Below are 72,089 nucleotides of genomic sequence, written 5' to 3' on the forward strand. Positions count from 1 at the left end.
TACTCTGCAACAATGTGCAATACTCTGCAATGCTGTGCAATACTCTGCAACACTGCAATACTCTGCAATAAATTTTAACAGAAACAAATAATTTTTATTTATTTTTTTACCGAATTTTCAGTCTTTTTTGATTTATAGCGCAAATTTTTTTTAAAAAACCCAGCGGTGATTAATTATCACCAAAAGAAAGCTCTATTTGTGTGCAAAAAAAGGACAAATGTCATATGGGTACAGTGTTGCATGACTGAGTAATTGTCATTCAAAGTGTGAGAGCGCCGAAAGCTGAAAATGGGTCTGGTTAGGAAGGGGGTTTACATGCCCGGTGGTCAAGGGGTTAAAAAAAAAATTTAAGCAGAAACTAAGAAAGAATTTATTTATTTATTTTCAAAATTTTCGTTCTTTTTTCTTTGTTTAGCAAAAAATAAACTCAGTGGTGATTAAATATTACCAAAAGAAAGCTCTGTCTAAAAAAAAAAAAAAAAAAAAATGATAAAAAATGTTGTTTGGGTACCGTGTTGCATGCGCACGCAACTGTCATTCAAAGTGTGACGGTGCTGAAAACTGCTCTGCGCAGGAAGGGGGTAAAAGTGCCCAGAATTACAAATGCCAGGAGAGGGGGCTATAACCTCCTCACACGCAGGTACAGGACTCCAGCTCCATTGTATAAAATTTACCTGCAAGTCTCAAATGCCTGTTTGCGCTGTGGGCAATCAGAAGGGAACCTGCTACATACAGCGCCTTGCAAAAGTATTCACCCCCCCCTTGACATTTTCCGTGTTTTGTTGCCCCACATCCTGAAATTAACATGGATTGTTTGAGGATTTGCATCATTTAATTTACAGAACACGCCCACAACTTCGAAGATTTTAATTTTTTTTATTATTGTGAAGCAAACAACAAATAGGACAAAATAACAGAAAATATCAATGTGCAAAACTATTCACCTCCCTAAAGTCAGTACTTCGTAGAGCCGCCTTTTGCAGCTATCACAGCTCCGAGTCTCTTTGGATAAGTCTCTATGAGTCTTGCCACATCTCACCACTGAGATTTTTGCCCCATTCCTCCTTGTAAAACTGCTCCAGCTCCTTCAAGTTGGATGTTTGCACTTGTGAACAGCAATCTTTAAGTCTGACCTCAGAATTTCTATTGGATTGAGGTCTGGGCTTTGACTAGACCATTCCAACACATTTCCATGTTTCCCCTCAAACCACTCAAGTGTTGCTTTAGCAGTGTGTTTGGGGTCATTGTCCTGCTGGAAGGTGAACCTCCGTCCTAGCCCCAAATCACACACCGAGTGCTATAGGTTTTGCTCAAGAATATCCCTGTATTTAGCACCATCCATCTTTCCCTCAACTCTGACCAGTTTCCCAGTCCTGACTGCTGAAAAACATCCCCACAGCATAATGCTGCCACCACCATGCTTTACAGTGGGGATGGTGTTCTCTGGATGATGTGATGTGATGTGTTGGGTTTGTGCCAGACATAGCGTTTTCTTTGATGGCCAAAAAGTTCAATTTTAGTCTCATCAGACCAGAGAACCTTCCTCCATACATCAGACCAGAGAACCTTCCTCCATACATCAGAGCAGATCACCTTCCTCCATACATCAGAGCAGATCACCTTCCTCCATACATCAGACCAGATCACCTTCCTCCATACATCATACCAGATCACCTTCCTCCATACATCAGAGCAGATCACCTTCCTCCATACATCAGAGCAGATCACCTTCCTCCATACATCAGACCAGATCACCTTCCTCCATACATCAGACCAGATCACCTTCCTCCATACATCAGACCAGATCACCTTCCTCCATACATCAGAGCAGATCACCTTCCTCCATACATCAGACCAGAGGACCTTCCTCCATACATCAGAGCAGATCACCTTCCTCCATACATCAGACCAGATCACCTTCCTCCATACATCAGACCAGAGCACCTTCCTCCATACATCAGACCAGATCACCTTCCTCCATACATCAGACCAGATCACCTTCCTCCATACATCAGACCAGAGCACCTTCCTCCATACATCAGACCAGATCACCTTCCTCCATACATCAGAGCAGATCACCTTCCTCCATACATCAGACCAGATCACCTTCCTCCATACATCAGACCAGATCACCTTCCTCCATACATCAGACCAGATCACCTTCCTCCATACATCAGACCAGATCACCTTCCTCCATACATCAGAGCAGATCACCTTCCTCCATACATCAGACCAGAGGACCTTCCTCCATACATCAGAGCAGATCACCTTCCTCCATACATCAGACCAGATCACCTTCCTCCATACATCAGACCAGAGCACCTTCCTCCATACATCAGAGCAGATCACCTTCCTCCATACATCAGACCAGAGCACCTTCCTCCATACATCAGACCAGATCACCTTCCTTCATACATCAAAACAGATCACCTTCCTCCATACATCAGACCAGAGTACCTTCCTCCATACATCAGACCAGAGCACCTTCCTTCATACATCAGACCAGAGCACCTTCCTCCATACATCAGACCAGAGCACCTTCCTCCATACATCAGACCAGAGCACCTTCCTCCATACATCAGAGCAGAGCACCTTCCGCCATACATCAGACCAGATCACCTTACTCCATACATCAGACCAGAGCACCTTCCTTCATACATCAGACCAGAGCACCTTCCTCCATACATCAGAGCAGAGCACCTTCCTCCATACATCAGACCAGATCACCTTACTCCATACATCAGACCAGATCACCTTCCTCCATACATCAGACCAGATCACCTTCCTCCATACATCAGACCAGATCACCTTCCTCCATACATCAGACCAGAGCACCTTCCTCCATACATCAGACCAGAGCACCTTCCTCCATACATCAGAGCAGAGCACCTTCCGCCATACATCAGACCAGATCACCTTCCTCCATACATCAGACCAGAGCACCCTCCTCCATACATCAGACCAGATCACCTTCCTCCATACATCAGACCAGAGCACCTTCCTTCATACATCAGACCAGAGCACCTTCCTCCATACATCAGAGCAGAGCACCTTCCTCCATACATCAGACCAGATCACCTTACTCCATACATCAGACCAGATCACCTTCCTCCATACATCAGACCAGATCACCTTCCTCCATACATCAGACCAGATCACCTTCCTCCATACATCAGACCAGAGCACCTTCCTCCATACATCAGAGCAGATCACCTTCCTCCATACATCAGACCAGAGCACCTTCCTCCATACATCAGACCAGAGCACCTTCCTCCATACATCAGACCAGATCACCTTCCTCCATACATCAGACCAGATCACCTTCCTCCATACATCAGACCAGATCACCTTCCTCCATACATCAGACCAGAGCACCTTCCTCCATACATCAGAGCAGAGCACCTTCCTCCATACATCAGACCAGATCACCTTACTCCATACATCAGACCAGAGCACCTTCCTTCATACATCAGACCAGATCACCTTCCTCCATACATCAGACCAGATCACCTTCCTCCATACATCAGACCAGAGCACCTTCCTCCATACATCAGACCAGATCACCTTCCTCCATACATCAGACCAGATCACCTTCCTCCATACATCAGACCAGATCACCTTCCTCCATACATCAGACCAGATCACCTTCCTCCATACATCAGAGCAGATCACCTTCCTCCATACATCAGACCAGAGGACCTTCCTCCATACATCAGAGCAGATCACCTTCCTCCATACATGAGATCAGATCACCTTCCTCCATACATCAGACCAGAGCACCTTCCTCCATACATCAGAGCAGATCACCTTAGTCCATACATCAGACCAGAGCACCTTCCTCCATACATCAGACCAGATCACCTTCCTTCATACATCAAAACAGATCACCTTCCTCCATACATCAGACCAGAGCACCTTCCTTCATACATCAGACCAGAGCACCTTCCTCCATACATCAGACCAGAGCACCTTCCGCCATACATCAGACCAGATCACCTTACTCCATACATCAGACCAGAGCACCTTCCTTCATACATCAGACCAGAGCACCTTCCTCCATACATCAGAGCTGAGCACCTTCCTCCATACATCAGACCAGATCACCTTACTCCATACATCAGACCAGATCACCTTCCTCCATACATCAGACCAGATCACCTTCCTCCATACATCAGACCAGATCACCTTCCTCCATACATCAGACCAGATCACCTTCCTCCATACATCATACCAGATCACCTTCCTCCATACATCAGACCAGAGCACCTTCCTCCATACATCAGAGCAGATCACCTTCCTCCATACATCAGACCAGAGCACCTTCCTCCATACATCAGACCAGAGCACCTTCCTCCATACATCAGACCAGAGCACCTTCCTCCATACACCAGACCAGATCACCTTCCTCCATACATCAGACCAGATCACCTTCCTCCATACATCAGACCAGAGCACCTTCCTCCATACATCAGAGCAGAGCACCTTCCTCCATACATCAGACCAGATCACCTTCCTCCATACATCAGAGCAGATCACCTTCCTCCATACATCAGACCAGATCACCTTCCTCCATACATCAGAGCAGATCACCTTCCTCCATACATCAGACCAGATCACCTTCCTCCATACATCAGAGCAGATCACCTTCCTCCATACATCAGACCAGAGCACCTTCCTTCATACATCAGACCAGAGCACCTTCCTCCATACATCAGACCAGATCACCTTCCTCCATACATCAGACCAGATCACCTTCCTCCATACATCAGACCAGATCACCTTCCTCCATACATCAGACCAGATCACCTTCCTCCATACATAAGACCAGAGCACCTTCCTCCATACATCAGACCAGATCACCTTCCTCCATACATCAGACCAGATCACCTTCCTCCATACATCAGACCAGATCACCTTCCTCCATACATCAGACCAGATCACCTTCCTCCATACATCAGAGCAGATCACCTTCCTCCATACATCAGACCAGAGGACCTTCCTCCATACATCAGAGCAGATCACCTTCCTCCATACATCAGACCAGATCACCTTCCTCCATACATCAGACCAGAGCACCTTCCTCCATACATCAGAGCAGATCACCTTCCTCCATACATCAGACCAGAGCACCTTCCTCCATACATCAGACCAGATCACCTTCCTCCATACATCAGACCAGATCACCTTCCTCCATACATCAGACCAGATCACCTTCCTCCGTACATCAGACCAGATCACCTTCCTCCATACATCAGACCAGATCACCTTCCTCCATACATCAGACCAGATCACCTTACTCCATACATCAGACCAGAGCACCTTCCTCCATACATCAGACCAGATCACCTTCCTTCATACATCAGACCAGAGCACCTTCCTCCATACATCAGAGCAGATCACCTTCCTCCATACATCAAAACAGATCACCTTCCTCCATACATCAGACCAGAGCACCTTCCTTCATACATCAGACCAGAGCACCTTCCTCCATACATCAGAGCAGATCACCTTCCTCCATACATCAAAACAGATCACCTTCCTCCATACATCAGACCAGAGCACCTTCCTCCATACATCAGAGCAGAGCACCTTCCGCCATACATCAGACCAGATCACCTTACTCCATACATCAGACCAGAGCACCTTCCTTCATACATCAGACCAGAGCACCTTCCTCCATACATCAGAGCAGAGCACCTTCCTCCATACATCAGACCAGATCACCTTACTCCATACATCAGACCAGATCACCTTCCTCCATACATCAGACCAGATCACCTTCCTCCATACATCAGACCAGAGCACCTTCCTCCATACATCAGACCAGATCACCTTCCTCCATACATCAGAGCAGATCACCTTCCTCCATACATCAGAGCAGATCACCTTCCTCCATACATCAGACCAGATCACCTTCCTCCATACATCAGAGCAGAGCACCTTCCTCCATACATCAGAGCAGATCACCTTCCTCCATACATCAGACCAGATCACCTTCCTCCGTACATCAGACCAGATCACCTTCCTCCATACATCAGACCAGATCACCTTCCTCCGTACATCAGACCAGAGAACCTTCCTCCATACATCAGACCAGATCACCTTCCTCCATACATCAGACCAGATCACCTTCCTCCATACATCAGAGCAGATCACCTTCCTCCATACATCAGAGCAGATCACCTTCCTCCATACATCAGACCAGATCACCTTCCTCCATACATCAGAGCAGAGCACCTTCCTCCATACATCAGACCAGAGCACCTTCCTCCATACATCAGAGCAGATCACCTTCCTCCATACATCAGACCAGAGGACCTTCCTCCATACATCAGAGCAGATCACCTTCCTCCATACATCAGACCAGATCACCTTCCTCCATACATCAGACCAGAACACCTTCCTCCATACATCAGACCAGATCACCTTCCTCCATACATCAGACCAGATCACCTTCCTCCATACATCAGAGCAGAGCACCTTCCTCCATACATCAGACCAGAACACCTTCCTCCATACATCAGACCAGAGCACCTTCCTCCATACATCAGAGCAGATCACCTTCCTCCATACATCAGACCAGAGGACCTTCCTCCATACATCAGAGCAGATCACCTTCCTCCATACATCAGAGCAGATCACCTTCCTCCATACATCAGACCAGAGCACCTTCCTCCATACATCAGAGCAGATCACCTTCCTCCATACATCAGACCAGAGCACCTTCCTCCATACATCAGACCAGAGCACCTTCCTCCATACATCAGACCAGAGCACCTTCCTCCATACATCAGACCAGAGCACCTTCCTCCATACATCAGACCAGAGCACCTTCCTCCATACATCAGACCAGATCACCTTCCTCCATACATCAGACCAGATCACCTTCCTCCATACATCAGACCAGAGCACCTTCCTCCATACATCAGAGCAGAGCACCTTCCTCCATACATCAGACCAGATCACCTTACTCCATACATCAGAGCAGATCACCTTCCTTCATACATCAGACCAGAGCACCTTCCTCCATACATCAGACCAGATCACCTTCCTCCATACATCAGACCAGAGCACCTTCCTCCATACATCAGAGCAGAGCACCTTCCTCCATACATCAGAGCAGATCACCTTCCTCCATACATCAGAGCAGATCACCTTCCTCCATACATCAGAGCAGATCACCTTCCTCCATACATCAGAGCAGATCACCTTCCTCCATACATCAGACCAGAGCACCTTCCTCCATACATTAGACCAGAGGATCTTCCTCCATACATCAGAGCAGATCACCTTCCTCCATACATCAGACCAGATCACCTCCCTCCATACATCAGAGCAGATCACCTTCCTCCATACATCAGAGCAGATCACCTTCCTCCATACATCAGACCAGATCACCTTCCTCCATACATCAGACCAGATCACCTTCCTCCACACATCAGACCAGAGCACCTTCCTCCACACATCAGACCAGATCACCTTCCTCCATACATCAGACCAGATCACCTTCCTCCATACATCAGACCAGATCACCTTCCTCCATACATCAGACCAGATCACCTTCCTCCATACATCAGACCAGATCACCTTCCTCCATACATCAGACCAGATCACCTTCCTCCATACATCAGACCAGATCACCTTCCTCCATACATCAGACCAGATCACCTTCCTCCATACATCAGACCAGATCACCTTCCTCCATACATCAGACCAGATCACCTTCCTCCATACATCAGAGCAGAGCACCTTCCTCCATACATCAGACCAGATCACCTTCCTCCATACATCAGACCAGATCACCTTCCTCCATACATCAGACCAGAGCACCTTCCTCCATACATCAGAGCAGATCACCTTCCTCCATACATCAGAGCAGAGCACCTTCCTCCATACATCAGACCAGATCACCTTCCTCCATACACCAGACCAGATCACCTTCCTCCATACATCAGACCAGAGAACCTTCCTCCATACATCAGACCAGATCACCTTCCTCCATACATCAGACCAGATCACCTTCCTCCATACATCAGACCAGATCACCTTCCTCCATACATCAGAGCAGATCACCTTCCTCCATACATCAGACCAGATCACCTTCCTCCATACATCAGACCAGATCACCTTCCTCCATACATCAGACCAGATCACCTTCCTCCATACATCAGACCAGATCACCTTCCTCCATGCATCAGACCAGATCACCTTCCTCCATACATCAGACCAGATCACCTTCCTCCATACATCAGACCAGATCACCTTCCTCCATACATCAGACCAGATCACCTTCCTCCATACATCAGACCAGATCACCTTCCTCCATACATCAGACCAGATCACCTTCCTCCATACATCAGAGCAGAGCACCTTCCTCCATACATCAGAGCAGAGCACCTTCCTCCATACATCAGACCAGATCACCTTCCTCCATACACCAGACCAGATCACCTTCCTCCATACATCAGACCAGATCACCTTCCTCCATACATCAGACCAGATCACCTTCCTCCATACATCAGACCAGATCACCTTCCTCCATACATCAGACCAGATCACCTTCCTCCATACATCAGACCAGATCACCTTCCTCCATACATCAGACCAGATCACCTTCCTCCATACATCAGACCAGATCACCTTCCTCCATACATCAGACCAGATCACCTTCCTCCATACATCAGACCAGATCACCTTCCTCCATACATCAGAGCAGAGCACCTTCCTCCATACATCAGACCAGATCACCTTCCTCCATACATCAGACCAGATCACCTTCCTCCATACATCAGACCAGATCACCTTCCTCCATACATCAGACCAGAGCACCTTCCTCCATACATCAGACCAGAGAACCTTCCTCCATACATCAGACCAGATCACCTTCCTCCATACATCAGACCAGATCACCTTCCTCCATACATCAGACCAGATCACCTTCCTCCATACATCAGACCAGATCACCTTCCTCCATACATCAGACCAGATCACCTTCCTCCATACATCAGACCAGATCACCTTCCTCCATACATCAGACCAGATCACCTTCCTCCATACATCAGAGCAGATCACCTTCCTCCATACATCAGAGCAGGTCACCTTCCTCCATACATCAGACCAGATCACCTTCCTCCATACATCAGACCAGATCACCTTCCTCCATACATCAGACCAGATCACCTTCCTCCATACATCAGACCAGATCACCTTCCTCCATACATCAGACCAGATCACCTTCCTCCATACATCAGACCAGATCACCTTCCTCCATACATCAGACCAGAGCACCTTCCTCCATACATCAGACCAGAGAACCTTCCTCCATACATCAGACCAGATCACCTTCCTCCATACATCAGACCAGATCACCTTCCTCCATACATCAGACCAGATCACCTTCCTCCATACATCAGACCAGATCACCTTCCTCCACACATCAGACCAGAGCACCTTCCTCCACACATCAGACCAGATCACCTTCCTCCATACATCAGACCAGATCACCTTCCTCCATACATCAGACCAGATCACCTTCCTCCATACATCAGACCAGATCACCTTCCTCCATACATCAGACCAGATCACCTTCCTCCATACATCAGACCAGATCACCTTCCTCCATACATCAGACCAGATCACCTTCCTCCATACATCAGACCAGATCACCTTCCTCCATACATCAGACCAGATCACCTTCCTCCATACATCAGACCAGATCACCTTCCTCCATACATCAGAGCAGAGCACCTTCCTCCATACATCAGACCAGATCACCTTCCTCCATACATCAGACCAGATCACCTTCCTCCATACATCAGACCAGAGCACCTTCCTCCATACATCAGAGCAGATCACCTTCCTCCATACATCAGAGCAGAGCACCTTCCTCCATACATCAGACCAGATCACCTTCCTCCATACACCAGACCAGATCACCTTCCTCCATACATCAGACCAGAGAACCTTCCTCCATACATCAGACCAGATCACCTTCCTCCATACATCAGACCAGATCACCTTCCTCCATACATCAGACCAGATCACCTTCCTCCATACATCAGAGCAGATCACCTTCCTCCATACATCAGACCAGATCACCTTCCTCCATACATCAGACCAGATCACCTTCCTCCATACATCAGACCAGATCACCTTCCTCCATACATCAGACCAGATCACCTTCCTCCATGCATCAGACCAGATCACCTTCCTCCATACATCAGACCAGATCACCTTCCTCCATACATCAGACCAGATCACCTTCCTCCATACATCAGACCAGATCACCTTCCTCCATACATCAGACCAGATCACCTTCCTCCATACATCAGACCAGATCACCTTCCTCCATACATCAGAGCAGAGCACCTTCCTCCATACATCAGAGCAGAGCACCTTCCTCCATACATCAGACCAGATCACCTTCCTCCATACACCAGACCAGATCACCTTCCTCCATACATCAGACCAGATCACCTTCCTCCATACATCAGACCAGATCACCTTCCTCCATACATCAGACCAGATCACCTTCCTCCATACATCAGACCAGATCACCTTCCTCCATACATCAGACCAGATCACCTTCCTCCATACATCAGACCAGATCACCTTCCTCCATACATCAGACCAGATCACCTTCCTCCATACATCAGACCAGATCACCTTCCTCCATACATCAGACCAGATCACCTTCCTCCATACATCAGAGCAGAGCACCTTCCTCCATACATCAGACCAGATCACCTTCCTCCATACATCAGACCAGATCACCTTCCTCCATACATCAGACCAGATCACCTTCCTCCATACATCAGACCAGAGCACCTTCCTCCATACATCAGACCAGAGAACCTTCCTCCATACATCAGACCAGATCACCTTCCTCCATACATCAGACCAGATCACCTTCCTCCATACATCAGACCAGATCACCTTCCTCCATACATCAGACCAGATCACCTTCCTCCATACATCAGACCAGATCACCTTCCTCCATACATCAGACCAGATCACCTTCCTCCATACATCAGACCAGATCACCTTCCTCCATACATCAGAGCAGATCACCTTCCTCCATACATCAGAGCAGGTCACCTTCCTCCATACATCAGACCAGATCACCTTCCTCCATACATCAGACCAGATCACCTTCCTCCATACATCAGACCAGATCACCTTCCTCCATACATCAGACCAGATCACCTTCCTCCATACATCAGACCAGATCACCTTCCTCCATACATCAGACCAGATCACCTTCCTCCATACATCAGACCAGAGCACCTTCCTCCATACATCAGACCAGAGAACCTTCCTCCATACATCAGACCAGATCACCTTCCTCCATACATCAGACCAGATCACCTTCCTCCATACATCAGACCAGATCACCTTCCTCCATACATCAGACCAGATCACCTTCCTCCATACATGAGACCAGATCACCTTCCTCCATACATCAGAGCAGATCACCTTCCTCCATACATCAGAGCAGATCACCTTCCTCCATACATCAGACCAGATCACCTTCCTCCATACATCAGACCAGATCACCTTCCTCCATACATCAGAGCAGATCACCTTCCTCCATACATCAGAGCAGATCACCTTCCTCCATACATCAGACCAGATCACCTTCCTCCATACATCAGAGCAGATCACCTTCCTCCATACATCAGAGCAGATCACCTTCCTCCATACATCAGACCAGAGCACCTTCCTCCATACATCAGACCAGATCACCTTCCTCCATACATCAGAGGAGATCACCTTCCTCCGTACATTTTGGGAGTCTCCCACGTGCCTTTTCGCAAACTTAAAACCTGCCATTTTGTTTTTTGCTGAAAGTAATGGCTTTCTTCTGGCCACTCTGCCATAAAGCCCAACTCTATGGAGCGTACGGCTTATTGTCATCCTATGTACAGATACTCCAGTCTCTGCTGTGGAACTCTGCAGCTCCTCCAGGGTTACTTTAGGTCTCTGTGCTCCTCTCTGATTAATACCCTCCTTGCCCGCTCCGTGAGTTTTGGTGTGCGCCTGTCTCTTGGCAGGTTTGCTGTTGTGCCATGTTCTTTCCATTTAGTTATGATAGATTTGATGGTGCTCCTAGGGGATCATCAAAGATTTGGATATTTTTGTTTATAACCTAACCCTGACTTGTACTTCTCAACAACATTGTCCCTTACTTTTTTGGAGAGTTCCTTGGTCTTCATGGCAGTGTTTGGTTAGTGGTGCCTCTTGCTGAGGTGTTGCAGCCTCTGGGGCCTTTCACAAAGGTGTGTCTATGTAATGACTGGTCATGTGACACTTAGATTGCACACAGGTGGACATCATTTCACTAATTATGTGACTTCTGAAGGTAATTGGTTGCACCGGAGCTTTTTATGATCTTCATAACAAAGGGGTTGAATATATACGCACATGACAATTATCAATTTTATGTATATATTTTTTTAATTGTACTTCACCAACTTAGACTATTGTGTTCTAATCCATCACATATAATTCAGATTAAAAAAAACATTGAACTAAAGGCTGTAATGTAACAAAATAGATAAAAAGCCAAGGGGGGTGAATACTTTTGCAAGGCACTGTACCAATGGAATGGTTTAGATCAAAGCATATTCATGTGTTAGAATGGCCCAGTCACAGTCCAGACCTAAATACCATTGAGAATCTGTGGCAAGACTTGAAAATGGCTGATCGCAGACGCTCTCCATCCAATCTGACAGAGCTTGAGATATTCTGCAAAGAAGAAGAAGAATGGGCAGAAATGTCCTCTCTAGATGTGCAAAGCTGGTAGAGACACCCCCAAAAAGACTTACAGCTGTAATTACAGAGAAAGGGGGTTCTACAAAGCATTGACTTCTGGGGGGGCACTGCCCCAGTTCCAGACTTACAACCGTGCTGGAGGAATTCAATTGTTGTACCAGACTTCTCCACAAGATGGCAACAAAGCAGCACAAACAGTTATCAGATTTAATCACTTTCATTCCGAAACGCAACACTGTACACATATCACATTTAAAAAAAAAATGTTCACACAAATAGAGCTTTCTTTTGGTTGTATTTAATCATTGTCGGGTTTTATTTTTAATTTTTTGCTGAATAAATGAAAAGGAAAAAATAAATAAAAGAACATTTTGGGGGAAAAAAAGCGTTTTTTTTTCTTTGTTTGTTATAAAATGTTGCAAATAAATTAGTTCTTCATGAATTTTGGATCGATTGTATTCTGCTACATTTCTATGGTGAAAAAAACCCCCAAATCAGTGTATATTATTTAGTATGTAGGAAAGTTATAAAGCCACAAACTATGGGACATACGGTATCTCACAAAAGTAAGTACACCCCTCAAATTTTTGTAAATCTTTTCTTCTATCTTTTCATGTGACAACACTGAAGAAATGACACTTGTCTACAATGTATAGTAGTGAGTGTACAGCTTGTATAACAGTGTAAATTTCCTGTCCCCTCAAAATAACTCAACACACAGCCATGAATGTCTAAACCGTTGGCAACAAAAGTGAGTACACCCCCTAAGTGAAAATGTCCAAATTGGGCCCCAAAGTGTCGATATTTTGTGTGGCCGCCATTATTTTCCAGCACTGCCTTAACCCTCTTGGGCATGGAGGTCACCAGAGCTTCACAGGTCACCACTGAAGTCCTCTTCCCCTCCCCCATGATGACATCATGGAGGTATAGGAAAAAAGGGAGAAGCACCCACAATGCCACATCCGTATATGTCTTGTAGGGGGAACAAAAAGGATACCAAATAGGTACCAACAGGTTGGACTTTTAAGACATGGAAACAAATGAGAAAGTAGCAAAAAATAGTTTATTAATGAAAAATGTAAAAAAATAGTATCATAACAGTGTTCAAAATAGATAAAAATCATATAAAATTATACATTTTGTACATTGAGCCCTTGTGCATCGCGTCTACACGTTTCGCCGTAAAGGCTTCCTCAGGACACGGAAAAAAGGTTCAAAGACGTAACAAGAAAGAGCAGAATAAATCTCACTATCTGAAATGAGATATATTAAAATTAAAATTCAAAACCACGGATCTATTTTACTGCTTTTCTTGTTATCAATAACAAACTCCATACAAATGACTTAGTACCACAAATGTTACTTGGTTCTGTATTCTCTAAAAGGGCCAGTGCTGGGAGGTGGGTAGGGGGTGGAACCGAGGACTGGTGCTCAGAGGCAGGTAGGGGCAAAGACAATGGGTAACAGCCAAAAGGAGGAGATGCACAAGATGCACAAGAAAGACACTGTGGTCTTTCTTGTGCATCATCTTTAGAAGAGGCTTCCTTCTGGGACGACATCCATGCAGACCAATTTGATGCAGTGTGCGATATATGGTCTGAGCACTGACAGGATGAGCCCTAGACATGTGTACCATCAATAAATTTGTTTGTTTTCCCATTCCATTTTGTATTAGCCGTTAATTCGTATTTCCTAATTCGTGTCCGAAATTCAATTTCGGTTTGTGCGAAATACGAATTTTAGTTTTTCATTCGTTATGATGAATTTAAAAAGCAAAAAATATATTTCTTAATATGGCAGTCGTTGACTCATTATGCTCATTACTAGGGGCCCCCACAGTCCCTGTGCTGTACTCATTATGAGGGGCTCCCACCATCCCTGTGCTGTGATGACTTCCTGGGTTTTTAACTTCATCATAACGAATATTTGTAATTATTATGACAATAATAAAACGATATTAACAAACATTCTTATTTTGTACGATTCTGAATCTCCCATTGACTACCAGTACCAGTCTCTCCCACTCCCATATTAAAAAAGGTCATTTTCCGAACCCCCACTCAGCAGCAGAAGAAAACCTCTGATTGGTCAACAAAACACCAGTCACGTTTCTGTTGTAATGGAATCTTGATCCGAAATTCATCAATGAAATTTCGTATTTCGTATACAATTCGGAAGCATAGAAATTCGTATTTGGGATGCTTCTGAATGTACGTATTTTCGGAAATTCATACGAAACCAACCGCACGCATCTAATGAGCCCCCCGCCCCTACAACCTCTGCAGCAATGCTGGCAGCACTCATATGTCTATTTCCCAAAGACAACCTCTGGATATGACGCTGATCACGTGACCTCAACTTCTTTGGTGGACCATGGTGAGGCCTGTTCTGAGTGGAACCTGTCCTGTTATACCGCTGTATGGTCTTGGCCACCGTGCCGCAGCTCAGTTTCAGGGTCTTGGCAATCTTCTTATAGCCTAGGCCATCTTTATGTAGAGCAACAATTCTTTTTTTCAGATCCTCAGAGAGTTCTTTGCCATGAGGTGCCATGTTGAACTTCCAGTGACCAGTATGAGAGAGTGAGAGCGATGACACCAAATTTAACACACCTGCTCCCCATTCACACCTGAGACCTTGTAACACTAACGAGTCCCATGACTCCGGGGGGAGGAAAAATGGCTAATTGGGCCCAATTTGGACATCACTTAGGGGGTGTACTGACTTTTGTTGCCAGCGGTTTAGACATTAATGGCTGTGTGTTGAGTTATTTTGAGGGGACGGCAAATTTACACTGTTATACAAGCTGTACACTCACTACTTTACATTGTAGACAAGTGTCATTTCTTCAGTGTTGTCACATGAAAAGAGAGAAGAAAAGATTTACAAAAAATGTGAGGGTGTACTTACTTTTGTCAGATACTGTATATCTGAGAATTGATCAATCCCGATGTACTGATCTAATTAATTGAGGTTTGAAAATGGCAGGACAAGTACAGATACCCCCAAAAATGACCCCCTTTTGGAAAGTCGACCATCCGAGGTATTTAGAAAGGAGCATGGCGAGTTTTTTAACCACTTAATAACCGCCCTATAGCCAAATGACGGCTACAGGGCAGTTTCTTAACTCTGGGAGGCCGTCATATGACGTCCTCCCAGAATTCCGCTCTCGCGCGCCCCCTGGGGCGCGCACTCGAGAGCATCCATGACCGCCGGGTCCACAGGACCACGGTAAACGGCCGCTCATAGCGGCCGTTTACCACGTGATCGCTCCGTCAAATGACGGAGTGATCACTTGTAAACAAACCGGCGTCATGTTATGACGCTGGTTCCTCCCTCCCCCTCTCTGTACCGATCGGTACAGCGGAGGGGAAAGAGAACGGTGTCAGCAGCGATGTGGGCTGCATCTGCAGTGCCCACATCGCTGCTCACCGAAAATTAACCCCTCAATTCCCTGCCAATACTCTGCAATACCCTGCAACACTCTGCAATACCCTGCAATACCCTGCAATACCCTGCAACACTCTGCAATACCCTGCCATTACTCTGCATTACTCTGCATTACTCTGCAATACCCTGCATTACTCTGCAATACCCTGCAATACCCTGCATTACTCTGCAATACCCTGCATTACTCTGCATTACACTGCAATACACTGCAATACACTGCAATACACTGCAATACTCTGCAATACACTGCAATACACTGCATTACTCTGCAATACTCTGCAATACTCTGCAATACCCTGCAATACTCTGCAATACTCTGCAATACTCTGCAATACCCTGCAATACTCTGCATTACACCGCATTACTCCGCAATACCCTGCAATACTCTGCAATACTCTGCAATAACCTGCAATACCCTCCAATATCCTGCAATGCCATACTCTGATATACCCAGCCATACCCAGCCATAGTCGGTGATACCCTGCAATACCCAGCCATAGACACCCCCCCTCCCCCTCCCGCCGCCCTCCGGTGCTTCTACCGACTCGCCAATACGATCAAATCCAGAATCTTTTTTTTTTTTCAGGCTTCCCAGCTTAGAGGTAAGATGTGGGGTCTTATTGACCCCATAGCTCACTGTAAAGAGGACCTGTCATGCCATATTCCTATTACAAGGGATGTTTACATTCCTTGTAATAGGAATAAAAGTGATCAAAAAATTTATTTTTGGGGAAAAAAATGTCAAACTAAAATAAATAAAGTAAAATGAACAATACATTTTTTTTTTTTAAAGCGCCCCTGTCCCCACGTGCTCGCATGCAGAAGCGAACGCATACGTAAGTCCCGCCCACATATGAAAACGGTGTTCAAACCACACATGTGAGGTATCGCTGCGAACGTTAGAGCGAGAGCAATAATTCTAGCCCTAGACCTCCTCTGTAACTCAAAACATATAACCAGTAAAAAAAATTAAATCGTCGCCTATGGGGATTTTTAAGTAGCGATGTTTGGCGCCATTCCACGGGCGTGTGCAATTTTGAAGAGTGACATGTTAGGTATCGATTTACTCAGCGTAACTTCATCTTTCACATTATGCAAAAATTGGGCTAACTTTACTGTTTTTTTTTTTTTAAGCACAAAACTGTTTTTTTTCCAAAAAAAAGCATTCGAAAAATTGCTGCGCAAATACCGTGCGAGATAAAAAGTTGCAACGACCACCATTGTATTCTCCAGGGTGTTTGCTATAAAAACATATATAATGTTTTGGGATTCTATGTAATTTTCTAGCAAATAAATGATGATTTTTACATGTAGGAGAGAAATGTCAGAATTGGCCTGGGTGCTCCAGAACGCCTGATGGTGCTCCCTGCATGTTGGGCCTCTGTATGTGGCCAGGCTGTGTAAAAGTCTCACACATGTGGTATCACTGTACTCGGGAGTAATAGCAGAATGTGTTTTGGGGTGTAATTTGTGGTATGCATATGTTGTGTGTGAGAAATAAACTGATAATATGACAATTTTGTGAAAAAAAAAAAAAGTAAAAAAAATCTTGATTTTGCAAAGAATTGTGGGAAAAAATGACAACTTCAAAAAACTCATCATGCCTCTTACTAAATACCTTGGAATGTCTTCTTTCCAAAAAGGGGTAATTTGGGGGGTATTTGTACTTTTCTGGCATGTTAGGGTCTCAAGAATTGAAATAGGCCGTCAGTACTTCAGGTGTGATCAATTTTCAGATATTGGCACCATAGCTTGTGGACTCTATAACTTTCACAAAGACCAAATAATATCCACCAATTTGTACTTATTTTTACCAAAGATATGTAGTAGTATAAATTTTGGCCAAAATTTATGAAGAAAAAATTACTAATCTGCTAAATTTTATAACAGAAACGAAGAAAAATTCATTTTTTCGCAGAATTTTCGGTCTTTTTTCTTTTATAGTACAAAAAAAAAAAAACCCAGCGGTGATTAAATACCACCAAAAGAAAGCTCCATTTGTGTGAAAAAAAGGACAAAAATTTCATATAGGTCCAGTGTTGCATGACTGAGTAATTGTCATTCAAAATGTGAGAGCACCGAAAGCTGAAAATTGGTCTGGTTATTAAGGGTGTTTAAGTGCCCAGTGGTCAAGTGATTAAAGTTGTAAATTTTTGTTGTCATAATTTTTTGGAAATTTCAGAAAGCATAAAAACTATTTCCACTGTTTCTTTTTTTTTTTTTTTTTCATACATGCTGTCACCAATGCTGTGTCATCATATAACCGGTGGGGTGGTCATCAGGGACACTGACTGGTGACAGTATGTAAAAAAAAAAAAAAACATTTGTATATATTTTTTTCTTTTTGATTACTTATGTTTTTATCTTTCTTTTATTATTTTTTTTTCCTCTATTGGTTGAACTAGAAGAGGACTGATGGTTGGGACTTTAGATGAAGCACGCAGGTGTATAAAATGAACATTTATTGGAAATCGTTAATATGTTTCATGAGGGTAATCATGAGTAGACATAGATAACCAATGCAATTCATTCAGTAGATATACAGTGGGGGACGGAAAGTATTCAGACCCCCTTACATGTTTCACTCTTTGTTATATTGCAGCCATTTGCTAAAATCATTTAAGTTCATTTTTTTCCTCAGTAATGTACACACAGCACCCCATACTGACAGAAAAACACAGAATTGTTGACATTTTTGCAGATTTATTATAAAAGAAAAGCTGAAATATCACATGGTCCTCAGTATTCAGTATTCAGACCCTTTGCTGTGACCCTCATATATGTATCTCAGGTGATGTCCATTTCTTCTGATCATCCTTGAGATGGTTCTACACCTTCATCTGAGTCCAGCTGTGTGTTGATTATATGGATTGGACTTGATTAGGAAAGCCGAACACCTGTCTATAGAAGACCTTACAGCTCACAGTGCATGTCAGAGCAAATGAGAATCATGGAGGTCAAAGGAACTGCCTGAAGAGCTCAGAGACAGAATTGTGGCAAGGCACAGATCTGGCCACGCTTACGAAAAAGAATTCTGCTGCACTTAAGGTTCCTAAGAGCCCAGTGGCCTCCATAATCCTTAAATGGAAGACGTTTGGGACGAGCAGAACCTCCTTCCTAGAGCTGGCCGTCCGGCCAAACTGAGCTACCAGGGGGCAGGGCCGTCTTTAACCGCTTGAGATCCGCGCTATAGCCGAATGACGGCTACAGCGCGGACCTGCTTTGCCGGGACTACTGACGTCATCCCGTGCACGAGCGCCCTGCGTGCCCCCTCAGGGCGGCGCGCGCTGTGATCAGCGAGTCTATGAGACTCGCCTGATCACAGATCGGAGCAAGGGGTCGATCCCGACCCCTTACCACGTGATCAGCTGTCAGCCAATGACAGCTGATCATGAGACACATCAGAGCCGGTAATCGGCTATTTTTCGCGCTGTCAGAAAGAAAAAAGCCGATCACCGGCGACCATGATCGGGATATAAGTCCCGATCACGGCCAGCTTATCAGTGCCCACCTGCCCCCTGCCAGTGCCACCCAAATAATAAAAAAGTGCCCCCCATCAGTGCCCACAGTGCCACCTATCAGTGCCCACAATCTGCCTCAACAACAGTGCTGCACCCCAGTGCCACATATCCGTGCCCATCAGTGTCATCTACCAGTGCCCACCAGTACCCATCAGTGCCGTCCATCAGTGCCCAGCAGTGCCACCTATCAGAGCCACCTATCAGTGCCACCTATCAGTGCCCATCAGTCCCATCTATCAGTGGTACCTGTCAGTGCCCCTTAGTGCCACCCATCAGTGCCACCCATCAGTGCCATCTTATCTGTGCCCATCTTTGCCAATCAGTGCCGTCTTATCTGTGCCCATCAGTACTGCCTTATCTGTGCCTATCGGTGCCACCTTATCTGTGCCTATTAGTGCCGCCTTAACTGTGCCTATCAGTGCCCACCAGTGCCGCCTCATCAGCACATTTCAATGAAGGAGAAAAATGACCTGTTTGCAAAATTTTATAACAAACTATTAAACATGATTTTTTTTTTTTTGCATCTTTTTTTGTTTGTTTAGCAAAAAATAAAACTCCCAGCTCTAATTAAATACCACCAAAAGAAAGCTCTATTTGTGGGAAAAAAATGATAAAAATTTCATTTGGGTACAGTGTTGTATGACCGCGCAATTGTCATTCAAAGTGCATCAGCGCTGAAAGCTGAAAATTGGTCTGGGCAGGAGGGGGGTTTAAGTGCCCAGTAAGCAAGTGGTTAATATTGATTGGACCCTGGGCAAAACTTTTCTTGGGCCCCCCCCCCATGCAGTTTTGGTCTCCACCTGCTCTGAGACATACAATAAATAGCAGCTAGACTCAAAATCAGTTGCTGAATCAGATCAGGCAGCTATTGTGATTGGTTGCCAGAGGTTACAGTGTACACTGACTGGTTGCTAGAGGTTACAGCGTGCATTACAGCTCACTGATTAGTTGTTAGAGGTTACAGCACATGATTTCTGCTTGTTGATTGGTTGCTAGAGATTACTGTGGATATGACCTCAGGGGGGCATGATATACATATCAATGCTGCTGTTCGCCACTATTTATATATGAATGCCGGTAATTTAAATGTAAACACAGTGTCTGCAGGTGAGTCATCTGTACACAACAATAGGGCAGGGAGCTGAGGTGGTTAGGGCGCCCCCTGGGAGTCAACAAGGATGGTTTCCAAGAAAGGAAATTCCAAAAGCTGAAAATACACCATAAGTGCTGAAACCAAAAATAAATAATCTAAAAAGATATACTGGGCACTCATATATTGTGATTTATGACTTGTGACCAAGTCCCTTTATGAATATAGGGATGGAAGCGCGCTAGTTTATATCTTACCAAGTCTGATTAATACCCATTTATATCATGTATTACCCAATTATATCCATTCAAGAAATTCCCCCTCCTTCCACCGAGCCAACCCCCATGGGATGGGGCTGTTATTCCCCACGTGAGACAAAAACAATTCCATAGCTCAACTCACCAACCAGTCTGCTGACCAGCTAAATTAGCCCATCTAGCACACATTTGCAAACGCATGTGAAAGCTGCAAGGCCTCGTCACGGCACCCTGCGTTGCTTGCAGGCCTAACACTACAAATGTATAAGTGTCTCCACAGTGGAAGCACATGCATGGAATGGATGGATGTGGGACAGGTGAGCCTGTTATTCCCCACCCCCCGCGTATCAGTTAGTTTAATATCTTTGGCAATTGAGGGTGTTACTTGATATAGACAGGAGCAGTGGCTCCATCACTTCCATGCATGCTACGGGTCTTCCTCCTCCCCTCCACGTAGGGTGGGTGGACCTCTCTGTACTAAGCATCGATGTCACGCTCTTGCGATGGAGCTGCTGAGCCACGCCCATGGCGCCGCCGCTCTCCACCGCCTTTTACATCTAGCGGCCAGGTGGAGGGATGATTTTGGCGCCGTTTTCATGCGGCTTGTCTGCCCCGGGCTGCAGGTGCCTCCTTTTACCCAATGCGCTCCAACGTAACGTTGGCGGGTGTGGCGGACTTGCTCTTATAGGTCATTCTGGGGCATTTGGCTCACATGGTGGTCCCATCTTCTCACTTGGACACTCTCTGGATCACTTAGAACTTGAGTTTGATCACTGAGCCGGTCACATCAATCTCTGATGCCAATGGAATGTGTCTGCTGTGGACAAAAAAAGCTCAGGAAGGCAGAACACAATCGCCATCTTCTCTATTTCCGCTTTGCTCAGTCTTCCCTTGCCGTTGGGGATGGTGACTTGGTTCTTCTTTCCTGAGCTTTTGACCACAGCAGACACATTCCAATGGCATCAGAGACTGATGTGACTGGCTCAGTGTTCTCTGTACAGCACTGCGGTATACGTCAATGACAAAGGGCAGACTGAGTAAAGAGGAAATAGAGAAGATGGTGCAGGAGGCAGAAGGGTACAAGGTGGACGATGATGCCCAGAGGGAGAGGATTGCTGCTTCTAAAGCCGCGTACACACGTAGCCGTCTGTCCGACGTACTTAGTCTGGCGGACTTCCCGCCAGACTGTCCGTCGGACTTTCCGAACGGGCTACTTGCCTACACACGGCACTTTTTCAGCGGACTAATCCGGTACTATCCGCCCTACTTTTGAAATGAATGGACTGGCTCACACACGCGGAGGAAAGTCTGCTCATTTCGAGCGGGTCTCCAGGTAGGCGGGGCCCGCAAAGGAGACGTCGCTGGCCCCGCCGCCTGGTATGGACTTAAAGGGGACCCCCACGCCGAAAAAAATCGGCGTGGGGGTCCCCCCCAAGTCCACAATAGACCGGGCCACCGCCTGTAAAAGGGCTAGAAGAAGGCGCGGTGGCCAGGCAGAAGAACCGAAGAGGGGGACAAGACCCCCGAAGTCGAAAGAAGAGGGCGGCGGCGAGGAAGAAAGCCGGGCTCCTCCTCTAGTAAAAGAGCTACAAGAAGATAGCGGAGGAGTCCGGCGAGAAGACCCCCGAAGACGGAAGACCCCCGGAGCTGTGCAATAAAGTATTTTATCTCGTGTGTTGTGTTTTTTTTGTACTTTTATTTTACAGGTGAATGGGTAGGGGTACATTGTACCCCATACTCATTCACATAGGGTGGGGGGCCGGTATCCGGTGCCCCCTTATTAAAGGGGGCTCCCGGATTCCGATAAGCCCCCCGCCCGCAGACCCCGACAACCAACGGCTAGGGTTGTCGGGAAGAGGCCCTTGTCCTCATCAACATGGGGACAAGGTGCTTTGGGGTGGGGGGCCGCCTGGCCCCCCCTTCCCCAAGGCACCCCCATGTTGAGGGCACGCGGCCTGGAACGGCTCAGGAGTGGGGGGCGCTCGCTTGCTCCCCTTTCCTGGCCAGCCGGGTAGCATGCTCGGACAAGGGTCTGTTGTGGACTTGGGGGGGACCCCCATGCCAATTTTTTTCGGCATTGGGGTTCCCCTTTAAGTCCATACCAGGCGGCGGGGCCAGCGGCGTCTCCTTCGCGGGCCCCGCCTACCTGGAGACCCGCTCGAAATGAGCGGACTTTTCTCCGGGTGGGAAAAGTCCGCTCATTTCAAAAGTACGGCGGACTGGCACACACACGGCCGGATTGTCCGCCGAAAGGCGAGTCCGCCGGGAAGATTGGAGTGTAATACGGCATTCTAAGTCCGCCGTACTTTCGGGTCACAAAAGTATGCCGGAGGCTACACACGGGGGGATTGTCCGGCGGACTTGAGTTTGCCGGACTTTTCCACCCGCTTGTTTGATCGTGTACGCGGCATAATGCCCTGTACACACGAGCGGACTTTTCAACATCCAAAGTCCGAAGGACTGAGTCCGTCAGACTATCCGATCGTGTGTGGGCTGCAACAGACTTTTGATTCGCCAAAGTCTGACGGACTTTAGAAATGAAGCATGCTTCAAATTTTCCCGAAGGAACTCCGCCGGACCCGGTCCCCTTCGAAAACTCCGCTCGTGTGTATGCTACTCCGACGGACTAAAACCGACGCTAGGGCAGCTATTGGCTACTGGCTATGAACTTCCTTATTCGAGTCGGGTCGTACGTCATCACGTTCGAATCCGTCGGAGTTTAGTGTGATCGTGTGTGGCCAAGTCCGTTCGGCCGAAAAGTCTGTCAGAACTCCGTCGGAACTCCGGCGGAACTCCTTTGGAAGTCTGTCGGACATAAGTCCTCTCGTGTGTACGGGGCATAAGAACTCCCTGAACTCCTATGTCTTCAGTGTGAAGTGCACAGCGGAGAAGAGACAATATCAAGTTCAAAATGAGTGGATCAGATAAGAAGGCCATTGTGGATCGATGTAATGAGGTCCTGTCATGGTTGGACAAGAAGCAGCTGGCTGAGAAAGAGGAGTATGACCACCAGCAGAAGGCGTTGGAGAGGGTATGTAACTCTACAATCTCCAGACTGTGCCAAGGGGCAGCAGGAGGTGGGATGATGCCAGGAGCCACCTGCAGTTTTCAGGCCAGACAGGGCTGCAACCCGGACCTACCATTGAAGAGGTGGATTAAAGACTGCCACAGTTTTTACACAAGGACTTGAATTTAAACTTTGGGACTGGGCACCAAGAACATCTTACATAGTTACATAGTAGGTGTGGTTGAAAAAAAGACACAAGTCCCTCAAGTCCAACCCATGTAAAATCTTATACCAAGAACTGCACAAATTTTAAAATATGGGGACCCGTACGTTATTTTTAGGACTTTTGGAGCACTACGAAAAGTGCATAGTAAAAATCAATCATTTGCATTGAACTAAATGTAACGAGGGAGTTCTAATAGTCTAATGTCTGAGCCTGACCTGCTTACATGGAAATTATATTTCAGACATTTTATGTATTATCCGCGTAATTAATTACAAAGACTTCACGTTATATAAATGTATCGTTTTGAGAAATGCTTGTTATTGGACATAATAATCTTTTTTTTATTTCAATAAAGATAACAAAGTAAAAACAAAACAAAAAAAAACAATATGATTTGATTTAATAAGGGAATGTAATGCCGCGTACACATGCTCAGACTTTTCGACAGCAAAGGTCTGACGGAACGAATCCCCCAGACAATTCGATCGTGTGTGGGGCTCCATCGGACCTTTGCTGTCCAAAAATCTGACAGACTTTAGAAATAGAACATGTTTCAAATTTTTAGGCTTGAACTCCGCTGGACCCGGTTCCTATTGAGAAATCCGTTTGCGTGTCTAGTCCGACGGACAAAAAAAAAATTACACGAGGGCAGCTATTGGCTATGAACTTCCTTATTCTAGTCCCGTCGTATGTTATCACAATCGAATCCATCGGACTTTGGTGTGATTGTGTGTGTCCAAGTCCGTTCATTCGGAAAGTCTGCCGGAACTCCGCTGAAAGTCGATCGGGAAGACCGTCGGACCTAATCTACCGGAAAGTCCGGTGATGTGTACGCGGCATTAGAGAAGACAAATCTAAAGCTTCGTAACAGCAGATTCCAGACAATGGGGTTGATTTAGTCAAACTGGAGTGCAAAATCTGGTGCAGCTCTGTAGGGTATCCAATCAGCTTCTACCTTCGGATTGTCCAATTAAGCTTTGACAAAAAAAAAACGAATAGCCGATTGGTTTCTTTGCACAGCTGCAACATATTTTGCACTCTTCAGCTTTAGTAAATCAACCCCACTGGGTATTTATTTTGTATCAAAGTGCATATAGCGCCAACAATATTATTTTTTACTTATGGGCAGAATGTAAAAAGATTCAAGCCCTGTCAGATTTGCATTGTTGTCAATGTTCCCTCTGATGAGTCATTTGACGGGAGTCACTTTGGGCGGGGTGGCTTCTGGAACCCAGCTTATTTTGGAGAGCTCTGGAAACTCCTTGTTCAGCTCCCCCAGTCCCTCCTATGTGTAAGTTACCCTGTGTCTATTAGAGGCACAGGGTGACTGAGATCCCCAGTCGGGTCTGTCCTAACCCGACTCACCATACAACCAAACCAGACTCAGTATTTCCTTTTACCCCTGTTATTCTGGATTCTATTTGTGTGGTTTGTGCTGAAAAAATGAAGGGGTTCTTTCACTTGGCACAGTAATATAGTATCTACTAAAATTGATGGGTTCCTGTTCTTTACTGTGAATGCTTAACTGCATTATGGTGTCAATTGTATCCACTGCAAATGGGCCAGGAGGTACATTGTCCTACTCTGGTTGATCATATCTGCCACAGGTCACAGCCTAGGTCAGCTATGAATTAGCCTTAGGTCTCTTTTGTTTCTTGCTGTGACTGTTGATGGCCTAGCATTGCTTGCCATTGCATTCATGGTTTACTCCATCCTGTGCATTGTTTGTGGATAGAAATTACTCTGGATGCAGTTGCAAACCCATAGCCTCTGCAGAAACTGATGGGTTTCTGTTCTTTACAGTGAATGCTTGACTGCTTTATGGTGTCCATATTATCCACTGCAAATGGGCGCATCGTTCTACTCTGGTTTGATCATATCTCTCACAGACCACAGCATAGGTCGGCTATGACTTGGTCTCTGTTTCTTGCCCTGTAACTGTTGATGGTCTAGCATTGCTTACCATTGCCATTCATGGTTTACTCCATCCTGTGCATTGTTTGCAACTGGACTTAGAGAAGCTTAGATCCACAAACCCATACCCTCTGCATGTTCTCTCCAGGGCATGACATTTAAATTTTCTGTGTTTACAGTCTTCCTGTGATTATTGCACTTTTTTTTTTTTTTATCAATAAATGTCTTATTTTCTAGTCCAAATGTCGTTTGGTGTGTCTGCCTTAAATTTTTGTTTATTTTCATTCGTTTGAGACTTGGCTCCCCCACTTTTACCCCTAGCACCTGCAAACAAAATTGTCTGGAGCCGCCCCTGTTCCAGCGGGGTCCCAGGAATGAAGAGGATCTGAAATCTCATGGCTAGACAATCCTTCATTGTACTGGAGTCGCTTCTCATGAGATTTGGGATGCTTAGCATTCCCTGGATCTCGCCAGCAGTATCATGAGGCCACCTATTTTCTTACTTTTTTCTTTCATAGGTATTCTTGTTACAATTTTATCCAGCGAATACACATAGGGGAGGGAAATTTGATTAAATTAGTGGACCTTGCCTTATAGAACAAAGTCTCTTTCGGTTCCTCGTCACTGTCACATGGCTTTGTTGATGCACAGTCAAGTGACCACCAGTAAGCACATGGTTATCTTTAGGGTTCACATTAGGGCTAGCACTAGAATTTCCTTTTTGTTTTGTTTTTTTGGCCCTCCAGGATAGATGGAATGAGCTTGGGAGAAACCCTTGGGAAAACGTTTAAAACCCATTTTCCTCTTTGATACCAATGCTTTTCATCAAACTGGAATTTTAAATATCCCACTCTTATGCTCCGTACACACGGTCGGAAATCCTAACGGGAAAAGTCCGATCGGATTATGTTGTAGGACAATCCAATCATGTGTGGGCTCTAGCGGGCTTTTTCCGTCGGAAAAAAAAAATTGAGAGCAGGACCTAAAATTTTCCGACAACAAAATCCGATCTGACTTTTTCCGATCGTGTGCATAGAATTCCGACGCACAAAGTGCCGCGCACGCTCAGAATAAATTTGGGGGTGAAAGCTATTGGCTACTGGCCTCTATGTAGTCCCATCGTATGTGGTTTACGTCACCTCGTTCAAACGATCGGATTTTCCGACAACTTTGTGCGACCGTGTGTATGCAAGACTAGTTTCGGGCCAAAATCCGACGGATTTTGTGGTCGGAATGTCCAGGCCATTAGACACCAGATACGCTTGGCATACAGAAAACCTAATTCACTAACTAAATATATTATTTTTATGGTCAAAGATCCAGCTTTAAAAGTGTCCCCACACCAGGACATAATGGTGAGAAGTTTACCATCCTGCCTCTTTCCATTGCCAGTTGTGCAAATAGTGAACCAATCATATTCCCTAACTTTGCCAAGTCACTGTATAAGTTGCTTCACATGTGCCGATCCACCACCAGATATCCTTATATAACCCTCCCAAACACATACTATGGCATGGAGGGGCTCAGCGAAGGTGGCAGTGAAGGTGTGGAGGTGTCGGATTGGGTCACGCAGCTCATAAAACGAAAGCTGCCCGGCTTCGTAATCCAGATATATCCTGATTCTGTCACTGGAAATATAGTAGGGTAACTGGGTTATATTACCGGCGTGTCTCGCCGAATACTGAGTACCATCCATGTCCAAGCACCATGACTTGTCATTATTTCCAACCGCCGACACAGGCTTTCCCACCCTGTCTAAGCTGGGGTAACACATGCCGAGTCTCCAGCTGTAGGCTGGCCCAACATCCACTTCCCAGTAGTGTCGCCCCGAGTTGAAGCTCTGGCTGCTCATCACTTGTGGATAGTCCTGGAATCGCTTTGATGTTTCTGGACGATTCTGGTTGTCATAAGTCCAACAGGCTCTTTTCCCCTCATCTGACACCGCTACAAGATTACTGGCTGAGTTCACATCTAGCAATATGTCTGCATCCACCAACATCTCCGGTGTCTGCTCTGAGGCCTCCTCTAAAATTGCTTTCCCAGATATCCTTACGCAACCCAATGATACCCATATTGCAGCATGGAGGGGCTCAGTGAAGGTGGCGGTGAAGGTATGCAAATGGCGGATTGGCTCACTCAAGGCATAAAAAGAGAGCTGACCGGCTTCATAATCTAGAAATATCCTGAAACGGTTACTAGAGATCTTCATGGGCAACTGCGTCTCATGGCTGTCATGTATTGCCGAATAGCCATTCTCCAACCGGACCAAACACCATGACTTACAGTTGTTTCCAATCACCGACTGCCATTCTGACCTGTCTATACTGGGATAGCACATTCCAACTCTCCAACTGTCTGATGCTCCGACATCTACTTCCCAGCAGTGTTGCCCCGAGAAGAACCTCTGGCAGCTTAGTACCTGAGGGCGATGGAACCTCTTTAGATTATTTAGGCGATTTTGCAGATGATACGACCAAGAGACGGTTTTCTTATCGTGTGATATCAATAGCTTGTTATAAGCTGTGTCCACATCTAGTAATAAGTCTGTATTTCCAGTCACGTCCAATGTTTGCGGCACTTCCTCCATATTTGATCCTCTAGATATGCTCACCCAACCCTCCCATACGCATAATGCAGCTTTGAGGGGCTCGGTGAAGGAGGCCGTGAAGGTGTGCAAGTGGTTTGTTGGGTCACTCAACTCATAAAATGAGATCTTCCCGGCCTCGTAATCCAGATAAATCCTCACTCTATTATTGGAGATCTTGCCTGGTAATCTTCGCTCTTCCTTGTCGTGCATCACTGAATACCGGTTACCGGACCTGACCAAACACCAGGATTTGGGGTTATTTCCGATCACCGACTGCCATTGCGTCCGGTCTATGCTGGGGTAACACATCCCGATGATCCAGCTACGGGATTCCCCACTAACAACTTCCCATATGTGTCGCCCAGAGGAGAAACTCTGACTACTTAGCACTTGAGGCCACCGGAATCTTTCTGGTGTCTCTGGCCGATTTTGGTGTATTACGGACCTGGATGCTACTTTCTGGTCGTCTGATATATCTAGAAGGTTGCTTGCAGTATTGGCGTCCAGTTGTAGATCTGTAATCTCTAACGGCCCCTCCTCCATATCACATAAGTCTTCTATGTCTGATTCCTCCGAGACATTTGTAGGATCCGTCAAGTTACATAATTCCCCAACGTTGGGCGTCTTCCTGGGCAACTCGCGGATCAGATCACCGACTGAGAGCGGACCCTCCTCCCGCCTGGGGAACCTGCACAGGACTCCCTCCTCCATGGCTCACTTTGAGATTCCTGTAAAAAAAAAAAGATTGTTACTGAATAAATCAAAACAAAATGTAAGATGCCGAACAGAAAATCCACATATGCAAGCAACACTTATGAGGGCTTCAAAAACTCAGCAATCCAAGTACAAACATATCCTAGGACAGGCAAAAAATTTTAAAAAAATATAGATATTTCGCACTCTAAAAAAAAAAAAAAAAAATTAGCAATACGTCGCAAAATACACCTTTGAAGGAAAACTATTTTTTTATATACTTATCCCTTTCACCAGGAATCCGATCCTCAAAGTCCACGTTCCTACCAGATCCACCCTGTAGGACCCAAAAATTACGAGGGTTGGGCCAAACCATATAACATTCCAGGGGGTGCCTACAAGGGTCATTTTTTTGTTTTGTTTTGTTTATATGGCTTCAACCATTTTTCTAAAACCCATTACTATATTATCTTAAAAAAATTGTTATCTAGATTGGGCTTTTTTTTTTGTCTTTTACTTAAAGCGGGAGTCCGCCGTTTTTTTTTTTTTTTTTTTTAAAGCCAGCAGCTACAAATACTGCAGCTGCTGACTTTTAAAATAATGACACTTACCCGACCAGCGCGCCCGCGATGTCGTCACCCCGAAGCCGATCTCTCGATCGTCTCTCGGGTGCTGCCGCCGCCATCTTGGGTATGGGAATCAGGAAGTGGAGCCTTTCGGCTTCAATTCCCGGTTCCCTACTGCGCATGCGCGAGTCGCGCTGCGCAATAAGGATGGTCCCCGCTGTCTCTGGGATCCGTGTGTTTCCCAGCAGGCAGCGGGGGACCTTCGGAAAGGGGCGTAGATTCTGCGGAAAGGGGCGTAGCTTCTGCAGAATCTACGCCGGAAGTGGGTGCAGATGCCTGTATTGTACAGGTACCTGCACCCCCCTCCCCCCTGAAAGGTGCCAATTGTGGCGCCGGAGGGGGGGAGGGTTCCAATGAGCAGAAGGTCCACTTTAGGGTGGACCTCCGCTTTAATATCCATTTAATACAGCATGCCCATCTAATGCCTTGTAGATACGGTCGGACATTCCGACAACAAAATCCCTCAGATTGTTTTCCAACGAATGTTGGCCCAAACTTGTCTTGTGTACGCACGGTCGACACAAAGTTGTCGGAAAATCCGATCATTCAGAACGCGGTGACGTACAACACGTGCGACGGGACTCTAAAGAGGCCAGTAGCCAATAGCTTTCGTCTCTTAGTTTATTCTGAGCATGCGTGGCACTCTGTGCCGTCGGAATTGTCTACACACGATCGGCACTTAACCGCTTAAGGACCACCTCCTGCACATTTACGTTGGCATAATGGCACGACTGGGCACATCAACGTACAGGTACGTTGCTCTTTAAGTGCCCGACCGCTTGCGACCCGGTCCTGAGTTCCGTGACTGTGGCCGCGGGACCAGCAGACCCAATCGCCACTGGTGTTCCGCGATCGGGTCACAGAGCTGAATAACAAGGAGAGGTATGTGTAAACAAACCTCTCCTCGTGCTTCCTACTGAGCCTGTCACCGATCGTCTGTTTCCTGTTATAGGGAAAGACGATCAGTGACGTCGCATGCCAAGCCACGCCCCCCAACAGTAAAATTAAAAAACACATAACGTCACACTTAACCCCTCCCCGCCCCCTAGTGGTTAACTCCTTCACTGCCAGTGTCATTTACACAGGAATCACTGCGTTTAAATAGCACTGATTGCTGTATAAATGACAATGGTCCCAAAAATGTGTCAAAAATGTCCGATGTGTCCGCCACAATGTCGCAGTCACAATAAAAATCGCAGATCGCCGCCATTACTAGTAAAAAAAAATATTAATAAAAATGCTATAAAACTATCCCCTATTTTGTAAACGCTATAACTTTTGCGCAAACCAATCAATAATCGCTAATTGTGATTTTTTTTTTTTTTTTTACCAAAAATATGTAGAAGAATACGTATCGGCCTAAACTGACGAAAAAAAAATGTTTTTTTATATATTTTTTGGGGGATGTTTATTATAGCAAAAAGTAAAAAATGATGCGTTTTTTTTTCAAAATTGTCGCTCTATTTTTGTTTATAGCGCAAAAAATAAAAACCGCAGAGGTGATCAAATACCACCAAAAGAAAACTCTATTTGTGGGGGAAAAAAAAGGACGTCAATTTTGTTTGGGAGCCACGTCGCACGAAACTGCGCAATTGTCAGTTAAAGCGACGCAGTGCCGAATCGCAAAAAAGGGGCTTGGTCCTTCGCCTGCAAATGGGTCCGGGGCTTAAGTGGTTAAACGATCGCATTTTTTTGTCGGAAAAATTTTAGATCCTGCTCTCGAACTTTGTGCGTCAGAAAATCCGACGGAAAAAAGTCAGATGGAGCCCACACACACCCGATCGGATTTTCCGACAACACGAACCAATCGCACATTTTCAGTCGGGAAAAAACCCGACCGCGTGTACGGGGCTTAAGACTTGCTTACAGGGTGACAACGCTGCTGTGTGATTTCACTGCAGAACCAACAACTTTGTGACCAATGTGGAAGAATTATTATTTTTTTTTCTAGCAGAGACCCTAGAGAATAAAATGGCGGTCATTGCAATATTTTATGTCACACTGTATTTGCGCAGTGGTCTTTAAAACCGCATTTTATTTAGAAAAAATACACTTTATTAAAGCTTAAAAAAATAATTTAAGTTAGCCCAACTTTTTTGTATAACGTGAAAGATGACGTAACGCCGAGTATATAGATACCTAACATGTCACGCTTTAAATTGCGCACGCTTGTGGAATGGCGACAAACTACAGTACTTAAAAAAAATCTCCATAGGCAATGTTTTAAACATTTTTACAGGTTACCTGTTTAGAGTTGGAAAGAAGATCTAGCGCTAGAATTATTGCTCTCCTTCTAACGATCGCGGTGATACCTCACATGTGTGACTTGAACACCATTTACATAGGCGTTCGTTTCTGCACGTGAGCTCGGGGGGGATGGGGTGCTTTAATTTTTTTTCTTTTTTTTTTATTATTTATTTTACTGTTTATTTTTATTTTATTTTTTTATTTTTTTATATTTTTTGTCTCTTTCATTTTTATTTTTTTTAATCACTTTTATTTCTATTACATGTAAACATCCCTTGTAATAGAAATAAGCAACATGACAGGACCTCCTAAATGTGAGATACCCCAGACCTCTCATGTACCCTAAAAAGCAAAAAAAATTAAAAATGTAAAAATTGTTTTTGTTGACTTTAATAAAAAAAAAAAATCCTGTCTGTCTTCTCGAGACAACAAAAGGAAAAAGCCGCGCACGTACATAAATACTATAAATACTATAAATAAATTAAATATAAACACCTATGAGTGATTAATTAATTGATTGCAATATATATTGATATATTAGTGATAATAATAAAAAAAATGTGTGATAATAATGATGTAAAAATAAAAAATAATAAATAAATAAATTTTTTGTTTACTTTAATTAAAAAAAAATCCTGTCTGTCTACTCGAGATAACAAAAGGAAAAAGCAACGCACATACATTAATACTATAAATAAATTAAATATAAATGCCCATGAGTGATTCATTAATTGATTGCAATAATAGTGAGAAAAGTTGATCTACCCCTCTAATAAATTAAACATAAGATAATTTATAAAAGAAATAGCAAGTGTTAATAATGAAATTCGAAAAATCCCAGTGAAGTGATAAAAAAAGTCCAATAAATCAAAAATAGTCCAGTAATAAATACCTAAATTGATAAAAAGTAACAATTCCTTTGAATTCATGAAAAAAATTGAAAATATTAAGTTAATAGCTACAATAAAAATAAAAATAAAATGTAAAAAAATATATATTAGTGATAATAATAAAAAAAATGTGTGGTAATAATGAGTGTAATAATGATGTAAAAATAAACAATAATAAATAAAACATTTTTTTTTGTTGACTTTAATAAAAAAAAATAAAAAACCTGTCTGTCTTCTCAAGATAACAAAAGGAAAAAGCAGCGCACATACATAAATACTATAAATAAATTAAATATAAACACCTATGAGTGATTTATTAATTGATTGCAATAATAGTGAGAAAAGTTCATCTACCCCTCCAATAAATCAAACATAACATAATTTATAAAAAGAATTATAAATAACAAGTGTCAATAATGAAATTTGAAAAATCCCAGTGAAGTGATTAAAAAAGTCCAATAAATCAAAAATAAATAAATAATAATAATAAATAACCAATAAATCAAAAATAGTCCAGTGAGAACTTAATAAATACCTAAATTGATAAAAAGTAAAAATTCCTAAGAATTCATGAAAAAAATTGAAAATATTAAGTTAATAGCTACAATAAAAATAAAATGTAAAAAAATATATATTAGTGATAATAATAAAAAAAATGTGTGGTAATAATGATGTAAAAATAAACAATAATAAATAAAACATTTTTTTTGTTGACTTTAATAAAAAAAGAAAAAACCTGTCTGTCTTCTCAAGATAACAAAAAGGAAAAAGCAGCGCACATACATAAATACTATAAATAAATTAAATATAAACGCCTATGAGTGATTTATTAATTGATTGCAATAATAGTGAGAAAAGTTGATCTACCCCTCTAATAAATCAAACATAACATAATTTATAAAAAGAATTATAAATAACAAGTGTCAATAATGAAATTTGAAAAATCCCAGTGAAGTGATTAAAAAAGTCCAATAAATCAAAAATAAATAAATAATAATAATAAATAACCAATAAATCAAAAATAGTCCAGTGAGAACTTAATAAATACCTAAATTGATAAAAAGTAAAAATTCCTAAGAATTCATGAAAAAAATTGAAAATATTAAGTTAATAGCTACAATAAAAATAAAAATAAAATGTAAAAAAATATATATTAGTGATAATAAAAAAAAAAATGTGTGGTAATAATGAGTGTAATAATGATGTAAAAATAAACAATAATAAATAAAACATTTTTTTTTTGTTGACTTTAATAAAAAAAGAAAAAACCTGTCTGTCTTCTCAAGATAATAATAATAATAATAAATAACCAATAAATCAAAAATAGTCCAGTGAGAACTTAATAAATACCTAAATTGATAAAAAGTAAAAATTCCTAAGAATTCATGAAAAAAAATGAAAATATTAAGTTAATAGTAACAATAAAAATAAAATTTAAAAAAATATATATTAGTGATAATAATAAAAAAAATAGTGGTAATAATGAGTGTAATAATGATGTAAAAATAAATAAATAAAAAAAGTGGTCAATCTTCTGTGCAACCTAAAAAACACCAAGGATCGTGACCACCACCACACAAAATAGGCGCTAACCAAAAGGCAAGCGATTTCATGCCCATAGTCAATCTCCGCAGCACCTCCTCAGACCATGATCACAGTAGGCTCCCTTATTGAATAAAACAGGCCGGGGACCGTCAACAGCAGCAACGTGAAGCAGAAAGGCAGTACTCGGGATCCCAGGGAAATGGAAAGAAGACTCACCATAGCATAATTCCGTATACCAAATCTAATATAAGAATCACAAACACGGTATAAAGAGTAAACCGCGCTATTCAAACAAAAAATTAGATAATAACTACCCTATAAGCGGCAACCCTAATCGTAATACTCCGATAGCAAACTAAATAAGTGAACAGGGTGGGCTGCGCTAAAAACAAAAAATCTATGTCTAAAGTCTAATCAAAAAAAAATCAATAATCATAAAAAGCAATTTTTAGTGAAAAATTTTTTTTTTACAAATGATGAAATTGTATAAGTGAATAATGCCTTATCATCATACCAATAAAGATTATTATAAGTGAAAAATTGAATTATAAAACAAAACCAATAATGAAATTAGCAGAAATGATATACCCCTAATGTGTAAATCATATACAATAAAAGGAAAAATGAACCCACACACCAATCAGATAATTCAAGTGAGTAAACTGGAAAAAACAAAAAATGTTTTAAAAAACAACAAAAAATTGTATATATTGAGACAAAAAATTGTCCAAAAAGTAATATAGTGTTGCTTCCTCCAAGGTGATATTAAGGTGTAGGAAACCCACAAAGTCCTGGGTGTAAAAACATTCCAAACAATCCTCCACCAGTGAATAGGGGGGCCGCTTACCAGAGTTTTAGATCCCAGTGTTAGTGAGATCAGCAGAGCCACAGCACAGAAGTTCTGGATGAACCGTCGCAGGCACCACACTGCTCTTGTATCCAATACGAAGCCTCCAGTCAGGAAACGAGGGTATCGTGGATCATATGGAAAAATTCAAAAAGGCACTCGCATAGCGTAAAACCACTTAGTTTTAATAAAAGTAAAATAAAAAATATTGCACTCACATGTACATACCGTGTTTCCCCGATAGTAAGACACCCCCGATTGTAAGACATATCGGGAGTTTCAGAGGGGTCGGCTAATATAAGCCGTACCCCGAAAGTAAGACATATGTCTTACTTTCGGGGAAACACGGGGGTATTGCCGCCTCCAGTGGCGTACTAAGAGTGGGGCGGGGGGTGCGGGCCGCACCGGGTGCCCCACCCTGGGGGGGGGTGCCAGGCCAGCTCCCTCCCCCTCCGACTGAAGAGACAGGCCTGTTCTGATCAGTCTCGGGCAGCGGCTGTCACTCACAGCCGAGCAGAGTGAAGCCGTCTCCCCCTCCTCTTGTATGGCTACACAGTGCTGTCCATGAAGGAGAAGGAGGGGGAGGCGGCTTCACTGAAGCCGCCTCCCCCTCCTCCTCCATACACAGCACTGTGTAGCCATACAAGAGGAGGGGGAGGTGGCTTCACTCTGCTCGGCTGTGAGTGACAGCCGCTGCCCGAGACTGATCAGAACGGTGCGACGCAACCACAGAGAAGGGGATTATTGCGTCAGGTCCCGGATCACTGCCGACAGGTGTCACTGGCTCTGTGTCCTCCCGGTACAGGTCAGTGCTGGTCATACAGAGAGAGACCAAGGAGGGGGAGGGGGGTGTGAAGAGATTCTCTGCAGCTCTTATTATGTAACCGCAAGATGCAGCTGAGGAGGACTACAAGTCCCAACATACCGGGCTGTGTGGGCTTACAGTTCTCCTCTGCTGAGCATAGCAGCTTTTGTATGCTTGGACTTGTAGTCCTCCATAGTGCAGCCTTGCATGCTGGGACTTGTAGGCCTCCTCTGTAGTACAGTGCAGCCTTGCATGCTGGGACTTGTAGTCCTCTGTAATGCAGTGCAGCCTTGCTTGCTGGGACTTGTAGTCCTCTTCTGTAGCGCAGTGCAGCTCTGCATGCTGGGATTTTTTTCCAATATAAGACATACCCCGAAAGTAAGACATAGTGGGGCTTTTGGGGATAAAAAGAAAGTAAGACACTGTCTTACTTTCGGGGAAACACGGTAGAAGAAAAAGATCGTATGTAAAAAAACGAGCCGGCCGGACTCGTATGCCGCCCGCACTTCCTAGTTGGGCGTAGAACGCGGAGACGTCAGAACGCCTACCTCCCTACGCGCGTTTCGTCACGAACGGACGTGTTCACGGGATGCGGGACGGCGTTCTGACGCACCGCCTAAATACAAAATAGTAAACAAACAGCCTCGGTCTGGGCTCCATGTTGTCTCTCAATCCACCATATTAGATGAGGGAAAAAGGGCTAAGTTGCCCATATTATCACCTAATCCGCCATTTTACATAATGGAAAAAACATGAAGTTGCCCTACTGTTACATAAAGCATGACCTTTATCCATAACCGTCGAAATTGCTCTGAGAATCATGGATTAAGGACACAAAAATATTATAAAAGATCAATGAATACAAAAATTCAACTAAAATTATTCACTTATACAATTTCATCATTTGTAAAAAATTTTCACTAAAAATTGCTTTTTATGATTATTGAATTTTTTTTTGTTTAGACTTTAGACATAGATTTTTTGTTTTTAGCGCAGCCCACCCTGTTCACAAATCTAATATAAGTAGAGAAATACACTTGCATTGAAAGCAGTAAAAACGGCCATAAAAATGCGCAATCGCCCGTCCAACCTACGCTGTATCGCGCTGCCAACCCGACGTACGTTTCGTCATAAAAATACTTATTCGTGGGGACGAATAAGCTTGGAAATGACTGGGAAGAGGAGGGAGGGGTGCACTACTCCCACCGCCTATAAAAGTGATCCTGCAGTGAATCTGCTGCTGGAAACACTTTTATTATCTGAAAGACAATCGCCTAACTGAAAAAAAAAAGATACTGGGGGAGTTATGGTGGCTAACTGCGGCCATAACCCTGGTAATTAATGTCAAAGTGATGATGTACATCGCTGAATGTTGAAAATTGGCCTGGGCAGGAAGGGGGTTTAAATGCCCGGTAAACAAGTGGTTACGAAAAAACCCACACTTCTCTTTTAAATGCACCTTTACTGTATATTACCTATTCAGTATAGTCATTTTAGACAGGAAAGTAGCAGATTGGCCTTTAATAATATCTGCATCACTCCCTGTCACATCCAGACAGGAAAGTAACAGATTGACCTTTAACCACTTGACCACCGGGCACTTAAACACCCTTAATAACCAGACCAATTTTCAGCTTTCGGTGCTCTCTCATTTTTAATGACAATTACTCAGTCATGCAACACTGGACCCACATGAAATTTTTGTCCTTTTTTTCACACAAATGGAGCTTTCTTTTGGTGGTATGTAATCACCGCTGGGTTTTTTTTTTTTTTTTTTTTTTTTGTGCTATAAAAGAAAAAAGACCGAAAATTCTGTAAAAAAAAAGAATTTTTCTTCGTTTCTGTTATAAAATTTAGCAGATTAGTAATTTTTCTTCATAAATTTTGGCCAAAATTTATACCACTACATATCTTTGATAAAATAAGTACAAATTGGTGGATATTATTTGGTCTTTGTGAAAGTTATAGAGTCCACAAGCTATGGTGCCAATATCTGAAAATTGATCACACCTGAAGTACTGACTATCTAATTTCTTGAGACCCTAACATACCAGAAAAGTACAAATACCTCCCCCAAATTACCCCTTTTTGGAAAGAAGACATTCCAAGGTATTTAATAAGAGGCATGATGAGTTTTTTGAGGTTGTCATTTTTTCCCACAATTCTTTGCAAAATCAAGATTTTTTTTTTCTTTTTTTTTTTCACAAAATTGTCATATTTTCATGTTTATTTCTCACACACAGCATATGCATACCACAACTTACACCCCAAAACACATTCTGCTAGTACTCCCGAGTATGGCGATACCACATGTGTGAGACTTTTACACAGTGTGGCCACATACAGAGGCCCAACATGCAGGGAGCGCCATCAGGCGTTCTGGAGCACCCAGGCCAATTCTGACATTTCTCTCCTACATGTAAAAATCATCATTTATTTGCTAGAAAATTACATAGAATCCCAAAACATTATATATGTTTTTTTTAGCAAAGACCCTGGAGAATACAATGGTGGTCCTTGCAACTTTTTATCACACACGGTATTTGCGCAGCAATTTTTTTAGCGCATTTTAAAAAAACAAAATAGTTTTGTGCTTAAAAATAAAAAAACAGTAACGCTATCCCAATGTTTTTGTATAATGTGAAAAATGAAGATATGCTGAGTAAATAGATACCTAACATGTCACCCTTCAAAATAGCACACGCTCGTGCAATGGCGCCAAAACGTCGCTACTTAAAAATCCCCATAGGCGACACTTTAATTTTTTTTTACTGGTTACATGTTTTGAGTTAGAGGGGGTCTAGGGCCAGAATTATTGCTCTCGCTCTAACGTTCGCAGCGGTACCTCACATGTGTGGTTTGAACACCGTTTTCATATGTGGGCGGGACTTGCGTATGCGTTCGCTTCTGCATGCGAGCTCATGGGGACAGGGGCGCTTTAAATTATTTTAATTTTTTTTATTGTTCATTTTACTTTTTTTATTTTAGTTTGACATTTTTTTCCCCTAAAATACATTTTTTGATCACTTTTATTCCTATTACAAGGAATGTAAACATCCCTTGTAATAGGAATATGGCATGACAGGTCCTCTTTACAGTGAGATATGAGGTCAATAAGACCCCACATCTCACCTCTAGGCTGGGAAGCCTGAAATAAAAAAAATAAAAAAACTATTCTGGCTTTGATCGTATTGGCGAGACGTTAGAAGCACTGGAGGGCGGTGGGAGGGGGGGGGGGACGTCCCCTCTCCCCTCCTGTAAGAACGATCAAGCAGTGGAACAGCCGCAATGATCATTCTTCTGGTGTAGGGAATCGCCGGCTGAAAAAGCTGATATCTGAATGATGCCTGTAGCTACATCTATTCAGATATCCCCGCACAAAGTCAAGGACATCATATGACGGCCGGCAGGCGGGAAGTGGTTAAAATGCATTTTTTTTTTTTAACACAAAGTTGTCCATTTATACACTATTTCTAACACATAGCATGTACATACCAAAAATTACACCCCAAAATAGATTCTCCTACTCCTCCTGAGTAAGGCGATATGACATGCGTGAGATTTCCACAGCCTGGCCACATACAGAGGCTGAGTACAGCCAAGCATGGCCGAGTATCACCGAGTATTGCAGGGTATCACTGAGTATGGCTGGGTATTGCAGGGTATCACAGAGTATGACTGAGCATGGTCGAGTATGGCTGGGTATTGCAGGGTATCAGAGTATGGCTGAGCATGGCAGAGTATGGTTGGGTATTGCAGGGTATCACAGAGTATGGCTAAGCATGGCTGGGTATTGCAGAGTATCACCGGGTATGGCTGGGTATTGCAGGGTATCGCCGACTCTGGCTGGATATTGCAGGGTATCACCAAGTATGGCTGGGTATTGCAGAGTATTGGCAGGGCATTGCAGAGTATTGGCAGGGCATTGCTGGGTATTGCAGAGTATTGGCAGTGCATTGCTGGGTATTGCAGAGTGTTGCAGAGTATTGGCAGGGCATTGCTGGGTATTGCAGAGTATTGGCAGGGCATTGCAGAATATTGGCAGGGCATGGCAGGGCATTGCAGAATATTGGCAGTGCATTGCTGGGTATTGCAGAGTATTGGCAGGGCATTGCTGGGTATTGCAGAGTGGCAAATTTTGCTCATTCGCGATTCGCCAAACCGGCATACTTCTGGCACTGTTCGCGGCGGCCATATTTGCTTACATTGTGAAGAACTTTGACCCATGACACATCCATCATGGGGTACAGGACAGCCAATTGAGACATTTCAGCACATGGACAATTGGACATTCCCCCTACCTTATAAATAGACCTGATCTGGCGGCCATTTTACATTCTGTCTTTTGTCAGTGTAGGGCAGTGTTTCTCAAATCCAGTCCTCAGGCCCCCCCAACAGGTCATGTTTTCAGGTTTTCCATTATTTTTCACAGGTGATTTGATCAGTTTCACTGCCTTAGCAATTACCACAGCCATTTCATCTGAGGAAAATCCTGAAAACATGACCTGTTGGGGGGGCCTGAGGACTGGATTTGAGAAACACTGGTGTAGGGAGAGGATGCTGTGTGGAGCAGGGACAGACTGTAGTGACATAAATCGCTAGCTATTAGGTCCACAAAAGTCCTTTTAAGGACTGGTATAGGTGTACAGTATATAGGGTTCTGATGCACTGCTGCTGACTGCTGTGCTGGTGATTGCTGAGTGCACTGCTGACCGATTCTGCAGCTGTCTTTTGTCAGTGTAGGGACAGGACGCTGTGTGGAGCAGGGACAGTCAGTTTAATCACTAGCTATTACTATTAGGTCCACAAAGGTCCTCTTAAGGACTGGTATAGGTGTACAGTATATAGGGTTGTACACGTATAATATACTTTCTTTCAAATATCCAAAGTATATTATGGTGCACTGCTGTGATGCTGACCGATTCTGCAGCTGTCGTTCCTCAGTGTAGGGAGGGACAGTTTGGTTTTTGGAGCCGGGACAGTCTGCAATTCACTAGCTACTAGCTAGCTACTGTTAGGTCCACAAAGGTCCTTGTAAGGACTGGTATAGGTGTACTATTTGGTGTGCAGTATATAGGTGTGTAATACACGTATAATATACTTGCACATATAGAAAGCATAGTATAGTGCATTTCCACTGTGCAGCATTGTGACTGCTGAGCGGTTCTGCAGCGATACCACAAAGAGTGACAAACGCAATAAAAAAAAAAAGTATTATAACTGGTGTGATAGACCAGTGGCCCCCAAAAACAACAGATTGAAGTGGGGTGTTATATACCTTCTTCCACATACATACTGCACTTCTCTAGAGACTTTTGTCACAGGGTCATTTAAAAAATGACAGGCAGAGAAAGAGGCAGGCCCTTCCGCAGGGGTGGTGGGGGTAGGGCAGGAGCAACAGACTTGAGCCAAAGTGGGAAATTGCAGAAGGTGCGTGCGATTACGTCAAAGGACGCACCAGACTTGGTTGAGTGGCTCACTCAGCCTTACTCTTCTGCACCCTCCTCATCCTCTCGATCTGCACCCTCTTCTTCACTCTCTGCTATGTGCACCCCCAAAGACCACCACCACCACCACCATATACCTTCCGCTTGAGTCACAGGAATTATTTTCCGATCCATATCAAGACATTTCTGATGCGCAGCCACTCTTGGCATTGGATCAGGAAGAGGAGGTAGCAACAACCGCCACTCAGCAGTCTGACGACAGTACCCAGATCAGCCCAAGGAGGAGGTTGGTCCCCGCTGTTGCTGCCTACTACGAGATCTCTACTTATAGCGGTGGGGAAGGTGACGTTGATGATGACGTGTCTAGTGATGTCACGTGGGTGCCCACAAGGGAGGAAGAGGAGGGGAGCTCAGAGGGAGATATGGAACTTTGGCTCACTTCCTTGTACAAAAAAAGCACACCGTACTATATGCCCGTACCCTCCTGTTTGAAGAGGTTGAGCGGTGTCATATTTTTAGGTCCCCCAGCGAGTTGCTGGTATCAGTGCTGCTGTCAGTGCTCTCTATCTCGGTGCTGGTGTCAGTGCTCTCTCTCTATCTCGGTGCTGGTGTCAGTGCTCTCTATCTCGGTGCTGGTGTGTGTCAGTGCTCTCTATCACGGTGCTGGTGTGTGTAATGCCGCGTACACACGAGCGGACTGTATGGCATACTTAGCTCGTCATACAATCCGACGGACAGTCTGTCATACTTTCCACTGAACGGACTTGACCACACACGGATGCAAAAACAGTCCGTCGAAAGCTTGCGCCATGACGTGTACAGCACGTACGACGGGACTAGAAATAGGAAGTCCAAGACACAGCAAAGCACCCTTCCGCCGTGTAAATCCTTTCTGGGCATGCGCCATTCTTAGTCCGTCGAACTAGCATACTGACGACCGTACTGTCCGCTGAAACCAAAGTACGACGGACAGAATTTCGAAAAAAACAAAATACTTAGTACGCCGGACTGCACGCTGAAAAAGTCAGCTGAAGCCCACACACGAGCGGATTGTCCGCTGAAATGTGTTTCGACGGACTAAGTACGCCATACAGTCCGCTCGTGTGTACGCGGCATCAGTGCTCTCTATCTCGGTGCTGGTCATATGACGGCCTCCCAGAGTTAAGCAGCCGCCCTGTAGCCGTCATTCAGCTATGGGCCAGTTGTTAAATGGTTAATAATATCTGCATCACTCCCTGTCACACCCAGACAGGAAAATAACAGATTTTGCTCTAGGGTAGATTTTTTAATTTTGTATTAATGAAAAAAAAGAAAAGAAAAGAAAACAGTGCAAGAAATATCTACAAGATAATACAAGAGAAAATATAAAAAAAGATCTATCTGTACAAATTCCTGAACATCTATGATACTGAACGTAAGTAAACAAAAAGTAGAATTTCAGGTCTCAAGCTAACTAGTCTTAAAAATGCTCCCTCTCCATACCTAACACAATGCTGACAAACCTGTATTAAAAAAAAGAAAAAGAAAAAAATCTATCTATACTTAGCTATCCTTAGCCTTCTTTGGTCTAGTTATGTGATCTCCTGTGTCAGCCAGCGGCAGTTGCAGCAATCCTGGGAATACCTGTGAACTGTGACGTCACCCATAGACTCCCATGTCCCAGCCATTGTCGGCGCTCCTTCTCCCATGCAGCTGCCGCTGTGGGCACACGGGAGTTGGCTCACATGGCTGGACTGGAGTGGGTTAAAAATAGGCAAGTATATACGTCTTTTTTACACAGGTTAGTCAACACAGGTATTAAGAGGGAGAGGGAACATTTTAAGGTTAGTTAGGTTGAGGCTGGAATTTCACTTTAAATAACGTGAATTTAAAAAGAAAAACTTACATATAAACAAATTCACAGGTAACTCAAAAATGATGGGGCTTTTGAAGTGTCACCAATGGACTATTTTGGGTACTGTAGTTTGCCACTGTCCTCTTTTATATTTTGCAAAACAACAGATATCTATTTGTTTATTATGTATTATTTACAAAAAGGTATCAATTTTTTTAATCAATTTTTTTTATCTATTATTTAATAGGTATCTATTTATTATCTATTATTTATTAAAATGTATCTATTTATTTGTCACAACCTCATCTTTTATATTTTACAAAAAAAAATGTTATATTGTTTTTGTGTGCACTAAAATTAACTTTAGGGCCGGTTCACACAGCGGGCGATGCGAGGCGACAAGACTCGCCTCGCCTCGCTCCCGCAAGTCGCCCCCGTTCTGTACAATGGAACCGTTCTGAGAGGAGCGACTCGAGTCGCTCCGACTCAGAAAAAAGGTTCCTGTACTACTTCTGGGCGACTTCGGGGGCGACTTGCATTGACTTCTATACAGAAGTCCTCTGCAAGTCGCCGCTGAGGTCGCCGCAGGTCGCGGCGAGGCAAGTCGGAGACGCCTCGCCACGCCTGCAGTGTGAACCGGCCCTTAGTCTACTTTTCTTACTGAGAATATGGGGTTGATAAACAATTTTTGCTAATATCACGTGACATAAATAATTGCAACTACCACTGTTTTATTCTCCAGGGTCTCTGCTTTCAGAAATATGTAATATTTCGGGGTGTTACCTACTCTTCAGGCCTAACATCCGCATTTAAACATGTGTGTAAAAACTGAAAATAATTGTGTTTATGAAGCCAAACAGACTAATGTCGCGTACACGCAGCCGGAATTTCCGATGGAAACAGCTTTTCATCGGATTTTCCGACCATGCGTATGTATGCCCATCGGTCTTTTTCCGTCAGCATTTCCAACGCACTTTAGATTGAGAGCCTGTTCTTAATTTTTCTGACCGTGTGTATGCAATTCCGACACGCAAAATTCCGACGCATGCTCAGGAAACAATTCGACTTCCCTTTTATAGTGCCGTCGAACGCGTTGTATGTCGTGGTGTTATTGACCGTCGGTGTGTAAGGCCAGACAGTTCAAGCGAAATTTCCCGTCGGAATTCCGAAGGGAAAACCATCAGAGCTTTTTCCGGCGAGAATTCCGATCGTGTGTACGCGGCATTAGAAGTGGATTTGGGCCGACAGATTTATTAATATTAACTTTAAGGCTGCTTTCACACTGGGGCGGGAGCAGCGTCGGCGGTAAAGCGCCGATATTTTTAGCGGCGCTTTACCGTCGTTTTAGCGGCGGTGTGCGGCCGCTAGCGGGGTGGTTTTAACCCCCGCTAGCGGCTGAAAAGGGGTTAAACCCACCCGCAAAGCGCCGCTGCAGTGGGGTTTTGCCGGCGGTATTGCCGCGGTGTCCCATTGATTTCAATGGGTAGGAGCGGTATAGGAGCGGTGAATACACCGCTCCTTCACCGCTGCAAAGATGCGGCTAGCAGGACTTTTTTCACCGTCCTGCCAGCGCATCGCTCCAGTGTGAAAGCCCTCCGGTTTTCACACTAAAGTTAAAGGGGCCGTTTTTTTTCAGGCGTTACACAGGTGCTATTTTTAGCGCTGTAACGCCTGAATACCGCCCCAGTGTGAAAGCAGCCTAAGAGAGTATTAAAACCAAATAAATTAAACCATTATAATTTTAGATGACGTTTAGTTGAGTATTTTAATTTAGAAATTGCTGACGTTTTCTATGGCATCTAGAAATGACCCATTTCTGGGTCAGGTAAGAATTTTGCACAATATACTTGCCTTTAACAAACAGGACCACCATCAGCTTCGTTGTCATGAAGGCATTAGAACTGGTTAAGGAATATCTCAAGGTCTATTTGGCAGCACCATATCCAGCAGATGTTGACCTCTTATATCAGTTTCTGGTTTCTTTGGATTTTATAGTTACATTTAACAGCTTCCTGTTTTAAGATTTTGCAGGTTTTATTTAGGGCATCCTTGTGGTGCTTCCGCTGGGCAGTGATACCCTAGGATCTCCTGCTAGATCTTCAGTTCTCCAAAGGCCTTTTGGGTTTTGTCAGGGCAGTGATACCCCAGGATGACCTTCTGGAGGTTCTGTTGTCCAGGGATCTCCTTTAGAGCTTTTTCAGGGATTCCCTCTGGTGCTTAATCGGGGCAGTGATACTCTAGGATCTCCTGCTGGATCTTCAGTTCTCCAAAGGCCTTTGGGGTTTTGTCAGGGAAGTGATACCCCAGGATGATCTTCTGGAGGTTCTGTTCTCCAGGGATCCCCTTTAGTGCTTCCTCAGGGTGGTTATACTCCAGGAATTCCTTCTGAATCTTCTCTTCTCCAGGGGTCTCTGGTGTTCCAATCACGGCAAATGGTACACCAGGATCTCCTTATATATTCTATGTTCTCCAGGGATCCCCTTTGGTGCTTACTTGACGTAGTTACACCTCAGGGTCTATTTCTGGATCTTCTGTTCTTCAAGGATCCCTTCTTTGGTTTCCTTGGGGTTGTGAAACCCCAGGACCACCTTTTTAGATCTTTTGTTCTTCAGGGATTCCCTCTGGTGCTTAATCGGGGCAGTGATACTCTAGGATCTCCTGCTGGATCTTCAGTTCTCCAAAGGCCTTTGGGGTTTTGTCAGGGCAGTGATACCCCAGGATGATCTTCTGGAGGTTCTGTTCTCCAGGGATTCCCTTTAGTGCTTCCTCAGGGTGGTTATACTCCAGGAATTCCTTCCGGATCTTCTGTTCTCCAGGGGCCTCTGGTGTTCCAATCACGGCAAATGGTACACCAGGATCTCCTTATATATTCTACGTTCTCCAAAGATCCCCTCTGGTGCTTACTTGACGTAGTTACAACTCAGGGTCTATTTCTGGATCTTCAGTTCTTCAAGGATCCCTTCTTTGGTTTCCTTGGGGTTGTGAAACCCCAGGACCACCTTTTAGATCTTTTGTTCTTCAGGGATTCCTTCTGGTGCTTAATCAGGACGGTGATACCCTATGATCTGCTTCTAGATCTTCTGTCCTCTTGAGATTCCCTCTGATGTTTCCTCAGGGCAGTGATACCACAGGATCTGCTACTGGATCTTCTGTTCTCTGGGGACCCTTCTGGTCCTTCCTCAAAGCAGTGATACTCCAGGATCTCCTTCTGAATCTTCTGTTTTCTGGTGTCCTCTGCTTCCACCCCAGGGCAACGATACCTTAGGATCACATTCTGTATCTTTAATTCTCCAGGGACGCCATTTAGTGCTTCCTCAGAGCACTGATACCTCAGGATCTCCTTCTGGATTTTCTGTTCTCCGGGTATCCATATGTTGCCTCCTCAGGGCAGTGATATCTGAGGATCTTCTTCTAAATGTTCTGTTCTCCACAGATGTGGTTAATCATATGATATTTGGGGGCTCACTGTGGACTCTCAAGTGATCAAAGCAGAGAAGTTTCAGTAAAGAGGAGCTAACCCCATGTAACGTAGTCAGCGTCAAAGATAACGTTCTCCTTCGGAACCAGGAAATCCTTTGCGAAATTTCTTCAAGTAAAATATTTCCGTAGTGCAAATCTCCTGCTAAACTGTGGTAGGTCCACCACTGGGGTTTACAGATCCATAGAAATGTTCCGGCAGATTCTGAAGTCTAGCTCTCCGAGAGGAGCTCCCTGGCTGAGGAAATAGGAAGCGAAAATAAAATCACTCAGAATTTTTTATTTATTTTTTTGCACACAGCGAGGCTGTTGGGTGCCGCCTTCTTTTAACCACTTTTCTGCCAAGGGAATTTTTTAACCTTTCGCACACATATTAAAATCTGCTTTTATTTTTTTACTGGAAATTACATTAAACCTCAAACAATTACATATTTTCTGAAAGCAGAGGCCCTGAAGAATAAAATGGCGGCAGTTGCAATTTTTTTTTAATGTCGCACAATATTTTTTTTTTTTTCAAAATCTTTTTTATTGAGAATGTCGCACAATATTTGCACAACTGCTTATCAAATGCATATTTTCAGAAAAGACAATGCACTGAAATATTTTTTTTTTTTGTGCAAACAAACACAAAATAATACCCAATTTTTGGTAAAATTGAAAAAGGTGATTTGTGCCATAGAATAGAATACCAAACACGTCAAGCCTTAAAATTTTGCGTGACCATGAAATCGTGAAAAACTGAATCGTGCCCTGCATGCAAGTTTGCATTGGGATGTGTACAGAGGTGACGGGGTGCTTTTACATTTTCTTTTTATTATTTTTACTTATTTAACCACTTCCCGACCAGCGCACGACGACATACGTCGGCAGAATGGCACGGGCAGACAAATTGGCGTACAGGTATTTGTATCGCGTGCGCGACGGCGGTCGGGACCCCCGTGAGTCCGGTCGCGGGTCCCGCGGACTCGATCGCCGCGGGGATACCCGCGATTGTCTCACAGGGAGGCTGAACGGGGAGATGCCGATGTAAACAGCATCTCTCCGTTCTGCCTAGCAACAAGTGACACTGATCTCTGCTCCATGTGATTGGAGCAGAGATCAGTGTTCACTAACACACAGCCCAGCCCCCCACAGTTAGTAACACGCCCCTAGGACACAGTTAACTCCTACACTGCCACCCACTGGTTAACCCCTTCACTGCCAGTGTCATTTACACAGGAATCAGTGCATTTGCAAAGCACTGATTGCTGTATAAATGACAACGGTCCCAAAAATGTGTCAAAAATGTCCTATGTGTCTGCCAAAAATATGTAGAAGAATATGTATCGGCCTAAACTGAGGAAAAAAAATGTTTTTGTATATATTTTTGGGGGATATTTATTATAACAAAAAGTAAAAAATAATGCGTTTTTTTTCAAAATCGTCGCTCTATTTTTTTGTTTATAGCGCAAAAAACAAAAACCGCAGAGGTGATCAAATACCACCAAAAGAAAGCTCTATTTGTGGGGAAAAAAGGACGTCAATTTTGTTTGGGAGCCACGTCGCACGACCGCGCAATTGTCAGTTAAAGCGACGCAGTGCCGAATCGCAAAAAGGGCTCTGGTCTTAAGCCAGCAAAATGGTCCGGTCTGAAAGTGGTTAATTATTACAATTCCTTTTTTTTAAATCCTTAATTTTTTTTTTATTACAAGGGTATGTAGCACCCTCTACCTTTAGGTAGGTGCTAGAGTAGTGGGTTTTTGTGTATACTGCCAGTGCAGGTAAATTTAGGCAGGCCTAGCTGTGAGCTAGGCCTGTTTGTTTTTGATCTGGGGGGGGGCAGGGGAGTGATTTAGTGTAGCAACAGGTGACTGACATGTGCCTCAGCTCTTGGGCGCCGCCTCTGTTTCCAGGGAGAATGTTCTGGAAAAGAGGCAGGGCAGAGTGCTGAAGTGACATGGGGTGTCTTTGGGAGCCCTGACCAATCCCCAACTAGGATTGGCAGGGGGCAGGCCTTCTATATATATATATATATATATCCATAGCTCACAACTGTCCCTGATTTTGAGGGACTGTCCCTGATTTGGAGCAATGTCCCTCTGTCCCTCATTCCTCCCCATTTGTCCCTGATTTTGGTCTGATCTATATAGATGTGTATAAAATGCACTTGTTATCTATCAAAAAAAATGTTTCTCAGAGCTAAACCTTTCATCTGAATTCTAAATTGCTGCATTTGTAAATTCCAAAAGCCAATATAAAGGAATAGTAGTGGTAAAAAAAAGCACTTTTTTAGTCAATCTTGTTTTTTGGTACAATTGTCCTTTAAGGGAGCGTGGCAGGGGGTGTGTCCTATGCCTGCATACGTTTGCTTTTCATTCCCATCTCAAAAAGTTGGGAGGTGTGTATATATCCATGGTCAGCCTGTCATGGGAGGAGTTGTTGGGTGGAAGAACTGAATGATGGAGTCTTATGCCCCGTACGCACGGTCGGGCATTCCGACAAGAAAATCCTTCGGATTTTTTCTGACGGATGTTGGCTCAAACTTGTCTTGCGTACACACACGGTGGCACAAAGTGGTCGGAAAATCCGATCGTTCTGAACGCGGTGACGTAGAACACGTATGACGGGACTATGAACGGGCCAGTAGACAGTAGCTTTCGTCTGGTTAAGGGGTTCCTTGAGCTGTGGTTTATTGGCCTTCCATCTTATGGCGCTGGCATGGTTATTTGCATTGACCCAATGATCCTAATTATAGTATATATCACCTAATTGGTGCTATATAAATCCTGTATAATAATCACGTAGCCTGCCACACATTTCGGCTTGTCACTTGCCACATAGCCTGCCACACATTGAGGATTGTCACTTGCCACGTCACCTGCCACATATTGTGGATTGTCACTTGCCACGTCACCTGCCACACATTGCGGATTGTCACTTGCCACGTCACCTGCCACACATTGCGGATTGTCACTTGCCACGTCGCCTGCCACATATTGTGGATTGTCACTTGCCACGTCACCTGCCACACATTGCGGATTGTCACTTGCCACGTCACCTGCCACACATTGCGGATTGTCACTTGCCACGTCACCTGCCACACATTGCGGATTGTCACTTGCCACGTCGCCTGCCACATATTGTGGATTGTCACTTGCCACGTCACCTGCCACACATTGCGGATTGTCACTTGCCATGTCGCCTGCCACACATTGTGGATTGTTACTTGCCATGTCGCCTGCCACACGTTTCGGATTGTCACTTGCCACATAGCCTGCCACACGTTGCGGATTGTCACTTGTCATGTCGCCTGCCACACATTGAGGATTGTCACTTGCCATGTCGCCTGCCACACATTGCAGATTGTCACTTGCCACGTCGCCTGCCACACGTTGCGGATTGTCACTTGCCACGTCACCTGCCACACATTGCGGATTGTCACTTGCCATGTCGCCTGCCACACATTGCAGATTGTCACTTGCCACGTCGCCTGCCACACGTTGCGGATTGTCACTTGCCACGTCACCTGCCACACATTGCGGATTGTCACTTGCCACGTCGCCTGCCACATATTGTGGATTGTCACTTGCCGCCTCACCTGCCACACATTGCGGATTGTCACTTGCCACGTTGCCTGCCACACATTGTGGATTGTCACTTGCCATGTCGCCTGCCACACGTTTCGGATTGTCACTTGCCACATAGCCTGCCACACATTGAGGATTGTCACTTGCCATGTCGCCTGCCACACATTGCAGATTGTCACTTGCCACGTCGCCTGCCACACGTTGCGGATTGTCACTTGCCACGTCACCTGCCACACATTGCGGATTGTCACTTGCCACGTCGCCTGCCACACATTGTGGATTGTCACTTGCCACATCGCCTGCCACACAATTCGGATTGTCACTTGCCACATAGCCTGCCACACGTTGCGGATTGTCACTTGCCATGTTGCCTGCCACACACTGCAGATTGTCACTTGCCACGTCGCCTGCCACACGTTGCGGATTGTTCCCAGAGTGAAATTAGGCAGCAGAGAGATAATGTAATCTCTCTGCTGCCCACTGCTTCCCGCACAGTGAGGGCGGAACTGCAGAGATGCAGGGAAGTGAGAGATGATGTCATCTCCCTGCTCCCCTGCTCGAACACTGAGCCGCACAGCTGTCCCAACCTCACCCGCCCGCGCTGTCACCTGCTGAGCTGCCCGCCCGGAACAACACCAGCGGAACCGCTCGCAAGCTGTCAGACACGGAGCCGCCTGCCCAGAATGACACACGCGGAACCGCCCGCGGGCTGTCACCCGCGGAGCCTCCTGCCCGGAACAACACCCGCAGAACCTCCCGCGGGCTGTCACCCGAGGAGCTGACCGCCCGATCACCCGCATTCTCTGAGGGGGCAATTGCCCTGTTGGCCCTCCCTGGATCCGCCCCTGGGTGACGCGGGGCCGGGACACAGGGTGGGCAGGAGGGGCGACTGCCCTGGGCACTGTGGTATCATGTCAGATGGAGGAGGGCACTGCAATGAGGTTGGGGGAAGGGGATTTGTGTTGAGAGGGGGGGGGCATTTGGGGGGTTTGCAGAGGATAAGAATTGTTCTAGCACACCTCCCTAAATGTCCTCTCCTAGGAACGGTGATTTGAGGGGATTTGTGCTTGGAGTGGAATTTTTTGGGGGGGGGATTTGTGCTGGAAAAGGTGGTCGAGAGGGAATTTGTGCTAGGAGGGATATTTTTATTTTTTATTTTTTTTGGGAGGGGGGAGGATTTGTGCTAGCAGGGATGATTGAAGGTATTTGTGCTAGGAGTGACAATTTGGAAGGGATTTGTGCTAGGATGGGGGATTGGGGAGAATTTGTGCTGGGAGGGGCATTTGGAATGGTGGGGGGGGGGGGCAGAGGATTTGTGCACACAGGGCAAATTTGAAACGTTCGCCCTGGGCTCTAGATGACCTTGTCCCAGCACTGTGGTGACGTTACGAAACGTTACCCCCGTCTCCGACCTTACAGGTGCGAAACCTTTTTTTATTTTTATTTCAAAGAGTTTTATTGAAGTGCGTATCAAACACACCTACATACTGTATACCTCTTCATTTTAAGACACATATAGACGACGATGAAATTATTTTTTTTTTTTTTTTTTTTTTTTTTTAGAGGAATTCAGAAGAAAAATTCTTCTGTTGCGTCCTCCTACGTATTTTAATTATTTGACTAGAACAACAATTTCAGAAAATTCTCCAGATAAGAATATCGGAGCAGGAAGGGTGTTTGCTGAGGGTGTTGCTAGATATCAATACTTCTTTCGCAAGCTGAATTCTTTTATTTTTTTATTTTTATGGGACAATTGGAATTTTTTTTTTTTTTCCTGTTAGGTTTGGAAGCTGATAAGAGCAGCTATTATATGCTTTACTAGTGATTAAAGTATAACTTAAAAGCAGAACTTGTTTTTCTTCGTTTTGGAGACGAAGTAGAGAGGTGTTAGACCCCCGTCATGTTTTTATTGCTGTCTATGCTCCCTGTTAGGGAGAATAATCCTTATTTCCCCCCGTTTGCTATTATCTTTGAGAGTGAAAGAGAATCCCAAATTTTGGGTTGTCCCCAGAACAGGAACAGAGGGGAAGTCTACCAATGGGGGACACTAGAATCTGGGATTTCCTCTCTTCGGACAAGTTTTGGGTTGTCCCCAGAACAGGAGGTGAAGGGAAATCTCCTCAAAGGCAAACAAATGGCAAAAAAAATTTCTAAAACGAAAAAAAAAAAAAAAAAATTGACAGGGGTTATAACTCTTCCTTATGCCGCGCACGCACGATCGGAATTCTCGTCGGAAAAAGCTCTGATGGTTTTCCTGACGGGATTCCGCTCAAGCTGTCTAAGCCCTTGTACACACGGGTCGGACATTCCGACAACCAAATCCGTCAGATTTTTTTCCGACGGATTTTGTCAGAAACTGCTGCATACACACGGTCGGACAAAGTTGACGGAAAATCAGATTGTACATAACGTGATGACGTTATTTCGTTAGGACGGGACTACGTTCAGGCTAGTAGCCAATAGCTTTGGTCTAGGAATTTGATCTGAGCATGCGTGGCACTTTGTCCGTCGGAGTAGGCTGCACATGATCGGAGTATGTCCGATCGGAGCATTTTGTCTGAATATTTTACGGACAAGTTGGAAAACTTAGTCCGTCGGATATTCCGATGGAAACAGTCCGATGCAGACCGCACACAGTCGGATTATCCGACAAAACGGTCCGATAGGACACATTCCATCGGAATCTCCGACCGTGTGTACAAGGGCTTACATACACACGGTCACACCAAATTCCGACCGTCAAGAACGCGGTGACGTACAACACGTACGAGGGGACTAGAAAAATGAACTTCTTCAAATTAATGATAGATTTGTGCGGTACTACAAGGCCCTATATGCCCCCAGAGAGGTCTTTACCCCGGAGGCACTTGGTCAATTTTTAGACCGGGTGGACTTTCCGATGCTCTCTGATGTGGACCGTAGCCGCCTGGAGGCCCCGATCTCTCTTGAGGAGGTTCAGGTGGCTATTGCCGCCCTCAAAGTCTCCAAAACGCCGGGCCCTGATGGGCTACCAGCGGAGTTTTACAAAACCCATGCTGACGTCCTAGCGCCACAGTTTCACAACCTACTTTGCAAAATGCTGGTGGAGGGGAGCCTCCCACCCACTATGTCCGAGGCGTTGATCGTTGTTATCCCCAAACCAAATAGGGACCCTGAGTGCTGCTCCTCCTAACGCCCAATTTCGCTGCTTAATGTCGATGCAAAAATTGTGACAAAGATTTTGGCAAACAGGCTTAATTCTGTGATTTTGACCCTAGTTCATGGTGATCAAATGGGCTTTATGCCTGGCAAAGGCACTGACATTAACATAAGGCGCTTGTACACTCACATCTCCAGGGCAAGAAATGGACAGGGACAGGGAGTCGTTGCGTCGCTCGACGCGGAAAAGGCGTTCGACTCTGTCGAATGGCAATTCCTCTGGGGGGGTTTTGGAACGCTTTCACTTTGGACCTAAATTTATCTCCTGGATTAAGATGCTTTATAATAGCCCCGTAGCTAGAATTCGCACCAATGGTATGGTGTCTGAGGAGTTTTCGCTGGGCAGGGGCACGAGGCAGGGATGCCCTCTGTCCCCTGGCCTATTTGCACTGGCAGTGGAACCCCTGGCCATACTTTTGAGGGCATCGGAGGAGTTTGAGGGACTGCGGGTGGGCCCCCTTAGAGAAAAAATATCTTTATATGCAGATGACGCCCTCCTCTACCTCCCTGACGCATCCACCTCATTACAGCAAGCCCTATGTATCATGGACGAGTTTGCTTCCTTCTCGGGGATCAGGATCAACTGGGATAAATCCTTGCTATTCTCACTCTCTCAGAACCCCCGGGATATGAGCACGCCGACCCCCCCTGAAATTTGTTCAGCAATTCCGATACTTGGGGATAGTGGTGAAGGGGGGATCCCAAACAATATTTAGACGATAATGTATACCCAATCCTGGATGATCTGATCGCCAAGTGCCAAATGTGGAAGTCCTTGCCTTTATCACCGGTAGGTAGAATCAACCTTTTAAAAATGACCTTTTTGCCAAAGTTCTTGTATGTCTTTCGGAATACCCCTGCCCTGATCCCGAACTCCTTCTTTCTAAAGATGGATCGAGTGACCACTGCGTTTATATGGGCCGGAGCGGTGCCCCGGGTGGCGAGGACTGCCCTCCAGCTACCTTTTGTCTGCTGGGGGACTGGCCTTGCCATGCCTGAAAAAATATTACTGGGCGGCGGTGCTGGTCACGGTGCGATGGTGGTTTGTCCAACCCGTCGGTCAACCTGGAGGCGGCAATTCTTGGGTCTTATGCAGCACTTAGTAATTTGGTCTTTAGGGGCCCTAAGGCCCATCCAGCCATCACGTCTGTTATGATAACGACGGTGCGGGTGTGGATGCAGGTGTCGACAAAACTTAGTGGCCGTTTGGATGTTTCACCCCATATGCCGTTGTGGGGTAATCCGCAGTTGCAGCATCTGCACTCTGTCCCGGATCCTGCATTATGGGCCAAGTATGGCATTACAACCCTACAGCATGTTATGCCTAGGGGGGGTTCTCCTTAATTTTGACACCCTAAAAGCGGAATTCGGGTTACCCAATAAAATGTTTTTTTCGATACCTGCAGCTGCGCCATGCGACACGGGCCCAATTCCCGGATAGGATCTCTGTATGTTCACACCAGATTGAGAAGTTCCTAATTTCCCAACAAGCGGATCGTATTCTCTCATCCCTATATCTTAGGCTCTCCACTTCGAGGCCCGTGGAGGAGACTGCGCTTTTCTCCAAGTGGAGGTCTGACCTCCCATCTCTGACGGGGGGAGGATTGGACAGCGGGGGATTCAGAATTTTATCTCCTTGATGATCTCGGCACGGGATAGGTTTATTCAACTGAAGTTTATCCATAAGGCCTACTACACTCCACAGAGACTATCGAGAATATACCAATTGTGCTCCGATAGGTGTCCGAAATGTTACACGGCAGTGGGAACATTTATGCATGTGGTGTGGGAATGCCCAGTTATTCAGACCTTTTGGACGGAGGTGGTGGGGGTCCTGAACTCGGTGGGGGGTCTCACATTGGGGCTGGATCCTATGGTTCTGCTTTTGGGGGTGTGTGACGGAGTGGCAGTGGGTACACACAAACAACTTTTTGTATTCTATGCGGCATTCTATGCCAGGAAGGCCATCCTGCTTAACTGGAAGAGGGCTGACCCCCCTGAGATCTCTCAATGGAAAGGGTTAATTGATTCTACTCTTCCCCTATACAAATTGACGTATATGAGTCGAAAGTGTCCCTCTAAATTTGGCAAGATTTGGGGGTGCTGGGTGGGAGTGTAAACTGGTGTATTCTGATGATGGAAGCGGGGGTTTGCGGTAATCTCTTCTCATCGTCTGCTAGAATGTGGTTATTGGGGGAAGGCTGATTTATATTGCTGAAGAATGTCTCCTTTTTTTTCTTTTTTTCTTTTTTTTTTTTTTTTTTTGCTGCTCTTTTACTATGAGCCTACTTGGGCTCCTGTCTTCTCCCCCCCCCCCCCTCCCCCCTCCCTCTCCCCTCCTCTCTCTTTTGTTGGCTTATCTCCTATCCTTTTCCTTCGACCTGATCCTGTTAATATGTCATGACTAAGAAACTGATTGTACACTGAACACTGTACTTTGTTTATATTGTACGATGCGCTGTTGTATTGTACCAATGTTTTTCTCCTCATTGGAGGCAAATAAAAACGTACCTGTTAAAAAAAAAAAAAAGAAAAATGAACTTCAGTAACCAGTAGCCAATAGCTTCCGTCTGGAAGTTGAATCTGCGCATGCGTGAGTTTTTGGCGTAAATTGCATACAAGCGATCGGAAATTTCCGATAGAAAGTTTTTCCGTTGGGAAAATTGAGAACACGCTATCAATTTTTTGGCTGGCGGAAATTCAGACAGCAAAATTCCGATGAAGCGTACGCACAGTCGCATTTTCCCAATGAAAAGCTCTCATCAGACTTTTTCTGGCAGAAATTCCGATCGTGTGTACGCGGCATGACTCTATCCAAAATGGAAAAAAAAAAAAAGTGTTGCCTACTTTAAAGCGGGGTGCCCCCTAAAAAAAAAAAAAAATTAAAGTCAGCAGCTACAAATACTACAGCTGCTGACTTTTAATAATCGGACACTTACTTGTCCCAGGGTCCAGCGATGCGGGGGAACGAAGCCCCCCCCCCCCCCTCGTTCCCCGCTCTGCTCGCGGCTCCGTCATTCGTACTGTGGGCACCCGGCGAGCGGTGCAGGGCGTCGTGATACGCCGCACAGTCACCTGGGACATGTGACAGTTCCCAGGTGACTGTGCGGCGCGAGGGGAAGTGATGTCACCAGCCTGGGCAAGGAAGAAGGCAGACTACGAGGGACACCCTAGCAACAGGTATTTAGAGGTGAGTAAAAAACATTTTTTTTTCCAATTATTTATTTTTTTTTTAAAGAATTTTAAACCATTTTTTTATTTTTTGGTGGCAACACCACTTTAAAACCAAAATATAAAAATAAATACGCACTGAAGGGTCCGTAGTGCAGATTGCGAAGTTATGTTCACGTTTTCGTGTTTAGGGCAACCTATTCATTTTTTTTTTATTGCACCGCACCAAAACACATGAGTTTTTGGTGCATGCATGAACCGCGATGTGTTGGGACGCCATTAAAAATTATTGGCCCCCGCTCTTGCATAAGGCACGCAAATTTTTGGCGCGTTGCGGGAATGTGTGCGATTTTTGCGTGCATTCTGCAAAGCACAAATGTGAACCTAGCCCGATGAAGTGTACCTGTGTGTAAAAGCTGTGGCATTACACACAAGTCTGACATCACTTGTGCCCCCCCCCCCCCCCCCACAGGGCAGTCAGCGCCGAACATTCAGCGCTAAGAGTTACTTTTCCGACCAGAGTCCTCAGATCACACCATTGCGCCTGTCGCTTGCTTGCTCCTGCTCCCGAGCCACTACATGTTCACTGTTGAAGTTTTTAGCATTGATGGTTTTTTAAACTAGTAATGTATATGCAATGTAAATGTAATTTATGAACCAACCTCCCCCCCACCCAAAAAAAAAAAAAGATGTATGCCCAAGTATGAAGTAGAGTGGATAAGGGACATTACAAGCCAAAAAGAACGGTGACAATACCACGTCATTCCAGCAGAGAGCGCTCCTGTTCTGTCTTTGATTCTTTGCCCTTCTTTCTAAGCGGAAAACTAGATCTGCGTTGTAGTGATTTCATAGTTCAGGCCATCAGAGGATAGTTTATTATTATACAGGATTTACATAGCGCTATCAGTTTGCGCAGCACTTGACAACGTGGGGGGCAGACCGTACAATACGGTTCAATGCAGGAAGAATCAGAGGGCCCTGCTCATCAGAGCTTACAATCTAGGAGAGGGGGGGGGGGGGGGTGGTCAAGTGAACCTGTCACCACATCTAACAGTGTAATGTTAATTATCTACTGATATAGATGAAATGTTTGTTGCAGGTCTATCAGTTGAGTGAAACAGCTGAATAAAGAATTCTGGAATACGGCCCCCTTTCTACAATGGCTGACCACCGCACAGGCCGTCAGTTAGTGATGGTAATTTATTGTTATTTTTATTATGACTGTTGGTTGGGTGTTATGTATAATGACTGTTGGTTGGGTGTTATGTATAATGACTGTTGGTTGGGTGTTATGTATAATGACTGTTGGTTGGGTGTTATGTATAATGACTGTTGGTTGGGTGTTATATATAATGACTGGTGGTTGGGTGTTATATATAATGACTGGTGGTTGGGTGTTATATATAATGACTGGTGGTTGGGTGTTATGTATAATGACTGTTGGTTGGGTGTTATGTATAATGACTGTTGGTTGGGTGTTATGTATAATGACTGGTGGTTGGGTGTTATGTATAATGACTGTTGGTTGGGTGTTATGTATAATGACTGTTGGTTGGGTGTTATGTATAATGACTGTTGGTTGGGTGTTATGTATAATGACTGGTGGTTGGGTGTTATATATAATGACTGGTGGTTGGGTGTTATATATAATGACTGGTGGTTGGGTGTTATGTATAATGACTGTTGGTTGGGTGTTGTATATAATGACTGGTGGTTGGGTGTTATGTATAATGACTGTTGGTTGGGTGTTGTATATAATGACTGGTGGTTGGGTGTTATGTATAATGACTGTTGGTTGGGTGTTATGTATAATGACTGTTGGTTGGGTGTTATGTATAATGACTGTTGGTTGGGTGTTATGTATAATGACTGTTGGTTGGGTGTTATGTATAATGACTGTTGGTTGGGTGTTATGTATAATGACTGGTGGTTGGGTGTTATATATAATGACTGTTGGTTGGGTGTTATATATAATGACTGGTGGTTGGGTGTTATATATAATGACTGTTGGTTGGGTGTTATATATAATGACTGTTGGTTGGGTGTTATGTATAATGACTGTTGGTTGGGTGTTGTATATAATGACTGGTGGTTGGGTGTTATGTATAATGACTGGTGGTTGGGTGTTATGTATAATGACTGTTGGTTGGGTGTTATGTATAATGACTGGTGGTTGGGTGTTATATATAATGACTGTTGGTTGGGCGTTATGTATAATGACTGTTGGTTGGGCGTTATATATAATGACTGGTGGTTGGGCGATATATATAATGACTGTTGGTTGGGCGTTATGTATAATGACTGTTGGTTGGGCTTTATGTATAATGACTGTTGGTTGGGCGTTATATATAATGACTGTTGGTTGGGTGTTGTATATAATGACTGGTGGTTGGGTGTTATGTAAAATGACTGTTGGTTGGGTGTTATGTATAATGACTGGTGGTTGGGTGTTATGTATAATGACTGGTGGTTGGGTGTTATGTATAATGACTGGTGGTTGGGTGTTATATATAATGACTGTTGGTTGGGTGTTATGTATAATGACTGTTGGTTGGGTGATATGTATAATGACTGGTGGTTGGGTGTTATGTATAATGACTGTTGGTTGGGCGTTATATATAATGACTGGTGGTTGGGCTTTATGTATAATGACTGTTGGTTGGGCGTTATGTATAATGACTGTTGGTTGGGCGTTATGTATAATGACTGTTGGTTGGGCTTTATGTATAATGACTGTTGGTTGGGCTTTATGTATAATGACTGTTGGTTGGGCGTTATATATAATGACTGTTGGTTGGGTGTTGTATATAATGACTGGTGGTTGGGTGTTATGTAAAATGACTGTTGGTTGGGTGTTATATATAATGACTGTTGGTTGGGTGTTATATATAATGACTGTTGGTTGGGTGATATGTATAATGACTGGTGGTTGGGTGTTATGTATAATGACTGTTGGTTGGGCGTTATATATAATGACTGGTGGTTGGGTGTTATGTATAATGACTGTTGGTTGGGCGTTATATATAATGACTGGTGGTTGGGCGTTATGTATAATGACTGTTGGTTGGGCGTTATGTATAATGACTGTTGGTTGGGCGTTATGTATAATGACTGGTGGTTGGGTGTTATATATAATGACTGGTGGTTGGGTGTTATATATAATGACTGTTGGTTGGGTGTTATGTATAATGACTGTTGGTTGGGTGTTATATATAATGACTGGTGGTTGGGTGTTATGTATAATGACTGGTGGTTGGGTGTTATGTATAATGACTGTTGGTTGGGTGTTATATATTATGACTGTTGGTTGGGTGTTATATATAATGACTGGTGGTTGGGCGATATATATAATGACTGTTGGTTGGGCGTTATGTATAATGACTGTTGGTTGGGCGTTATGTATAATGACTGTTGGTTGGGCGTTATGTATAATGACTGTTGGTTGGGCTTTATGTATAATGACTGTTGGTTGGGCGTTATATATAATGACTGTTGGTTGGGTGTTGTATATAATGACTGTTGGTTGGGTGTTATGTATAATGACTGTTGGTTGGGTGTTATATATATTGACTGTTGGTTGGGCGTTATGTATAATGACTGGTGGTTGGGCGATATGTATAATGACTGTTGGTTGGGCGTTATGTATAATGACTGTTGGTTGGGCGTTATGTATAATGACTGTTGGTTGGGCTTTATGTATAATGACTGTTGGTTGGGCGTTATATATAATGACTGTTGGTTGGGTGTTGTATATAATGACTGGTGGTTGGGTGTTATGTAAAATGACTGGTGGTTGGGTGTTATGTATAATGACTGGTGGTTGGGTGTTATATATAATGACTGTTGGTTGGGTGTTATATATAATGACTGTTGGTTGGGTGATATGTATAATGACTGGTGGTTGGGTGTTATGTATAATGACTGGTGGTTGGGTGTTATATATAATGACTGGTGGTTGGGCGTTATGTATAATGACTGTTGGTTGGGCGTTATGTATAATGACTGTTGGTTGGGCGTTATGTATAATGACTGTTGGTTGGGCGTTATGTATAATGACTGTTGGTTGGGCGTTATGTATAATGACTGTTGGTTGGGTGTTATGTATAATGACTGGTGGTTGGGTGTTATATATAATGACTGGTGGTTGGGTGTTATATATAATGACTGGTGGTTGGGTGTTATGTATAATGACTGTTGGTTGGGTGTTATGTATAATGACTGGTGGTTGGGTGTTATGTATAATGACTGGTGGTTGGGTGTTATGTATAATGACTGTTGGTTGGGTGTTATGTATAATGACTGTTGGTTGGGTGTTATATATAATGACTGTTGGTTGGGTGTTATGTATAATGACTGGTGGTTGGGTGTTATGTATAATGACTGGAGGTTGGGTGTTATGTATAATGACTGTTGGTTGGGTGTTATGTATAATGACTGTTGGTTGGGTGTTATGTATAATGACTGTTGGTTGGGTGTTATGTATAATGACTGTTGGTTGGGTGTTATGTATAATGACTGTTGGTTGGGTGTTATGTATAATGACTGTTGGTTGGGTGTTATGTATAATGACTGTTGGTTTGGTGTTATATATATTGACTGTTGGTTGGGTGTTATATATATTGACTGTTGGTTGGGCGTTATGTATAATGACTGGTGGTTGGGCGATATGTATAATGACTGTTGGTTGGGCGTTATGTATAATGACTGTTGGTTGGGCGTCATGTATAATGACTGTTGGTTGGGCGTCATGTATAATGACTGTTGGTTGGGCGTTATGTATAATGACTGTTGGTTGGGCGTTATGTATAATGACTGTTGGTTGGGCTTTATGTATAATGACTGTTGGTTGGGCGTTATATATAATGACTGTTGGTTGGGTGTTGTATATAATGACTGGTGGTTGGGTGTTATGTAAAATGACTGGTGGTTGGGTGTTATGTATAATGACTGGTGGTTGGGTGTTATATATAATGACTGTTGGTTGGGTGTTATATATAATGACTGTTGGTTGGGTGATATGTATAATGACTGGTGGTTGGGTGTTATGTATAATGACTGGTGGTTGGGTGTTATATATAATGACTGGTGGTTGGGCGTTATGTATAATGACTGTTGGTTGGGCGTTATGTATAATGACTGTTGGTTGGGCGTTATGTATAATGACTGTTGGTTGGGCGTTATGTATAATGACTGTTGGTTGGGCGTTATGTATAATGACTGTTGGTTGGGTGTTATGTATAATGACTGGTGGTTGGGTGTTATATATAATGACTGGTGGTTGGGTGTTATATATAATGACTGGTGGTTGGGTGTTATGTATAATGACTGTTGGTTGGGTGTTATGTATAATGACTGGTGGTTGGGTGTTATGTATAATGACTGGTGGTTGGGTGTTATGTATAATGACTGTTGGTTGGGTGTTATGTATAATGACTGTTGGTTGGGTGTTATATATAATGACTGGTGGTTGGGTGTTATGTATAATGACTGGTGGTTGGGTGTTATGTATAATGACTGGTGGTTGGGTGTTATGTATAATGACTGGTGGTTGGGCGTTATGTATAATGACTGGAGGTTGGGTGTTATGTATAATGACTGTTGGTTGGGTGTTATGTATAATGACTGTTGGTTGGGTGTTATGTATAATGACTGTTGGTTGGGTGTTATGTATAATGACTGTTGGTTGGGTGTTATATATAATGACTGTTGGTTGGGTGTTATGTATAATGACTGTTGGTTGGGCGTTATGTATAATGACTGTTGGTTGGGTGTTATGTATAATGACTGTTGGTTGGGTGTTATGTATAATGACTGTTGGTTGGGTGTTATATATATTGACTGTTGGTTGGGTGTTATATATATTGACTGTTGGTTGGGCGTTATGTATAATGACTGGTGGTTGGGCGATATGTATAATGACTGTTGGTTGGGCGTTATGTATAATGACTGTTGGTTGGGCGTCATGTATAATGACTGTTGGTTGGGCGTCATGTATAATGACTGTTGGTTGGGCGTCATGTATAATGACTGTTGGTTGGGCGTTATGTATAATGACTGTTGGTTGGGCGTTATGTATAATGACTGTTGGTTGGGCGTCATGTATAATGACTGTTGGTTGGGCGTTATGTATAATGACTGGTGGTTGGGTGTTATGGTTGCACCATACTGTGGTCTTTATTTAGACTTGTACTCCTTCCTTATTTCTTAGACCCTTTTCACATTAGGTCATTTTGCAGATGCTATTGCGCTAAAAATAGCGCCTTCAAACCGACCTGAAACAGCTGCTGCTGTCTCTCCAATGTGAAAGCCCCGAGGGCTCTCACACTGGAGTGGTGCGCTAGCAAGATGCTAAAAAAACATCCTGCTAGCAGCATCTTAGGAGCGGTGTATACACTGCTCCTTCACCGCTCCTGCCCATTGAAATCAATTGGGCAGTGCAGCTATACCACCGACAAAGCACCTCTGCAGTGGTGCTTTGCGGTGGTTTTTAACCCTTTCTCGGCTGCTAGCGGGGGGGGTAAAGTGATGCCACTAGTGGCTGCAAATCCGACGGTAAGACAGCTTTCACACCGAGACACAGGGGGAGGCAGTGGTAAAGCGGAGCTATTTTTTTAGTACCGCTTTACCGTCGTTGGTTTAGCGGTGCTATTTGGCCGCTAGCGGGATGGGTTTAACCCCCCACTAGCGGCCCGAAAAGGGGTTAAATACGCCCACAAATCGCCGCCGGAGTGGCGTTTTGCCAGCGGTATCGCAGCGTTGGAGGAGAGGTGAGTTCACCGCTCCTTTACCGCTCCAAAGAAGCTCCTGGCAGGACCTTTTGTGACGCCCTGCTCCAGTGTGAAAGCCCTCAGGCTTTCACACTGGAGTGAATGGAGCCACTTTTTTTGGGCGCTATACAGGCACTATTTTTGTAGCACCGTAGCTCCTGAAAAACGCTGGCAGTGTGAAAGGGGTCTAAAGACCTGCTAAAAATAGCAGAGCTTTACCGCCGGCGCACCTCCCGCCCCACGTGAAAGGGGCCTAAGGTTTTCTTCTTGCTGTTTTAAAAACAAAAAAAAGATTGGTAGCAATACTACATTCCACTCAGTTGCAGTACATCTTCTCCACCACAAGGTGTCCTCAGTCTTTTAGTTTGAATAACAACCAGTGTAATTCAACACAAAAGACCGAGGACATACTGTGAGTGCAGGTCAACATCTTTGGACTTGCTCAAGCATCTTTACCATTGCCAGAGGTCATCTGAAGAAGAAGAGGATCCTGTACATCAGTGGTTCTCAACCTCAGTCCTCAAATACCCCCAATGGGCCATGTTTTAAGCAAACTTAAAACTTAGAGAGAGCACCACTCTCCCATAAGGTGATGGGACTTTCACGGATATGTCGCTGTCTCTGAGGTTAGCACATGCACAGTGGGTAATAATAGAATATAAATTTATTACAAAATATACAAAGCATAAAACTTCTTTGACGGTAACATTAGGCCATATAGAGAAATTTAGTCCACTGGACAGATTTGAAACATGTTCTATTTTTAGGTCCGTCTGAATTTTTTAAGAAAAAAGTGAGATGAAGCCCCACACACGATCGTACTATCCGACTGAATGATTCCGTCTGACCTTTTCTGCCGGAAAGTCCGACCGCGTGTACGCGGCATAAGAGGCACCCCCAAAAAATATGTAGTAATGTTTACTCTTTATTACAGTGCAGGTGTCTTTTTTTTTTTTCGTCCACAAACAGAGCTTTCTTTTGGTGGTATTTGATCACCTCTGCGGTTTTTACTTTTTGCGCTATAAACAAAAGAAGAATGACGATTTTGAAAAAAAACACAATATTTTTTATTTTTTTGCTATAATATCTTTAATATATCTTCTTTCTCAGTTTAGGCCGATATATATTATTTTACACATTTTTGGTAAACAAAAAATCGCAATAAGCGTATATTGACTGGTTATAGTGTCTGCAAAATAGTGAATAGATTTATGGCATTTTTATTTTATTTCTTTTTACTAGTGGCCGTGATCTGTGATTTATCGGGATTGCGACATTGCGACGGACAGATCGGACGATTTTGACACATATTTGGGACCATTGACATTTATACAGCGATCAGAGCTCTAAAAATGCTATGATTACTGTATAAATGTCACTGGCAGGGAAGGGGTTAACACTAGGGGGAGATCAAGGGGTTAAATGTGTTCCCTCAGTGTGTTCTAACTGAGGGGGGGGGGACTGACTTGGGGTGGAGACCGATCGGTGTTCTTATATACTAGGAACACACGATCTGTGTCCTCTCCCCTGACAGGACATGGTTTGCACATGCTAATCCCTGTTCTCGCTCTGTCAGGAGCGATCACGTGCGCCCGGCGGGGGAATGTGTTATGTGCAGAGTGCAGAGTTCAGGAGTGTGTTATGTACAGAGTGCAGAGTTCAGGAGTGTGTTATGTACAGAGTGCAGAGTTCAGGAGTGTGTTATGTGCAGAGTTCAGGAGTGTGTTATGCACAGAGTGCAGAGTTCAGGAGTGTGTTATGCACAGAGTGCAGAGTTCAGGAGTGTGTTATGCACAGAGTGCAGAGTTCAGGAGTGTGCTATGTACAGAATGCAGAGTTCTGGAGTGTGCTATGTACAGAATGCAGAGTTCTGGAGTGTGCTATGTACAGAATGCAGAGTTCTGGAGTGTGCTATGTACAGAATGCAGAGTTCTGGAGTGTGCTATGTACAGAGTGCAGAGTTCAGGAATGTGTTATGTGCAGAGTTCAGGAATGTGTTATGTGCAGAGTTCAGGAATGTGTTATGTGCAGAGTTCAGGAATGTGTTATGTGCAGAGTTCAGGAGTGTGTTATGTGCAGAGTTCAGGAGTGTGTTATGTACAGAGTGCAGAGTTCTGGAGTGTGCTATGTACAGAGTGCAGAGTTCAGGAATGTGTTATGTACAGAATGCAGAGTTCTGGAGTGTGTTATGTACAGAGTGCAGAGTTCAGAAGTGTGCTATGTACAGAGTGCAGAGTTCAGGAGTGTGTTATGTACAGAGTGCAGAGTTCAGGAGTGTGTTATGCACAGAGTGCAGAGTTCAGGAGTGTGTTATGCACAGAGTGCAGAGTTCTGGAGTGTGCTATGTACAGAATGCAGAGTTCTGGAGTGTGCTATGTACAGAATGCAGAGTTCTGGAGTGTGCTATGTACAGAGTGCAGAGTTCAGGAATGTGTTATGTGCAGAGTTCAGGAATGTGTTATGTGCAGAGTTCAGGAATGTGTTATGTGCAGAGTTCAGGAATGTGTTATGTGCAGAGTTCAGGAGTGTGTTATGTGCAGAGTTCAGGAGTGTGCTATGTACAGAGTGCAGAGTTCAGGAATGTGTTATGTACAGAATGCAGAGTTCTGGAGTGTGCTATGTACAGAGTGCAGAGTTCAGGAATGTGTTATGTACAGAATGCAGAGTTCTGGAGTGTGCTATGTACAGAGTGCAGAGTTCAGGAGTGTGTTATGTGCAGAGTTCTGGAGTGTGTTATGTACAGAGTGCAGAGTTCTGGAGTGTGCTATGTACAGAGTGCAGAGTTCTGGAGTGTGCTATGTACAGAGTGCAGAGTTCTGGAGTGTGCTATGTACAGAGTGCAGAGTTCTGGAGTGTGCTATGTACAGAGTGCAGAGTTCAGGAGTGTGTTATGTGCAGAGTGCAGAGTTCTGGAGTGTGTTATGTACAGAGTGCAGAGTTCTGGAGTGTGTTATGTACAGAGTGCAGAGTTCAGAAGTGTGCTATGTACAGAGTGCAGAGTTCAGGAGTGTGTTATGTGCAGAGTGCAGAGTTCTGGAGTGTGCTATGTACAGAGTGTAGAGTTCTGGAGTGTGCTATGTACAGAGTGCAGAGTTCTGGAGTGTGCTATGTACAGAGTGCAGAGTTCTGGAGTGTGCTATGTGCAGGGTGCAGAGTTCTGGAGTGTGCTACGTACAGAGTGTAGGGTTTAGGGGTGCGCTATGCACAGTATGCAAACCGGAGGTTGCAAACCTGGTTGCGAGGGCCTTGTGTTTTGACCTATGGGCCTTAGTGGGTCAATGAGCTAAAAAAAATAATTTTTCTGATAGCCACTAAAATCACTCCACTTATCCCTAATAAGGGGAAAATCCAGTTGCGGGTGGTGAAGGCCGGCCTCGTGCCATATTAATTGGAGTCACTGGGGGCCTCTGCAGACTTTTTTCTCCCGAGGGGTCTGGGGGATGGCAGCACACGGGACATTCTGTAAGAGAGCAGCGCGATGGGTTGTTTTACGCAGCATGACACCAGCTGTAACCGCACATCAAAGCCTGGCGTCAGTAGGTTGGCGGCACACTAACCCTCCCTGTAATCCCATCACTAACCCTCCCTGTAATCCCAACACTAACCCTCCCTGTAATCCCATCACTAACCCTCCCTGTAATCCCATCACTAACCCTCCCTGTAATCCCAACACTAACCCTCCCTGTAATCCCATCACTAACCCTCCCTGTAATCCCATCACTAACCCTCCCTGTAATCCCATCACTAACCCTCCCTGTAATCCCATCACTAACCCTCCCTGTAATCCCATCACTAACCCTCCCTGTAATCCCATCACTAACCCTCCCTGTAATCCCATCACTAACCCTCCCTGTAATCCCAACACTAACCCTTCCTGTAATCCCATCACTAACCCTCCCTGTAATCCCATCACTAACCCTCACTAAAAAACGATCCTGGCTCCCTAGCCAGATTGGCGCCGTTAATTTGAATACAGAGGCCGGGCGTGACGTCATAACATCGCGCCCGGCCTCCGAACAATCATAGAGACTCCGGGGACAATCTAGTCCGCCGGAAATCTCTATGATCACATGCTGGGGCCGGCGGATCCTGTGACCGACTCACCGATGGAAACGGTGAGTCGGTAGAAGCACCGGAGGGCGACGGGAGGGGGGGGGCGTCCCCTCCCACCGCCCGTAACAAAGATCAAGCGGCGGAACAGCCGCTATGATCATTCTTATGGTGCAGGGAATCGCCGGCTGAAAATGGCAATATCTGAATGTCTGTGGACTCAGGCATCATTTAGATATAACCACCGGAACCCCATGATGTCAATAGACATACTGCGGGTCTCAAGTGGTTAAAACAATAAATTGTCTATCATCCCGAGAGAGAGAGAGAGAGAGAGAGAGAGAGGGGGAGAGAGGGGGAGAGAGAGGGGGAGAGAGAGGGGGAGAGAGAGAGGGGGAGAGGGGGGGGAGAGGGAGAGGGGGAGAGGGGGGAGGGAGAGGGGGAGGGAGAGGGAGAGGGGGGGAGGGGGGGAGGGAGAGAGAGATGGGAAGAGAGAATGTTATGTTCCCTCAAGGACAATTTTGCTTGTGGAACTGATTTGAACCTCTGGAGGAGGGTGTAATGGCAGCGCGGTGTTCAGCGAGAAGGAGCAGATGCCAACCAAGTCTGCCATTGAAGAAGAAGATGTACATGCAAGATAAGGAGAAAGCATTCTCGGCCACCTGGTTGGGTTTCCGGGCCATGGGCAGAGCTGCGGGTTTTTATAAGCGATGTCCCTAAAATGACCAGCTACGTAACCCCTTGTGCCAATCACTGGGCAGGTCTTCTAATGGATTATCACTGGCCTGATGGCATGCAGGGTAAAAGGGTAAACCCTTTGTATCCAGCATTCATCTTGGGGGGGGGGGGGGAGGTGATACAATGTAGCAGAAGAACAAGGTAGTAGAGGAGGGGCTACAGCTTAGTACAAGGAGCCAATCACTGGCTCAGGACTCAACCATCAACCTATGAGGAGCTCATGTCAAAATTGTAAGGACACAATGTAACGGAAGGACGGGGGAACAGAGAAGGAAGATCCAGCTTTGAAGAAGAATCTCTTCCTGACCATTACCAGCCAATAAATGATGAGAAGGAAGGAGGAAACTCTGTTCTCTGGTTACTTGCTTGCAATGATACAAAGTGAAGCTGACCATAGACATCGGAAAAAGGATGGATATCCAAAAACCAGGCATCTAACATTATCTTCTGGATCATCCAGGGGCGGACTGACCATTCGGGCACCCGGGCACTGCCCCGAGGGCCCCATGCCACTAAGGGGCCCCCATCAGGGTTGCAAGCCTCAATAAAACCAGGGGCGGAATGTGAAAATCTGTGTTTTTTTTAAAAAAAATCCTAAGGTTATAGCTGCCCCGCCTCTCCAGTACCTTTTCAGTGTGTATACTGTGTGTGTGTATATTGTGTGTCTGTATACTGTATGTGTGTGTGTTTACTGTGTGGCCCTATAATCTATTGCCTGGGGGACCCATAATCTCCTATTGCCTGGGGACCCCATAATCTCCTATTGCCCAAGGGCCCCATAATCTCCTATTGCCCAGGGGCCCCATAATCTTCTCCTATTGCCTGGGGACCCCATAATCTCCTATTGCCTGGGGACCCCATAATCTCATATTGTCCGGGGGCCCCATAATCTTCTCCTATTGCCCGGGGACCCCATAATCTCCTATTGCCCGGGGGCCCCCATAATCTTCTCCTATTGCCCGGGGGCCCCATAATCTCCTATTGCCCGGGGGCCCCATGAGTTGTCAGTCCGCCCCTGGGATCATCTACAGCAGGGGTCTCCAGACTTTCTAAACAAAGGGCCAGTTTACTGTCCTTCAGACTTCAGGCGGGCCGAACTGTGGCCATTGGGAGTAGAAAAGGTCCCGACATCAGTGGGAATAAACAATGCTCCATCTTTGGTGTCAGTAGGAGGAGTACCCCATCATTGCTATGGCAGGAATTGTTTGGGTCATTGGGAGGAACTGGGCCCCATTTTTGGTGTCATTGGAAGGAATTGTGCCCTATTGTTGGTGTCATTGGGAGAAACTGTGTCCCATTGTTGGTGTCATTGGAACGAATTGTGCCCCATCGTGGGTGTCATTGGGCTCCGTTGTTGGCTTCATTGGGAGGAATTGTGCCCCATCTTTGGTGTCATTGGGAGGAATTATGCCCCATTGTTGGTGTCATTGGGAGAAACTGTGTCTCATTGTTGGTGTCACTTGGGACGAATTATGCCACATCGTGGGTGTCATTGGGCCCCATTGTTGGTGTCATTGGGAGGAACTCTGCCCCATCTTTGGTGTCATTGGGAGTAATTGTGCCCCATCTTTGGTGTCATTGGGAGGAATTGTGCCCCATCTTTGGAGTCATTTGGAAGAATTGTGACTGTTTTTTGGTGTCGGGGGGGGAATTATGTCCCATTGTTGGTATCAGTGGATAGTGCCCCAAGGCCAAGGGCCAGATAAAAGCAAGCAAAGGGCGGCATTTGGCCCCATGAGCCGCAGTTTTGGAGACCAATGAACTACAGCCATAAATGGGATTGTTTGGGTGGCTCGGGTTCATGCTCTGAAGTGGGGCAGGGGGAGGGAAGGGGAGAAGGGGTGCCTATCTTGCGGGAACAGTAAGGATCAAACAAGACTTTCTAGAATGCATGGGCCCAGAGTGTCTTCATCTACCTGTAGAGATGAGATAATGACCATGAGAAGCTCGGTGGAGAAATGGTCAAACAGATCTAGGGATCACTATGGGGTTTACCCATAGGTGTGTGCAGAGGGTGTGTCAGGTGTTCCTGGGCACACCCTAATCACTGTGTGTGGTGCAGATTCCCCCTATAGCTTGGGCTTCCCCCATGTTTCAGTATGGAGAGTGGGGGAAGGGGCTAGTAAATATGTCATTTACCAGCCCCTTCCTTTTCTTTTTTTTTTTTTCAAATATGAGTTTATATTAATGTCCAACATGGGCGACGACAATAGATATAACATACATAGAAACATTCAAAATTGAAGGGGAGTCCACGTAATCAACAGCTACGTATGGAGGGAGAATTAACACAGGGTTCATATATATTTCCAAACCTTTCTTTTGTGGCAGTAGTATAAACCTCTTAAATTGACATTGTGGGGCCTATGGCCCTTTCCATCAGTAAGTCTCTAGTCTGAGGTGGTAAAGTTGGAAAGTCCTGGCTCTCTGTCATCTCCTCTCCCTTCCCTCTCGACCGCCCCTCCACCCCAACCGGGCGGAACTCTAGAGGCTGGGGGGAGGGAGGGAACTAAGACCACCAAGATGTGGAAGACCCCAGAGGGGGTGGGGGGGAAGAGGGAATCACGGGTAGGGTAGAATAGAAGTAGGGGGGGGATATCAGGGAGCCCTGGTTCATTCAGGACGGTCTCTGGACTCAACTCTCTTTGAGGAATTGGCTTCATCAAGAAGTCCTAAGGGTGATACCTTCTGAGGAGAGGAAAAAACGGTGCCAAAGATCCCATGTCTACTTGTATTTCCCTTGCTGTTGTCTCGCCGTGAGCACCAAGTCTTCTATTTCACCAATGTCTTCTACTTTCTGAATCCAGCTAGCTACCGTTGGCGGGGATTTGACTTTTCCATTGAAGTGGGATACGAGATATTGCGGCCTTTTGGCTAAGATCAAGTGTAGTATCTGTTCTTATCAGTTACCAGGAGGTGGCGCTTGCTTCTGTCCCTGTTCTACAGTGAGGTGGAGCAGGGGTGGTGGTTGCTATGCAAAACCTGCTGGCGTGAAGGTAACCTGGAGCGGTTCGTAGCCAAAAGGGAAGCCTTCTGATGAGGATGGAGAACCACTGGTCGGCGCCAGGGGAGGGGACCCTGGCCTTCTGGCCTGGATTGGGGCAGCTTTAGCTCTGGCCAGTTTTTCGGGAGGGAACGTTGGTTTCCCTTTCTCCCACCGGGGGAACGGCCTGTACTTCCCGAATGTAATTAGGTAGGAGTGATGGGAGCGAGGGTTAGGCCTGATGGCAAAGGGCTCTCACTAAGCTCCTGGATCTCCATGCCTTTCTGGCTGGGGTGAGGGCTGCTGTGGTCTGGGCTGGGGGGGGGTCGCGGATGCTTTTGTTGGAAAGCCTATGGTGATGTGTCCCTGAAGTGGCAGTTCA

General features: G+C 44.8%; 1 protein-coding gene across 2 annotated transcripts; it reads right to left on the minus strand.

Moving 5' to 3' along the window:
* Positions 1 to 24,636: 24,636 nt before the first annotated feature.
* Positions 24,637 to 47,492, minus strand: LOC143927170 (uncharacterized). Of its 2 annotated transcripts, none has more exons than XM_077451120.1 (2): positions 45,609 to 47,492; positions 24,637 to 29,551 (listed from the first exon to the last, which is right to left on the minus strand). In XM_077451120.1, the coding sequence occupies exon 2, from the start codon at positions 29,532 to 29,534 to the stop codon at positions 27,672 to 27,674; it is 1,863 nt and encodes a 620-aa protein (XP_077307246.1). In that variant the 5' UTR covers positions 29,535 to 29,551; positions 45,609 to 47,492; the 3' UTR covers positions 24,637 to 27,671. The 2 variants fall into 2 exon arrangements, with proteins under 2 accessions (XP_077307246.1, XP_077307247.1); XM_077451121.1 differs by lacking the exon at positions 45,609 to 47,492 and adding an exon at positions 35,672 to 35,833.
* Between the last annotated feature and the right edge of the window lie 24,597 nt (positions 47,493 to 72,089).

Source organism: Lithobates pipiens, unplaced genomic scaffold (assembly GCF_037356315.1).
Source record: "Lithobates pipiens isolate NorthernLeopardFrog02 unplaced genomic scaffold, aLitPip1_a1.2 Scaffold_23, whole genome shotgun sequence".
Lineage (NCBI taxonomy): Eukaryota > Metazoa > Chordata > Amphibia > Anura > Ranidae > Lithobates > Lithobates pipiens.

Excerpts from the sequence above, each read along its gene's own strand:
- LOC143927170 (XM_077451120.1), bottom strand. The coding sequence starts at position 29,534 with ATGGAGGAGGGAGTCCTGTGCAGGTTCCCCAGGCGGGAGGAGGGTCCG.